The sequence below is a fragment of the Aristolochia californica genome, unplaced genomic scaffold (assembly GCF_029961685.1).
Source record: "Aristolochia californica isolate CCGP_79_NKW_82.1479 unplaced genomic scaffold, dmAriCali1.0.hap1 SCAF_4, whole genome shotgun sequence".
In the NCBI taxonomy this organism is placed as follows: domain Eukaryota; kingdom Viridiplantae; phylum Streptophyta; class Magnoliopsida; order Piperales; family Aristolochiaceae; genus Aristolochia; species Aristolochia californica.
In genome coordinates this window covers 7307534-7379622 of record NW_027182103.1, presented here as the reverse complement: position 1 = coordinate 7379622, position 72089 = coordinate 7307534, and the positions used below count along the sequence as shown (strand labels likewise).

Here is a 72089-nt window from a genome sequence, read left to right as displayed (position 1 = left end):
GATTGATAAGACATCATGCTTTGAATACTATATAGGGTCACTAAAACTAATGAACATTCATTGACACTAAAATTCTTGAGTAAATTCTACTAGGTATTGTTTTTCGTACTGCAACACCATTTTGTTGATGTGTATAAGCAGCTAAAGTTTGATGTATAATTCATTTTTTCTTATAGATATTCTTTGGCATTATCAAAACAAAACAATTTGGATTCTTTTCTAAAATTGGGTTTCAATATGGTCACCAAATGATTCAAAAATATGAAATACTATAGAACGATCTTTCATTAAGTAAAGCCAAATGACTCAAGTACAATCATCTTCAAAGTAACAATATATTGAGATTGAGTAATATTTGAAACTTGTACCATATGTTATACATTTAAATGGAGTAGAAAAATGGACTAGCAGTGAAGAAAAAACACTCCTATGGTGCTTACTCAACTCATAAGACTGACAATGTAAACAAAAGACAGTTTTAAGAGAAGAAAGTAGTAATTTTAACATGGATAATGATGGATGACATAGCTTGCTGATTTGAGGTTGTCATTGTTGAGATTAAATTATTATTTAAATAATAGAGTTCTCCTCTTTCATGGCCACCACTAATTACTTGTTTGGTTTTTTTTCCTAAATAATGCAATAAGAAGGGAAATTTTTACCGAGAAATCAAGTTTTTTTGTTATTTGACTTATTGGCATAAGACTTACAAGAAATTGTGGAACAAAGATAACATTAGTGGATGATCAAGATGGAGACGAAGAGGAGGAACCAATGCCTTGAACTTGAGTTTGAGACCCATCGGCAATCAAAACAAATTGATTAGTAGAGTAGGAGAATAAGGAAGAGAAGTTACCATTTTTTTCACTTAGATACTCATAACCTAAATCAATAATCGAAGGTGATAGAACATGAAAGTAAAGAGGTAGTACCTATAATAGCAATAGTAGAAAAAGAGGTGATAAAAGAGGTGATAGGAGGTATGACAAACTTTCCAAGTAGTGGTAATAGTAGTAGAAGACGCACTTGGAGTTGTGACCAACTTACTCTTTAGCTTTTGAAACACTTCATAATCTTATTCAATAAAACCCTTTGTAGTAGGAGATTGTGTGGCCTTAGCTTACTTTGGATTTAGGTTTATTAGTGATTTGTTAATCATTGGTCAGTTTTCCATGTCATTTTTAACATATTTCTACAACTAAACAAGTCACAATATGTGCAACTATGGATGTTAGAGAACTCACTTACATTGTGGCCTTGTCCAAAAATACATAGTTCTCTACTTCTATTGTAGTCTCATCTAGTGTTACTTTGTCCTCGACCTCCAACAATGATGGATAAAATCTCAATTGGTCTAGATTGAGGCACTACTGCCTTGGCTAGAAATCTAAGCATGGTGGCACCAATATCATCAAAGGTGGCTTTGCAGATGAGTTGAAAATTTGGACTTGGCCACGTCAAGCTATAGTTGTAAATTTTCAAGATGAATAGCCCCAATCATTTGTATGTTTTATTGAACTACTATGTCAATGGAATAAGGTTGAACCGATCACAATAGCTTGAGAAGCAGCAACAATAGTTTTTGCTCAACAATATCAATCACCTTCTATTATGGTCCCTTGCCATGGATCTAGTAACTCAGCGTGAGAGTAGTGAATCCAGAATGTGAAAGACGAGTTCACCACTGGTAGGTGCTACTGCTCTTGGTAAGAGGTATAAGAACCTCTTATGGAACTCGAAAAAGGGAGATTAATGGCCCCCTTGCTGATGTGGATGAGAGGTTGAGAAACCTCTTACTCTTCACGAAAAAATAGGATTTTTAGCCTCTTGTGGTTCACGGAAATTAAGAAATTGAACCTCTTCTCTCTCGGTAAGATTGTAGAGAACAAGAGAGATAAAAAAGGGGTAGGAGAGAAATCAGATTCAGGAGGGAACCTGGACCTAGAGCTCGTCAAGGAGAACTCTTAACCCTGTTTAACATAAAATCAGACTTGCCTTCTCTTCATTTCTCTGTCCTCTAAATACGGTTTGACGCAAAAAGAGTTTAGGGTTTAATAATTACAATTATGCCCCTACGGCATCTTTCCTTAAACAATTAATGAAAAATATAACTTAAAAACAATATAAATTATGGAAGTAAAAGCAATTAACTCAGTGAGTCAGTGGCGCCTCCTTTGGGTGACTCGGTTAGCTATTGAATCCTCAACATTTGCCCCTCTTGGAGAAAGAGTTTGTCCTCAAGCTCTTAAGTCGGGTAAACCTGTTTGAAGTTGTCTAACTATTCCCATGTAGTAGCTACTAGTTCGGTGTCCTTCCATTGGACTATAATCTTCCACTGGTCATGAATAAAGTAGGCACGCAATATCGTGGTCGGAGTAAGAATAACCCGTCCATTGTCCACCGGAGGAAGGGACACGGTGGAAGGAGGGGGTGAGCACTGAAAGGTTTTAAGTAGGGACTCATGAAACACATCATGAAGCTTGGCCGTGGTGGGAAGTTTCAATTAATAGGCGATCGGCCCCATTTGCTGAATAAACTGGGGATAGTTTATGACGTTGTTGCCCAGAAATTGAGTGATGTCTGTGAGGTTGGAGACGTAACCAAATGTAGTCTCCTTCCTTGTATGAGACATCCTTGTGCCCCTTGTCATTGAAATCCTTCATATGAACTTGTGCCTTGGGGAGGCGATCTAAAATATTCTGTAGGACCTAGTCCCATTCAATGACTGCCTGGTCAATAGAGTCCACTCGGGTGCAGCCCAACGTATAAGAGAGAAGTCGAGGAGGATCTCTTCCATATAGAACTTGGAAGGGAGTAGACTGCAATGTTGTGTGGAAGGAAGTGTTGTAACAATATTCAACCCACGGTAGCCAGTGAACCCAGTTTTTAGGACGATCGCCCACAAGGCACCGGAGATACATCTCCACGGTGCTGTTAACAACCTCGGTTTGGCCATCTATTTGAGGGTGATAGGATGACAAAAATTTCAGCTTAGTGCCACATAGACGAAAAAGTGCTCGCCAAAAAGTGTTGTAAAGACCACATCACAATCACTGACAATCGATTCTAGGATGCCATGTAAATGGACAACATGCTCGAGGAATGTCTGGGCCACTCTAGATGCAGTATATGGGTGTGCCATGGGAATAAAATGAGCATACTTGGAGAACCGATCCACCACGACAAATAATACCGATTTGCATGAGGATTGTGGATAACCTTCTATGAAATCCATAGAGATATCAGCCCAAACTTGTGTAGGGAGTGTGAGAGGTTGCAGAAGACCTGCTGGACTATAGTGTTCGGCCTTGTTGAGTTGACATACCGAGCAGGTTGTGACATATGCTACAATGGTGGTTTTCATGACCTTCCAATAAAAATCTACTCTAATGCAATGCAAGGTTTTCTGGATGCCTTCATGAGTGTTGTCAAGGTATGCAGAGAGGATGGCTGAAACCAACTCGGAAGTGTGAAGTACATATAAGCGCAATTTATACAAAATAAGAGAATTTTGAATTAACCACCTAGAGTCCATTGATCTCGCTATAATTTTTGTGAGCAGATCATGTAGAACCAGATTGCTGGTATTTTCCTCCTTAACCAAGTCTATGAGAAGAAAATGAGGCTGGATGAAGTGGTGGATTCTCCAAACGTCATGACAAGGCATCTGCCACCTTGTTTAACCGCCCGGTGCGGTATTCCACTGAAAAGTTGAACCCCATCAATATACTAATTCAGTGTTGTTGAGGAGAAGTCGTGAGGAGTTGCACAAGCAAATATTTACGACTGTAATGATCAGTTCGGATGAGCAATGCATGGCCCCATAAGTATGATCGCCAGTTTTGGAAAGCTTTGGCCAACCCAATTAACTCGCATTCATATGCTGCCAATTTGTGATGACGTTCTGCCAATTGTCTGCATAAATATGTAATAGGATGAAAGTGCTGTTGTAGAACGGCCCCAATGCCCCCACCGGAGGTGTCACACTCGACCTCAAATAATTCCTCAAAATTTGGAAGTTGTAGAACTGGTGCGGATGCAAGAGCTAATTTGAGATCAGTGAAGGACTATGTGGCCTGGTCATTCCAAATAAAGGAACTTTTCTTCAGGAGATTTTTCTATGGTGCTGCTAACAACCCATAATATTTTATGAATTTTTTTTAATATCCTGCTAATCCCAAAAACCCTCTCAAAGCAGAGCTATTCGTAGGTTACGGTCAATCAGAAATGGCTTGAATCTTCTCGAAATCAACTGTGACCCCATCATGGGAAATAATATGGCCTAGATAGGCCACATGTGACTTCGCAAAAGAGCATTTAGATTTCTTTAAATATAGTTGATGTGCTCATAACAATTGAAATAGTAATCTTAAATGCTCTAAATGTTGAGTGTCAGATTTGTTGTAAACGAGTATATCATAAAAAAAACAAGTAAAAATTTGCATAGATAGTTACGGAATACCTCGTTCATTGGGCGTTGGATAACCCAAACTATATCACAAAAAATTCAAAATGGTCATGATGAGTGTGGAAGGCATTTTTCTCGATGTCAGATAGATGCATACGAAGCTGATGGTAGCCAGACCGGAAGTCCAATTTGGTGAATACCCATGAACCATGTAATTCATCCAGAAGCTCCTCCACCACAGGAATAGGGAACTTATCTTCGATAGTTTGTACATTCAAATCCCTATAATCAACATAAAATCGCCATGTATCATCATGTTTCTTAACAAGGAGGACTTGTGAAGAAAATGGGGAACGGCTGTTGCGAATAAGCCCTTGTTGTAACATTGCTTGGCACTGTCTTTCAATTTCTTCTTTATAGAGGTGAGGATACCGGTATGATCGAACCACCACCACATTTGAGCCAGGTTTTAAATAGATCTAATGGTCACAGTGCCTCAAGGGAGGCAGCCCTGAAGGCTCTTGGAACAAGCCCGAGAATTCATCAAGGAGATGTTCTACAGTGTTGTCCAGATTGTCCTTTGTGTGTAGGTTATGAATGTGATGTGGCTTATCCTGTAACAGTACTTGGTGTCCGCCCGTTGAAAAACTCATAGTTAAAATAAAAAAAGCCCATAAAATAGGGCCCAAGGTTTGCAACCATTTAATACCCAAAACCATATCAAACCCACCTAAAGGTATGACAAAAAATTCTAAATGAAAGAAAGTCGTATCGATTGAAAATTTTACTGCTTTGTTGATGCCATAGCTAGGAAATTTCTCTCCAATGGCAACCGAAACCGTGGTTGTTGGGTGGGGAAGGATCTATAGTTGAAGGTGTTTAGCAGTTGTTAAACTGGGAAAATTATGTGTACTTCCCGAATCCACAAGGCTGACAAGTTCCTTGTCCATCACCAAAGTCCTGACTTGCATAGTTTTGGCATATTTCGGGCCGGTAATGGCATGCATAGAGATTTTTGGTGCATCTTCATCAATATTATCATCACTTTGTTCTGGTTCTGCTAGTTCATCGACTTCGAGCCAAAATAATTGTTGACACTGATGACCTGCCCTATACGGTTCATCACAGTTGTAACATAGGTTATGTGCCCGATGGTCAGCCATCTCCAAACTTGTTAATTTTTGGATATACTGGGCAGGTGGGTTGTTGGGGCCGTATCTGCTGCAAGAGTAGTAATTGGATTATTTCTGGCCTGTTGTCCTATTGGAAAAGTTATCTGAGGGGAACTGTGTTGCCTCCCTTGCCAAGTAGTGGAAGTGTTCCGATTCCCCTGCCAAGTTGTCCTCCTATTTTGAACTTTTTGTCTTGTTTCTAGTGCTCGAGCTAAATTCATTGCTCAAGCCAAGTCAGCAAGTGCATGGAGCTCCACCTCTAACCTTAAAGACTCATTAAGGCTGACTATAAATAAAGTGACCTGCTGGTCTACTCGAACCATCCAGTTGGCTTGGGCCAATTTTTCTTGGAACTATTTTTGATATAGTTCCACAGGCCCAGTTTGTCGTAACAGCACCAAATCCCCCAACGAGTTGCTGTGAGCTGGAGGACCAAACCGTATAGTGCATAATTCTATGAATTCTTCCCAATTCAGCACCAATCTATCCAATTCTACTCGATGAAACAAAAGTTGTGCTTCATCGAGCATGTGGAAGGCGACCAGTCCCAACTTATCAATTTCTGATGTTCTTTAATGGATAAAAAAAATTTGCACCAATGTAACCAAATCAAGGGGTCGTCTGACCCATTAAAAGTAGGTTAATCCAATTTTGTATACATGTGTACGGTGCCTCCTCCTTGGTTGAAATTTCCAATCTACGCAGAGAAAGCATTGCGCCGTGTAAACTGGTCCCCACTATGTTGTGTGCGAGTTGTCCTCTCCTCTTTGTTCTGGCGTTGAGTTCCTTCTAGCCGTAATATTTCCCATCATACCAGAGAATGTATCGATCTGGAGATTCATATTTGGAATTTGGTCCAACTTCTCCATGATTAGAGCAAACCTTCTCTCATTTTCTGCCTGTGTCTCTACCTGCGCATTTTCCTCTTATCATCAACTCTTTTAACTCCCCATTGTTGGGCTCCCCCGTGTTACCGTTCTTTGATACCACGTTGTTATGGTCTCTTGCCATGGATCTAGTAACTCGGCGTGGGAGTGGTGAATCCAAAATGTGAAAGACAAGTCCAGTACTGGTAGGTGCTGCTACTCTCGGTAAGAGGTATAAGAACCTCTTATGGAACTCGAAAAAGGGAGATTAATGACCCCCTTGCTGTTGTGGATGAGAGGTTGAGAAACCTCTTACTCTTCATGAAAAGTGTTGAATTTAGGACCCCATGAATAATACCTCGAGCAAGGGGAGAGTGAAATAAAAAAGAGAAAAAGAGAAAAGCTCTCGAGTAGAGAGAGAAGAAAAGGAAAATAAGAGAGATTAGAGAGAGATACCTACACACAAGAGTGGAGAAAAAAAAAGAAGTAACATGCTTGAATAATTCTGAGTTACAATCACCTCTATTTACAATTGAGGAGGTGATAGAGTTCATGTACAACTAACCTTAGGACTCCTAGTTACATTCCAACTAGAACTCTCTAAGATAAGCCTACTATGATAAGATTACATTATCTATTTAAGAGACTAATTTAACTCAACTACAAACACTTTCTTTATGGACGTGAATCAAGCTTGAGAGTCAGCTCTTGGTCTTATCTTGTGGGTCCTACATGATCTTCCAACTCATGTAGATAGAGATACCAGCTCATGGTATCTTTGTGGGTCTCACTTGATCTTCAAATCTTCTATTTAATTCTTACACATGTTTCTTATCTCTTAACTAGAGCCAATTTGTATGAAGACTCTTGTTGACACCTCTCGAGCTCATGGTGGGTCCCACATTGTAACACCCCCTAAGCTGGGGGTGAGAAAACATCGTAGATGCCCAGCTTGCTACAAATGTTGGACAAAATTTTGTGAGTAACTGGTTTGGTGAGAATGTCTGCAACCTGGTTCTGTGAAGATACATGTTGGAGAGATAAGATGTCGACTGTGAATTTTTCTTGTATGTAGTCTATTTCTATATGCTTTGTTCTCTCATGGAAGACTGGATTTGATGTGATGTGAATTGCAACCTAATTATCGCAATATAGATTTATAGGAGATTCTTTATAAAAACCAAGTTCAGTTAGGAGATATCTGATCCATAGGAGTTCACTGACTGTGTGTGCAAAGGCTCTGTACTCTACTTCTGCACAAGACCATGCAACTACATTATGTTTCTTGCTCCTTCGTGTAACCAAGTTTCCTCCAACCATCATACAATATCCTGAAGTAGATTTTCTATCATCTAGGGATCCGGCCCAGTCTGCATCTGAGAATCCTTCGATGTTGAAGTGTCCATGATTTTTATAGAGGAGCCCTCTTCCTGGTGCTCCTTTCAGATATCGTAATATCCGTTCTAGTGTTTGCCAATGACTGAGTTGTGGTTTGTGCATATATTGACTTACCACACTGACTGCATATGAAATATCTTGCCTCTTTGAGCAGAGATAAATAAGTTTTCCCACCAATCTTTGATATTTTTTGACATCTAGTTCTTCTCTAGTACCTGCACATAATTTTGTATTCAATACCATAGGAGTTTCTATTGGTCTACATCCCAGCATTTTGATCTCCTCCAGTAAGTCAAGGGCATACTTCCTTTGAGATAATATAATTCCATGTCTGGATTGTAGTACTTCAATACCAAAAAAATATTTGAACAACCTGAGATCCTTTGTCTTGAATTTAGTACATATCCTTTCTTTTGTCTTTTGGATGCCCTCGGGATCACAACCAGTTATAATAATGTCATCAACATATACGGCTAGAATTACCTTGCCCTTCGATGTGTCTTTAATAAAGACAGAGTGATCTCCAGAGCATCCGTGAAATTCGGGTGATATGAGTGCTTGGCTAAATTTTTCAAACCTTGCACTAGGCGACTGTTTGAGACCATAAATAGTTTTTTGTAGTCGATATATGGACACCCCCTCAACCACTTACGCAGGTGGTTGCAGCATATAAATTTCCTCCTTTATATCCCCATTTAGAAAAGCATTTTTTACATCAAATTGATAAACCTTCCAGGAAGAGTTAGCTGACAGGGATAATAATTAATGTACCAAGTTTAATTTAGCCACTAGAGATAAGGTTTCTTCATAATCAATGCCATAACATTGTGTATAGCCTATAGCAACAAGGCGAGCTTTCAACCGAGCCACGGACCCATCCGGATTGTGTTTCACCGTAAATACCCATTTGTAATTGATGGGTTTCTTATCTGAATGAAGTGGGATTAGAGCCCATGTCTGATTTTCATAAAGGGCATGCATTTCTTCATCCATATCCGCCTTCCACCCTAGATGTTTGAGAGCCTCCTAATAGGATTGTGGTATAGTTACGGAGAAAATAACCGATAGAAATTGACAACAAACAAGGGATAGACGATGATGAGACACAAAGTTTGTTATGGGATGAGAAGTAGAAGGCATGATGCATGATCTGGGCTCTTTCCTAACACCAATAGGACGAGTATCATATTCTGGGCCAAAAATAATCAGAGAAGATGGACTTACCTTAGTAGGATCGGACAACTCAGCAGGTGTGGTGTCAGCCAGTGTTTCTGGGGGTTGAGTAGTTTCCGCAGCACGGGGCACAACCGGTCGAGGAGAACCTGGTACTGAAGATAAACCTGGAGGAGCATTATCAAAATAATTTGGAGAGTCTTCAAAAAATGTGACATCCCTAGACACAAGTGAACGCTGAAGAGAAGGATTATAGCAAACATAACCCTTTTGTGTGCGAGAGTATCCTAAGAAGATACACTTCACAAGTTTGGGATCAAGTTTACTGTGTTTTGGGGAGGAAATATGGACAAAACATTGATAGGCGAAGACTCTCAAGGGCAATGAAAAAGGATCATCATCAGGTAATAATAGAGAGTTGAGAGATTTTTTACCAAGAATGGAAGAGGGTAGTTTATAAGAAAACATGCGGTAAGAACTGCATGCAGCTAATAAAAGTATGGAACTTCCATGGCATATAGTAAATTGTGACCTACCTCAAGAATATGAAGGTTCTCCCATTCGGCTACACCATTTTGTTGTGGGGGTGTAGGCACATGATGTCTGATGAATAATGTCATTTTCTTGACAAAACGAGTCAAGATCTTTAGATGTGTATTCTTTGGAATTATTCGACCGAATGACTTTAATTTTCTGTCCAAACTGAGTGAGTACCATTGCATGAAAAGATTTAAATATCAATGGTATTTCAGAATTCTCTTTAAACAAAAATAACCAAGTGGTACGAGTGAAGTCATCAATGAATGTAATAAAATATTTCACTTGAGAAATGTTGGAGACACTCAAGGGTCCCCAAACATCAGTATGAATTAACGAAAAAGGAGAGACTTTTAATTTCTAGACGAGGTGAGTATGTATACCTCTGATGTTTACTCATTTGACATGCTTCACAATGAAGGTCCGACTGTGCTTTAGGAAAAATATGATGAAGAGATTGGGCGGACGGATGTCCCAACCGGTTGTGCCATAACCTGGTTTCAAGTCGTAGGTGGATGCAATATTTATTTGTGGCACATCTTGGTAGTAGAGCCCCCCTTGTTCACAGCCTCCATGAATCACCCGCTTTGTTGTAAGATCCTGAAACACGCATGAAGTGGGTGAGAAAGTGATAGAGAAATTAAAATGTTTGGTGAGTTGACTAACCGATAAAAGATTCAAAGGGAAAGTAAGAACGAAAAGGATATCAGTGAGTGGAAGTGATGGTGTAACAAAAGTGGATCATTTCCCTTGAACTTTAGTTTGTGAACCATTAGCAACGGTAACAAATTTATGTGAAACACATAGAGAAACTGAGTATTGTAGATGTTTGTTACCTGTAAAATGCTCGGAGGCTCCTGAGTCAATTATCCAGGATGAAGAGGAGGCAGAAAACATACCTGAAGTGGTGGTGGCAGCGGTTGGTGAAGAAATACTTGGGGAGGACCCCATCATGGTCTTCATTTTCTTGAATAGTTCATAGTCTTCATCAGTAAAAGTATGATTTGTAGTTGTCGTGGTAGATGGTTCTACTTTTGTATCACTCTCTAAGGCTTGGGTAGCTTTATTTTCATTAGCTTTATAATATCTTTCACAAGAGTGGCGCAATCTACCACATATAAAGCATTCTTTCAGATGAAAGCATGTGTCTCTAGTGTGGCCATATCCCTTACAATGGGTGCATTCCTTCCCCTCTATTCGGTCAAAACTTGTCCTTCCACCTCTTACTATTCCTCCTCTATAAAATCTACCTCGGCCTCGGCCTTGGTCAGATGGTGTTCCCCTATGTCCAGAGTACATAGCGGATGGTATTTTAGTAGTAGAGGGAGAAGCATTTGGAATACGGAGAAGTGTAGCACATACATCATTAAAAGTGGGAACCGCGGAAGAGCTAAGAAGGTGAGTCTTAGCAACTTCAAGATGGGAGTTTAATGTTAGCAAGGCATATGGCAGTTATCAAGGCCTCTTTCTGTTTATCTTGGATAGAGATATCTGTAGAGGTTGGTTGGGCAAGTTTTCATTCTTGAAGAAAGCCTCAAAAGTGGGCCAAATATTCATGTATATTGTCTCGTTGTTTGGTGGTAAGCATTTTGTAAGTTGTCGAAGCTTGAATACAACTTAGCGCATGTCTCCTAAATATGTTTGGCCGTCTCTAGATGAATGACATTATTGGAGACATGTTCTTCCATACTGTTGATAAGCCAACTAATAACCAATGTAACCTCCTTTAACCATTTGGTATAGAATATCATCTTCATCAATATGTGGTTCACGGTTGGTGAGATGACCAATGAAGTCCTTTATGATAAGAAACCGATGAACCGATGTGGACTAGTTCATAAAATTTGATAGGTACAGTAGTGATTCTGAGTATGTCACTCTTGTGACACATATTATCTTCAGCCATAGTAGGCAAATCAAGTAAAATAGTTCTCCAATCAAGTAATCAAAATATGATCAAGTGGAAGGCTTTAACCAACTCGGTTAATGGAGATGCTTAGCATAAAAGCTAAGTAAATAATTTTAATGGATAATGACTCATAAAAGGCTCAATATTATCCTTCTTTATCTGGGAATTTTTTTGCCACAGATTTATAAAAAAGAATCCAGTATGCACTGGTCTAGGTCACAGTATTGTGCAAACCGACAAAAACTGCCTTGATAATCTCTTCTAATCAAAGATAATCCAAGATGCATATATTCTCATAATTTTATAAGATGAAAACATTCATAATGACATCTATAAACCACCTCTTAATACCGAAAATTGGTAGCATAAATTTAATAATATGATAAATAAATACTTATCTCCTGAGCTTCAATCTTGCTTCATAAGGAGTCTTCTATGAGCAGTTTTTAATCATATCTTCATAGAGAAAAATGGGCATCCTAAATTGGTTGCTCTGATACCATGTTGAATTTAGGATCCCATGAATAATACCTCGAGCAAGGGGAGAGAGAAATAAAAAAGAGAAAAATAGAAAAGCTCTCGTGTAGAGAGAGAAGAGAAGGAAAATAAGAGAGATTAGAGAGAGAGAACTTCACACAAGAGAGGAGAAAAAAAAGAAGTAACTTGCTTGAATAATTCTGAGTTACAATCACCTCTATTTATAGTTTAGGAGGTGATAGAGTCCATGTAAAACTAACCTTAGGACTTCTAATTACACTCCAACTAGAACTCTCTAAGATAAGACTATTATGATAAGATTACATTATTTATTTAAAAGACTAATTTAACTCAACTACAGACACCTTCTTTAAGGATGTGAATCAAGCTAAAGAGTCAGCTCTTGGTCTTATCTCGTGGGTCCCACGTGATCTTCCAACTCATGTAGATAGAGATACCAGCTCGTGGTATCTTTGTGGGTCCTACTTGATCTTCAAATCTTCTATTTAATTCCAGCACATGTTACTTATCTCTTAACTAGAGCCACTTTGTATGATGACTCTTGTTGACACCTCTCAAGCTCATGGTGGGTCCCACCAGGTTGTGGGACCATGGTGGGTGTCAGACCTAGGTGGTTCCGTCCACCATTGATGGGTTAGGTACTTGGCTTTCCGTACTTAACAGACCGGTCTTTTGGGTTGTATTGGCAAGGCGTTTGACATGGTATCAGAGCTGGGCACCATATTCCACGTTTGAATCCTAGAGGGCAGCGGTACAGAACCCGGGAACGATGGGTGTTAGAGTTTGTGGTCTGGGTTGAGTACTTAGCTTTCCGCTCCCTAATAGACCGGACTTTTGGGTTGTATTGGCTAGGCATTTAATAGTGGGTCCCACATTGTAACAGAAAGATAGGATTTTTAGCTTCTTATTGTTCACGAAAATTAAGAAATTGAACCTCTTCTCTCTCAGTAAGATTGTAGAGAATAAGAGAGATCAAAAAGGGATAGGAGATAAATCTGATTCAAGAGGGAACCTGGACCTAGAGCTCATCAAGGAGAACTCTTAACCCTATTTAACCTAAAATCAGACTTGCCTTCTCTTCATTCCTCTGCCATCTAAATAGGGTTTGACGCAAATAGAGTTTAGGGTTTAATAATTACAATTTTTCCCCTACGACATCTTGCCTTAAACAATTAATGAAAAATATAACTTAAAAGCAATATAAAATATGAAAGTAAAAACAATTAACTCAATAAGTCAGTGGCAACTCCTTTGGGTGACTCGGTTAGCTATTGAGTCCTCAACACCTTCAACAATAGTTTTTCACTCAAAAATGACAAAAGTTCAAAAACTGTTTTAGAAGCCTCTATTTATAGTGGAGGCCCGAAACCCTAATTACATTCACTAAAAGAGACTTAAGAAAACCCTAATGTCTTACCAACTCGTGGCCCACATGCTCTTCCTCAATGTACGTGTGTGGCTATTGGGCCCTCTTCTGGATCAACCTTGATGAGCAGCCCGAAACCCTAATTACATTCACTAAAAGAGACTTAAGGAAACCCTAATGTCTTACCAACTCGTGGCCCACATGCTCTTCCTCAATGTATGTGTGTGGCTATTGGGCCCTCTTCCGGATCAACCTTGATGAGCAAAATCAGCCTTTGCTCCCCTTCCTTCGTGGCCACACTCGCTTCTTGTTGCATAACTCTCTGGACTAAATTATTCAGCATGTCTTTGCATCTTTTAGTTTGTACCCTCGTCACTGGACCAACTGGAACTTGAGTTGGTTCATGAGTATTCCTTGTAGGCTTGATGTCCTCATCAGTCCTCAACAACTTCAACAATAGTTTTAAACCAATCACAATAGCTTGAGAAGCAGCAACAATATCTTGAGAAGCACAAATATCATCAAATGTTGGCTTTGCATATGATTTGAAAAATTTGACTTGGCCACGTTAAGATATAGTAGTAAATTTGCAAGACAAATTGTTCTAACCAGTTCTTCAATTTTCGTTCCAACCAGTCACTCTCATAAAAAAACCTCTGAAAATATTCATTGAGATTATCTCTCCGCCTGATAGTGTGGTGTTTTTTAGAAAAATTGTGTTTTCCATGTCATCAAATAGCACACCCTTGGCCACATTGAGGTAAAAACATAAAAACGTTGCATGTAGATAACATAACTTTAGAAAGAAAAACAATTCTTGAAACTTTATGAAGAGACACATGAAACAAAGTTCTTATGGCTAACCACATGAAGAAGTCCTGCATGCATGCTACTCCTAGTTCAATAAGGAGAAGATGTTTAAATCACTTTGAAACTCAAGACTAGTTTCTAATCTTAGAAACGTTAACAAAGTAGGAGTTTGTTTACTGGAATTGTTAAGTTTCTATATGTAGAAGGAAAGAAGACCCATTAAACTACTTAGACATGACTTTTTAAATCAATAAGAAAGTTCAAAAAGAAAAAAGAAATCTCCTTGTATATCTGGAAGAAGGATGAGCAAAAACAATTGTTACTACTTCTCAAGCTTTAAATTAGAGTTTTCTTCATAAAAAAATAAATGAATGTTCAACATTGTGGTGGAATAAAGAATGAAGCTACTGAAGCAAGAACAAGGAATGAGTTTTTTAAAACTAAAAGTTCAAACAAGCAAAGGCTTGAACTCATTTGGTGCAGCATGCATGAGGAAAAGTTCAAAAATAGTTTTGGGTTCAAACAAACAAAAGCTTGAATTTCTTTGGTACAACATGCTTGAGAACAAGAAAAAATACTTGTGTTTCTGACCAAAGTAAAGAAAAATAGAGATTTAAGAAGGATTTAGTTCATAAATGAACTCATGTAGTCAAACAAGGCATATAGTAGAGAGAACTTGTTGACCAAGTATTGGCTCCTTTCTTGATTTTAATGATAATAAAACTTAATTGAGCTAACAATTTCAAATCTAGTATTTCAGATATTTTTCCTTCAAGAGACATCAATTTCAAGGTCTTAAGCATTGAATTGATACAAGCATCTCAAAGACCTCAAGCTCCATAGAAATCAAAGTACTCTTGAAGAAGCATCCTAAAAAGATGAAGAAAATTTGAAGAATAGAGTTTTAAAAATCATTGAAAAAATTCAAAAACTCAGTCCATGTAAGAGAACAATCCACTTCTTCCAAAACTTGAAGTACAATGCAAATTTGGAGCATTAGAACATATTTTGCAATCAAATATGGTTTTATAAATGCATACATATATTTTATACATGTCAAAACCACTTAGGATCATTAATTCTTATGCTTTAAAAATCCACATGATGAACTGGCACTGGAATGATCAATTAGTGTCTGTCAATGATCAATCAACCAGAAGTGTACAAGTCAAAAATATAAAACATGATCGATCAATCAAGGTTGATTGATCAATCATCCAGAACAAGGCCAATCTCTGCTATAAAACATGATCAATCAACCCATTTGGGGTGATTGATCAATATTGTCTAGGCAAATCAAATCCATGTTGATTGATCAATTTACATTTGACATTGATCAATCATACAAAACTTTTCTAGTCAGGGACAAAGCATGATCGATCATAGCAAAGTCATTGATCGATCATACTTGCAAGAAAATGGCAGTGAAAATTCTAATTGATTGGTCAACTTAAAATATCATACCCAATGAGAAAATAATGATTGATCATACCATTGATCAATAAATCACATTCTGACAAAAAAATAATCATTACACACGATTGATCAATCAACCACTTTACACTAATCGATCAATGTAAACTCAACTTTTTCTAAATAGTCAAAAAATAGCTAGTTTGGGTTGATGAACTAATAAATACCCCTTCCAAGCCTCCCATCGAGAAGTTAATGAACTTTTATTGACATATATAACAGCATTTATTCTCAATCCTTTGAGAATTATTCCTCAGTGTATTTTTGAGTAAGAGAGAGTCAAAACCTTACAAAATTCTACACTTCTTTCTCATACCATCTCCTTGCATTTCTTATAGTCAAGCTCCAACATTCTATATTGTTCTACAAAGGTTGGATGCTTGGATTTCTCAAAGGAGGAAGATTTCTCTCCAATTGACAAGGGTGTAAGTTTTACCTTTTCTTTTGTATTTTTTTATTTGTAATAGGTTTACCTAGAACCTGTTAAATGTAGATAGAAAGGACTTTACTAGAGCTAGAATCTAGTTAATCTCTTGGGGAGATTGTATTGTAAATCGTGTATTTGAGCATACATGTAGCTTAAAAATACTCAAAATCAATTCCAGTTAATAGAACTGAATTAGAGAAAATTTTCAAGCACGAACTCTTAGCCAGCGAATACCAATAGGGGAACATCGATAATAAAATATTTGGTATCAATATTGTGGTGTGTAAATTTCTATGGTTTTACATTACATATTTACTTGATTTATTATTCCACTCTTTCAATTTTTAAACATGAAATTCTCATTTCACCCACCTCTTAAGAAGCCAATTGAGCCAACGGAACTCTCAAAAAAAGGAACAACAAAGATTTGTTTGAAGAACTTATCTGGTCAAGGGTATTCCTTCTCTTGCAACACCCATGAATGTCCTTATGTAGCATCAAAATATGATTTTGACTAGTAGCCTTGGCCTTAGAATCCCTACTTTATTATTATGTTAAATTTTAAGGTCTTAATCCATAAAACTTCTTAAACAAGCAAGTAAAACAAGATGAAGAAGTGAGAGGGGAAGAGGAAGAAAGAGAGAAGAAGAGAATAGAGATCTAGGTTTAGAGAGGAGGGAACAAGAGCAAAGACCCTTTGAGGAGGATAGTAGTAGATGAGCCTCTCCATCCTTATCTATAACGAAAAAGATTATATGGATTCAAATATCACCACAATGGCCTCATTAGGGTAACACAAAAACACCAAAAGAAGGAAAGTAATAACTCTAAATAATACCCAATAACTCTTAACTTTAGATCATGAAAAGATAACTACTCCCTCATAAAACCAAAATTGTAACTCTTATATATATTTGAGAGACAGTATATAGGTTAGATAAGGGGTGCAATTTCAACATAAATACTTCATTATTTGGAGCCCACATTAAATTGGTCTCACTATAAGCATATGAACCTATATTGAACAACTCATAAACTGACAAAGGAAGAAGAGATATCCAACATTATCATAAACAACACGCTGGTAATCCAGGAATGACTCGGTGGGGAGGTCACGACTCAACTGGTGATGCAGAGCCAAAGACGTTCAGTTGACTTTCATTGCTTGGCAGCTTTCAAATAATCCATCAGCCTTTCAGAGAAGGCTCCTCTTTACTAGGAAATATAAAAACGAACATCGACGCTCGTTTTTAGCTGAAAATTGGAGAAAGTTTGGTGCAGTAGCATGGCAGCTCCTATTACAAGTTTCTTCAAGGTCGTTATCTTACTGAAAGTTATCCTCAATAGCTACAGGTACCGACAACGAAGACAGGAATGGGGATGAAGCGAGCATTAATGAGGCTAATGCCTCAGTTCTTGAGTTGGTTCCACAATCAAGACGAGAAGTGAATGCGCTGCAGATCTCCTCGCCGAGCAAGCTTTCCTCGCCGAGCAAGCTTTCCACACCTAGTATTTTCCAACAATCATTTCGTTTTAATAATAAAATTTGTGGACCCATTCTCTGCTGCTTCCATTTTTTCCTTTCAGAAATGCGTCTGGCGACTCTGGCCACTACACAGTGCCGTGGAGTGTCAGATGCAATAAAGAGATTAAAGATTCTGTAAGATGCTCAGAAATGCGACAGAACAACCTTGTTGGCGCTTCATCCATATCCCTCCGAACAGGTTACTGCACCTTCCTCTGTCATTTAATGGCCCGCATTGCTGATCGCCCTGCACCGGTGAACGATGAGGTCCCACGCCATTAAAATTAAAACAGTTTTCCGGCTCCGTTATGGAAGACTTGATTTTTTTATTAGTGGCACCTCTAGAAATAGTCAACTTCCACTTCCCGGAGTGGGATTCTTCCGGGGTTTCGTATAAATTTTAATTAAAATAACAATTCTTCAACTAAAGATGGAAAGGACGAAAATACTCCTAGTTTCAGTTTGACTCTATTATTTCGAGTTTCCCTCTTCTTTGACAATTTAATTATCTTATAATATAGTATTTTAGTAGTGTATAATATAATATTTTATTTATAGAGTAATATAGTTGATTTTTACTGTTTAACATAATAGTATTGTGTATTTGTATGTGAAGTCATTGTAAAAAATTAAGAATTATTTCTTGAATTTAAATTGAGCACAGTATGGTTAGTCGATCTACAATTTCATAGCTAATGTATCCAAATGGAATGGGAGAATAAATGTCCTTCTCTTTATTTGTATCTAATTATAATTACACTTTATGCACTATATTATGTTCTTGATACCATCTAAATTATTTCAAACTATAATACATCGTATTCTTTTGAATCATAACTATTTCATATCATAGTATTTTGATAGTGTATAACATAATATTCCACCAGAGAGTAATTTAGCGATTGGCATCATCGTAGAATAATGAAAATTATTTTTCTGAGTCCATGCTTGAGTTTTTCTCAACAATATCCTGTAATAAGCTTCCCAAAAACTATAAGATATAAGGTCACGTTTATGAACTCACTAATTCTATAGTTGATAGTAAAAATGAGCAAAAAATAGTAAAGACATCATTTAATAAGTTGACCAATTGTTCCTCGGCATATGAGTTTTAGATGAATACAATGCAACTACTAAAGCAAATAAGCAATGGAGAGAACCAATTACGTAGAATGATGAAAATACCAAAATACATTGCTAATTAGTTATCACTATAAAAGAGACTTGTTATGCATGAAATCTAAAACTATGACCAAGTAGCAATTTGTTTATGAAACAAAAAACTAAAAGGCGATGACCAGCAACGTAATAATAGTTTATTAGGTTAGATGAGTTTGGATTAAATAGAAGGTATTGACTCTCTTCTTGATTTTGATAATAACAAAACTTAATTGAACTAACAATTGCAATTCTAACATTTTATATGTATTTCCTTCGAGAGACATAAAACTCAAAGGTCTAAGCAATGAATTAGCACAAGCTTCTTAAAGACCTTGAACTCCATGGAATGATAAAGTGTTCTTGAAGAAGCACCCTCAAAAAGAAGCGAAGAATTAAAGGAGTTTAGAAAGTATTAAAAATGTCAAAACTTAGTTTATGTAAGAGAGCAGTCAATCCTTCCAAAACTTGAGGTACAATGTAAATTTTGAAGGTTTAGGACATATTTACATTCAAACATGTTTTTACCAAAGCCTACATACATTTCACACATTAGAATCACTTAGGATCACAAAATTCCATGCTTTAAAAATTCGCATAGTAAACTGGCCCTGGAATGATTGATCAACCAAAAGTGCACAGACCAAAAATATAAAGCATGATTGATCATCTAGAACATGATCAAACTATATTATAAAACATGATTGATTAATCCAAGTGGACTGATCGATCAATACTATTCAGGCAATATAAATTCATGCAAATTTATCGATCAACCTCCTAAGATTAATCAATCATACAAAACTTTGTTGACTAGGGATACAAGCATGATCGATAATAGCAAAGTCATTGATTGATCATACTTGTTATGTACTAGCAGTAGAAATTCTGATTGATCGATCATACCCTACACATTGATCAATCAACTTAAAATGCCAAACCCAACAGGAAGATATTGATCAATCATACCATCGATCAATAAATCAATTTTTGATAGAAATATATGCATTATACACGATTGATCGATCAAGTAGTTTACACTGATCGATCAATGTGAAATCATTTTCTTCCCAAACGGGCAAAAAATGACTAGTTTGGTTTAAGGAACTTATAAATATCCCACCAAAACCTCCCATTGAGAAGTTAATGAACTTTTATTGTCATACCTACTGCAATTTATTAGCATTCTATTGAAATTCCTCCTAGTTCTATTTTGAGAAAGAGAACCTATTTTGCATATTTCTCCCATTCCTTTCTCGTTTCCATCTCCTTGCATACATATTAGTCAAGTTTTTATCTACTCCATTGTGCATCAAAGGCTGGAAGCTTGGAACTCTCAAGGAGAAGGTTATCTCTCCTTGTTTTAAAGGGTGTAAGTTTTACATATCTTTGTAATTTTTCATTTCTTGATAGGTTCATCTAAAACCTTGTTAAATCTATATAGAAAGGTCCACTCAAGCTAGAATCTAGCTAATTTCTTAAAGAAATTGTTATTGTGTATTTGAGCATACACATGGCTTGAAGGAGAGTCAGAATCTCTTTCGTGTAATTCCAAGCTAATAGAGCGATTATTAGAGGAACTTCCCAAGCATGGGTGAACATCGATAACAAATTTTTTGGTGTTCAATTATGGCATATGAATTTTGAATCCTTATTTGCATTTTTGCTTACTTTACCTTCCACACACTTTAAGTTTAAAATTTCAAAAACTAAATTACCTCCTTTCGGGCTTTTGGCTTGCTTCAATTTAGTGCGTGTGGTTGACTCTTTGACATGGGATCGACTCTTTTTTCCCCCTTAAAATTTTTTTTGTTTACATAATGTGGTATGTTGAATAGTAAGTATGGAAGAATCTTACATGACTCTCTTAGGAAGAAGCCTCCCAAAACCAAAATTAGTATGGTGGAGTCTTGTAAAAGTCTCTTAGGAGGAAGTCCCACAGAAAAATCTTAGTTAAAAGGTATTTTAGTTATATTAGTCTTCTATTTATGTTTAGTTATTCAATTATTCTAGGACTTATCTTTTAGTGTTTAACTTTGGATGTAACTGAGTCAAAGGTAGTTTAATTGTGATTGGATTCTTCTAGTTTCCTCTAATATAAATAGAGGCACATTGTATTCAATTAATAACAAGTTAGTGAATTATTTATCTTTTCTAGAAATTCAACATATTATCAGAGTGGGTTCTATGAGTTAACTCGGTCAACCCACATAGATAATGTGATATTTTTTTAGTTTATCATCTCTAGTAGTTTAGGTTCGTATTCTACCTTTTTCTTTCTTTTATGTCCTAGTACCGATTATTTCCTTAGTATTTGTACCTCCATAATGAACTTTTCATATTAAAAGTTATATGTGGATGGAAATATCATTGAGTCTACTTTAGAAAAAAAACTAATTTTGGCAATTGGATTTTTCTATAAAGAGAAATTGATATTTGAAACATCAAAGGTCTAACTGCTAAAAAGAGGTTCAAGCTGCAACAAAAACCGTCAACTTTAGAGGCACTTTATGCCATTAAGAATGACACTTTATATGAACATGTCAAAAGAAATATTTATAAGTTTATTTTTTTACCTATCAAACAAATTTTCAATCTAAGTTTTCTAGAGAGAGATCAATATCAGAAGAGTCAATGGTTATGCTAGCCAAAGAAGAAAGAGCACTCAATTCGACCAATTTACAGAGTTTGAAGTCTATTATATTCTTTCTCTCAAAAGAAGTATATTTCACAAAGTAAAGTTATACTCGAGTGAAAGATATAGAAGTCTAGTTTTATAACAAGTAACTTTCATGTCAATCTTATCTATATGTAAGGAGACCAAGGTCATGATACAAAATAAAACAAATCAAGTGGGCACACGAGATTCAAGAACCAAGATTTTTATGTCAAATTAAGTACCAAATTAAAGCTCTTCGAGTCTAGTTTCTTGATCAACAAAAAAATTATGATTTTGTCCTATATTGTGGAATATATCAATATTATAAGTACTAAAGGTCAGTTTTGCCAAAAATCTCTCCTTTTTCCTATTTGTTCTCCTATTATCTCTCCATGCATTGACGTGAATTGAGTTTTCTTCTCTTAAAATCCTAGTTTTTAGCCAAATTTCCTTTCTAATTAGAGAGCTTTGGTCAGAATTGATGTGCTCGTTCAAGCTATCCAACATCCTGCTTCGATGTTGCTTTTAAGTTTTGCATTTTTTGTTAGTTGGAACGTCAACTCTGAAAATTGTGGTCACCCAAAAAGTTATACTTAGTCAAATTTATTAAGTTCTACCATTATATTCTCCTCTATATTTTTTTTAAAAGGGTCACATTCTAGATTCATTTGGAAGTGTGAGTGTTGCATAGTCGCCTCCTTCCGGTTAAAGTTATTTTTTCTAGTATTTCTTTAGTTTATCACCATATATTTTTATCACTTAATAACAATGCCTAGACCGACTACCTAAAAAGTGTAGGAGTGTGCTCAACATCTAACTTAAGTCAATCTTTTATTCTTCACCCTAGAGGTGATTTGTGTTTGAGCAGCATTTAAAAAATGAGTAGTCTCTTTGTTGTGCCCTAAAGTTTGGTCATTTTTCAACTTATAAAATTGAGCGAAGTGTGTTTCAGATTATGACCATTTCGAATGGGGTATGAAGTTTTGTCATACAACTAGGAATGATTTTCTTTTGCCATATTGTGTTTTGTCCAAGCTGGGTATCTATTTTTTTTTATCCCCAACTTGAGGGGGAGAAGTAGAAGATGAAATACAAGAAAGAGGTGTATTATTCTACATGTTATAATAATTTTTTGTGTGACTAAAACATTCATGAAAGAAGGAGAACAAAAGATAAAGTTTTTGCATCTATGAAAAAAAATCAACAAAAGAAAATTGAAGACCAAGACTCTTTTTTTATTACAAGTTGAAGTTATAAACTCCAGCTTGAGGGGGAATATTGAAGATCAAATATGAAAGAGTCTTATATAATTCTCACAACAAGAAGTCTCACATAGCCAAAAATAATATGGTGGTCTTACAAAAGGAGGTCTCACAGAAACGTCTGGGTTAAAGATATTTTAGTAATGTTAGTCTTCTATTTATGTTAGGTTATTCAATTGTTCTAGGACTTATCTTTTATTATTTAACTTTGGGTGTAACAAAGACAAATGTAATTTAATTGTAAATAGATTCTACTATTTTATTCTAATATAAATAGAGACTCATTGTACTAAGTTAACAACAAGTTAGTGAAATATTTTTCTTTTTTAGAAATTCAATATGGTCGACTCCTTTCTAATTCAAAACCTATAATTTTGATGAGTTGACTCCAGCTATCACTTTTTTTTTTTTTTTGTTCAATATGGTCGACTCTTGTTTGTGTACTTGACTCTTTTGGACTTTAGCACTTCGATACTTTATCTCTCCTATTAAAGCTGTCAACTAATTTTTAAATTCAAAACTTACTATTTTTAGTGGTTGACTACTCACTTTAGTTCTTCATTCATAATGCTAAAGTAATTAATTCCTTTGTAAGTGGTCTAACTCCTTTTGACCTTCATATTTCATGTATTCATTTTTTGGTCGATTTTTTTTCCAAATTACCTTTCTTTGCTACAAAAATTACACTTACATGTCATGATCAATTGTTGGAGTTTATTATTATTGAAATTAGGGTACTTAGATGGATCTTAAAGACCTCATATAACATTTCCCCCATTTCTTATGATGACAAACATTCATTTAAAAGGTTACGTAAAAATTACATAATTCACTTAAAAATACATGGTGATTTTGAAAATGTCTCTCACACTTGTTGATTTAATTAATTTTTGTAAACTTAACTCCCCCTCACTATGAGGCTTCCAAGCAAATTGAGTTTATTTTTTACAATTTCTTCTCCTTTTTTTAGATATTCATTTTAATCTATGTTTCTCTGTCTTTTAATCCATGCCACTCTATAGTAGAATATTATATTATAGACTACCAAAGTACTACATTATTAAATAGTTACAATTCGAAAAAAGTAAAATAGATTTTAGTTTGACATTGTATTAAAGGGCATAAAAAAACACAGTCTATTGCATAATGTAAAACTATAACAATGTACAAATAAAGAGAAGGAGGTTTGTTTTTTCCATTTGAATCAGAATCACATATATTGTTTAATTAGGAAATAAAAGTGTTTGGAAAAAATATATTACAATCCATCTGTCTTATCTACCCGATCGACCAATTTTCTTGCGTAAAAAGATGATGCCACCCACTCCTCCGGCTTGGGCATTGACATGAGTTTTCACCATTTAACAATGTTTAAATTTTGACCTACTATTGATCCAAAATAAGTTAATGAATCTTATTTCAACCTGATCACCATTTAATTTAAGATAATATCATAATCCGACTTGTATCCATAAAATTTATACATTGGTATTTAAATTAATTAATTTTTTTAGTGTATTAATACGTATTTATCTAATTCACATTTTTATATCTCTTATAAAATTTAAAACAAGATTTGCTTCAACTAATAGCATCCATCTCTCAGACGGTTATGGGGTAGTGTTAGTTTTGCTACTGAGCACTCGGTAGTCAGTAGTGACACGCTAGTCATTTCGGTTGATAACGGGTATATTTACGTCATTTAATTTTTTCTTCTCGGCTGGCCGGTGTCGATGTTTCGAACAGGATGAGAAATAGCTTGGATGGTTAGCAATGTTTTCGATCCGAGTGCGACGGTTAACCCGCTGCTGTCTCACCACCTAATTTTTCTCTCCCTTCACCACTCCCCTTTCTGAAACAATGTCATCTCCGCCATGAAAGCTCCGCTCAGATATCCTTTGCTCTCGCCCCGTCGTTCTGGAACACTTGTGTTTCCGTGATTTTAGGTGTCTGTTTTGTACTACTGACAACAGAAAACTTCCAAAATGCCTTTGATCCGGTTCCATGTCCGGAACGAGTTTGGTTTGGGAGACCCCGAGCTCTACCGATCCGTCAACGAAGACGATCCCAAAGCGATTCTGGACGGAGTAGCCGTTTCTGGACTGGTTGGAATCTTGCGGCAGTTAGGCGATCTAGCCGAGTGAGTTTGTTTATGCTTTCTTCTTTCCTCTACGTTCTTGCTCTTCAAAGTGCCCTAATTTCGTCTCATGTGCTCTAGAATGTTAAAATTTGTGTCATAATGCTCGAGTTTTTCTTGTTAGAGTTGAACAGCGCGATTTGATTTCAAAACGCGAGTTTCTTGTGCATATTATGTGGTAGCTAGTGCCATGTTGAAGTTTCTTCCAAAAAACGAGATGAAGTTGGATTGCATTAACAGTTCCCTGCGAACTTGGCTTCTTTGTAAATCGACTCATCTATCTGGAGTTTGTACCGCAAGATTTCCTAAGTCGATTACTCTTGCTTGTTTGTAGTTTCAAAGAGGCAAGTCAACGTCAAGTGGGCCACCTCATGTTTCTTTTGTCCGTAATTGCAATATTCTTCTTCTTAAATACACATGAATTTCTTCTTACTATTATCACGAGTAGTTTGTGGTGCCACTTTGACCTGAGGCATCATGGTAGGAACTAAATCAGCAGACAGCTTCGCCGATAAGGCCTCCAGCGCTTGCACATGCTACAGTTTTTACTCTTGTATTCCCAGGTCTCCATAGAGGACGATTATCTCTTTTGAAAGGGAGAAAAGTTTGGTCTGAGCTAATCTGCTGTGGAAAGTGCTTGACACATTTCTTCATAAAAAAAAGTGCTTAACACATTTGTTAAAGCTGCAAATGAAATTATCTAGCTTTCACACTCTTTTCTATTGATTGACATTCTAATTACTGTTTACAACAAGTGTATGCAAAGAGCAAAACAATTGGGAGTTGATATACTTACCATGAGAAGAAAAAGATACAAGTGCTCCAATAATCACTATCTTTGCTGTTCTACTCTACTTAGCTCCTTTCCCTGGGAATATGATTGATCCATTGAGTTACCACCACTTTGATTCAGTGGAGGTGGATGTAGATAAGAAAGAAGAGGTTTTGATTCAATTTTGCATGCTGTGGATGATCTGATCTTTTAATGTGACAATATTTTACAGAGTAAAGCTTTGTTTAATGATATTCTACTTACAATATGGTCGGCCCTTTTTTATCTTCCTGATGTAGAGCAGACAGCAACAAAACCTTGCTAAAAGCATATCATAAAATAATACACATGGTACCTATCAATAGTGAACAGCGACAGGACACAAATAGTGAACAGCGACGAAATAGAAAGCAGTTGCTGCTAGAGTTAGAAATAGCATTATAAATACATGGAATCTTGTGAAGGTTTGTGAAACCTTGAGTCAGAAAGCAGTAACCACTAATTCCATTTTGTGAGAACCTGGAGAAGTTGGAGGCAAGATCTTCTATATCTCGTGGAGACTTGATCCTCACTTGCTTGTGTTTTGTTTAAAAGCTCATTTCCTTTCTAAATTGTTAGGAGTCATATGCTTTTGTTTTTGAAGGATTTAGGACTTGGCTGTTGTGAAGTAAATGATAGGTTTGTCTTATTAGGATGAATTATAATCTTTAATGGATTTGTGTCTTATAATGAATGTATGGCTTTGATGGGTATTTAAGTAAAGCAATCAGAGACTTTTCATGAATGGTCCTAATTTTTTAGTTTTTCATTCTTTCAAATTGTTCTGAATCCATTTATTGCTATGTCACCTGAATTGCATGACACCCATGCTTGGTATGATATAGTTCAAGATCTCAATCCCCTCAGTTCCATTGGCTTAGCATTCTGATCCTTGGTTTGCTCTGGTCTTTTTCTTCTTCTTCTAATTTTTTTTTTTTAAAGATAAGAAAAACATGTTACAGGGAAGAAGGGAGCTTCCAAACCCCAAGGGGAATATAATCCCCAACAGTAATACAAGATCTGAAAACACCTTCTTTAGCTAACATATCATCAAGACCATTCGTGAAGCACAAAACGGGAGTCCAAATGATAGACCCCTGATCACCAAGGTATAAGGTAGGAGGGGCAAAAAAGGGAAAGCAGGGGGACAACATAGATCAGATGGGGTGGGGGGTTCATCACGGAGCCTCCACTGAGCAGCACGAACTCTGTCCTGTGAAGGACAGTTCGTTACAACAAACAGAAGGAAGGAGAATAAAGGGGTAGAGGGACTGAAAAGCAAGGCAAGGAAGAATTTGGGAGCTGCTGACCCTCGAAGCTTAGAAATCCAGAAGAGGCTCCATTTGGTAAGCTTCTGTATCCTCTTTTCCAGAGACCCTTTCGTCCCAACACCCGCCAGCTCCTGCCCCTTCACTCAGGTAGCACGACTGCGGCACCTCCGCAGTAATACAAGATCTGAAAACACCTTCTTTAGCTAACATATCTGCAAGACCATTCGTGAAGCACAAAATGGGAGTCCAAAAGATAGACCTCTGATCACCAAGGTATACGGTAGGAGGGGCAAAAAAGGGGAAACTGGGGGACAACATAGATTAGATGGGGTGGGGTTCATCACGGAGCCTCCACTGAGCAGCATGAACTCTGTCCTGTGAAGTACAGTTCGTTACAACAAACAGAAGGAAGGAGAATAAAGGGGTAGAGGGACTGGAAAGCAGGGCAAGGAAGAATTTGGGAGGTGCTGACCCCCGAAGCTTAGAAATCTAGAAGAGGCTCCATTTGGTAAGCTTCTGTACCCTCTTTTCCCGAGACCCTTTTGTCCCAACACCCCCACCTCCTGCCCCTTCACTCAGGTAGCATGACTGTGGCACCTCCGCAGTAATACAAGATCTGAAAACAGCTTCTTTAGCTAACATATCTGCAAGACCATTCGTGAAGCACAAAATGGGAGTCCAAATGATAGACCCCTGATCACCAAGGTATACGGTTGGAGGGGCAAAAAAGGGAAAACAGGGGGACAACATAGATCAGATGGGGTGGGGTTCATCACGGAGCCTCCACTGAGCGGCACGAACTCTGTCCTGTGAAGGACAGTCCGTTACAACAAACAGAAGGAAAGATAATAAGGGGGTAGAGGGACCGGAAAGCAGGGCAATGATGAATTTGGGAGGTGCTGACCCTGGAAGCTTAGAAATCCAGAAGAGGCTTCATTTGGTAAGCTTCTGTACCCTCTTTTCCAGAGACCCTTTCGTCCCAACACCCCCCCAGCTCCTGCCCCTTCACTCAGGTAGCACGACTGCGGCGCCTCCGCAGTTATACAAGATCCGAAAACACCTCCTTTAGCTAACATATTTGCAAGACCATTCGTGAAGCACAAAATGGGAGTTCAAATGATAGATCCCTGATCACCAAGGTATACAGTAGGAGGGGCAAAAAAGGGAAAACAAGAGGACAACATAGATCAGATGGGGTGGGCCTCATCACGGAGCCTTCACTGAGCAGCATGAACTCTGTCCTGTGAAGGACAGTTCTTGACAACAAACAGAAGGAAGGAGAATAAAGAGGTAGAAGGACAGGAAAGCAGGGCAAGGAAAAATTTGGGAGGTGCTAACCCTCGACGCTTAGAAATCCAGAAGAGGCTCCATTTGGTAAGCTTCTGAACCCTCTTTTTCCAGATACCCTTTCGTCCCAACACCCCCCCAGCTCCTGCCCCTTCACTAATGTAGCGTGACTGTGGCGCCTCCGCAGTAATACAAGATCTGAAGACACCTTCTTTAGCTAACATATCTGCAGAACCATTCGTGAAGCACAAAATGGGAGTCCAAATGATAGACCCCTGATCACCAAGGTATGCGGTAGGAAGGGAAAAAAAGGGAAAACAGGGGGACAACATAGATCAGATGGGGTGGGGTTCATCACGGAGCCTTCACTGAGCAGCACGAACTCTGTCCTGTGAAGGACAGTTCGTTACAACAAACAGAAGGAAAAAGAATAAAGGGGTAGAGGGACTGGAAAGCAGGGCAAGGAAGAATTTGGAAGGTGCTGTCCCTCGAAGCTTAGAAATCCAGAAGAAGCTCCATTTGGTAAGCTTCTGAACCCTCTTTTCCAGAGATCCCTTCGTCCCAACACCCTCCACCTCCTGCCCCTTCACTCAGGTAGCGCGACTGGAGCCTCCCGGGACCTCCAACTGGCCTCAGCCTTGTCCCATGGGATCCAATCCCGACGTCTCCTTGAAGTTGAAGCCCAGGACCGACGCACCAGTGGCCTATGCTTTCGTTGAGACGAAAGTTTTTCACCTAGACACTGGTGTTGCCTGCGATAGATGATGGTGATGCTCGCAATGAACCACTATAATCCGCCAAAATGACCACTGCCGATGAAGAGATCATCACTCAACACCTCGCCACCATCTCAGTGAATGCCTTACGCAACGGCCTCACCATTAGCAACGTTCCGGCTACATGGCTTCATCGGAAATTGTCCCATCATGGTTCTGGTCGACAGTGGGGTGTCAAACAATTTCATCAAAGCATCCCTGGCCCAGGAGCTGCGTCTCCAGATTACACGCAACGCCCCTTTTGTCATCACAGTGGCCGACGGGTACTGTGTCCAAGACGACGAGCTCTGTCCAGACCTAGAAAGTGACGTTCAAGGCCTCCGTATCAAGCAACATTTCTACCTATTCGCAATGGACATCACTGACAAAGTTCTGGGAGTCACCTAGTTGCAGCTTCTGGGCGACATGTGTCTCGATTGGAGAACCCTCTCGATGTCTTTCGACCTCCATGGGCAAAAGATCACATTACAAGGGGACCCAACCCTCACCACCATGGAAGTATTCTTGATGGTGATGAACCGACTATTGACCCAAGAGGGGTAGGGGGGCCTCCTCGAATACCATGGCACTCCTATAGTCAACGAGACTGTTGCAGTCGAAACCATGCTAGAACTTGATCAGCTACTATCTGAGTTCCAAAATGTTTCCTAGCCTCCCATCCAGACCGATGGATCACTCCACAATCCTGAGGGTTGGACAACCACCGCCCCAGATTTGCCCCTACCGCTACTCCTACCAAAAAGTGGAGATCGAGAGAATAGTACATGAGATGCTTTTTGCCGACATTATCAGACCCAATTGCAGTCCATTCTCTAGCCCAGTATTACTAGTATGTAAGAAATACAGTGGATGGCATTTTTGCTTGGATTACCAAGCCCTCAACAAAATCACTATTTCGGACAAATTTCCAATTTCGACCATCGATGAGCTGTTAGACGAGTTACGGGGAGTTAAAATATTCACCAAGTTGGATCTCACATCGGAGTACTACCAAATCAAAGTCAAGGAGGAGGACACCCCAAAGATGGCCTTCCACACTCATGAGGGATACGAGTTCTTGGTAATGCCTTTTGGCCCATTCCAAGCCTTGATGAACAAAAATTTTCAGCCAGATTTTCGCAAGTTAATTTTAGTGTTTCTCGATGATATACTCATATATAGCTCTGACCTCAGGGACCACCTTCTCCACTTGAGGGTTACTCTCTAGATTCGTAGAGATAATCACCTTTTCGTGAACCGCAAAAAGTGCTCCTTTTGCTAACGTCAGTTGAAATACTTGGGGCCATTTGATCTCAAACACAGGGGTTTTAGTTGATCCATCCAAGATAGCGGGTATGCTTCAATGGGAGCCTCCCTGTAAAGGGACTTTGTGGGCTCCTCGGACTCACTGGATTTTACCATCGTTATGTAGAAGGTTATGGTAAGATTGCCGAACCCCTCACCAAATTGCTTAACAAGGATGCCTTTCATGGGATGAGACAACTCAGACAACCTTTGACAAACTCAAGAAAGCCATGACCTTCGTATTGGTCCTAGCCATGCTAAATTTCAAGAAGACATTCATTGTCGAGACCAACACCTCGGGTAAAGGACTTGGAGCCTTCCTCATGCAAGAGGGATGACCCATTGCCTACTTGAGTCAAGCCTTGTTGGAAAGAGCCTAGTTAAACTTAGTGTATGAGAGAGACCTCATGGTTTGCATGGGTTTCCCCGATTTGTCACATCCGACAGAGAACGTGTCGTCATTAGTTTCTTTTGGAAGGAGCTCTTCAAGCACACAGGTACCCAACTCCAAAGGAGCTCCGCCTATCATCTGCAGATGGACGGCCAAACTGAGGTCGTCAACAGATGTCTAGCCACTGATCTCAAGTGTTTTGTAGGAGACCACCCCAAGACTTGACCCTAAATGGACTCCATGGGCAGAATTTTGGTACAATACCACCTTTCACAGGGTGGTTGGCATGACCCTTTCAAGGCCCTCTATGGGAGAGACCCCTCTTCCCTTTTGTGGTATTTGGACTCCACCTCCCCCATAGAAGAGGTTAACCAATTGTTGTAGCAAAGAGATGATATCCTACGAGAACTCAAAACCAACTTGAACGAAGCCCAACCACAAATCCAGCCCTACCGCCTCAAATCCCTCGCTTGCAAGCCTAATGAGAGCTTAGCCCTCGCTTCTATGGACCATTTCGGGTATTCGAAAGGATAGGAGTTGTGGCCTATAGGCTCAACCTCCCTCCTAACTCCAAAATCCACCCAGTCTTCCATGTTTGCAAGTTGAAAGATCCTCATCCACTCCACCCTCGTGCCAACCTCTTCCAGCTTGCTTGATGTATGTGATGGTACTCGCGGTATAGCCAGAGCAAATCCTCTTTACCCGCCAACTTCTTGGTTGCGACTTCAAAGTACTGGTCCTTTGGGAAGACCTTTCAGAATCTGAAGCCACGTGGGAAAGTTATGTCATCATTAACTCTCAATTTCCATCCTTCCACCTTGAGGACAAGGTGGCACTCAACTGTGGGGGGGGGGGGGGGGGAGGATAATGATAGACCCCTGATCACCAAGGTATACGGTAGGAGGGGCAAAAAAGCGAAAACAGGGGGACAACATGGGGTGGGGTCCATCACGAAGCCTCCACCGTGCAGCATGAACCGTGTTCTGTGAAGAACAGTTTGTTACAACAAACAAAAGGAAGGAGAATAAAGGGGCAGAGGGACGGGGGAAGGCTGGGCAAGGATGAATTTGACAGGTGTTGACCCTCAAAGCTCATAAATTGAGAAGGTAAGCTCTTGAACCTTCCTTTCCATCATCAAATAATTACTACTCTAGACACCAAATGATTAATTTCAGCATAAACATGTTGAAGCCGCCACATAGGGGTAGACGATATCAAAAGCCATGAGAAAACAACGGAAGACCTTCAACAACTAGAGGATCAGGAAACAGCTCAACATAGAGCTTGCATCTGCACTTGACGGGCATCTTTTTCTTCTTTTAATTGTGTGGATGGACTTACATTCTATGATTGTCATTTGTAGTACTGTATAGCTGCTGATCTGATATGTTTTAGCAAGTCGATCATTGGCTATCCCCTTCCTGGTCTCGATAAAATGATGATCTTAGCTTGTGCCAGTTTTGTGCCATGGGAGCTTTGGAATGAACGTAATAGAAGGCGGTTCGATGCTAAAAGTGAATATGAGGCAAAAGTAGTGAAAAGAGTGATGGGCAAATTTCCACCTGGCTTTTGACTAAGAAACCTTTTTGCTTTTTCAAGGGCATCTCCATTCGTGATAGCTGGAGCAATCTGGCAAGGATGCACATTGGGACCAAGGTTCAAGTAATGAAGGAATGGACTCCCCCAGAGGTTGGTTACCTAAAATTGAATTTTGATGACTCTTCTCTTGGCAATCCGGGGATCGTTGGCTTTGGGGGTGTGATTTCGGATTCATCTGGCAATCAGTGTATTTCTTATGCTGGTCCATTAGGCATCTCCGATTCAACGTCGGCAGAGCTTTATGGCCTTCTTAATGGGCTCCGGGTGTTCAGAGACAACTGCAGTGGTCCAATTCACATTGAAGGGGACTCCAAGGTAGTCATTGGTTGGTGCCAACGTGCTTCCCTTCCGCCATGAAGGCATTGGGACATCTTTCAAGATATTTTAGATATTACCTCATTAGTTTCTTGTATTTGGTCTCACATTCCGAGATTTGCAAATTCGGCAGCAGATGTGCTTGCCAAGCAAGGAGCGTCCCTTCAATCTCTTGTTGTTAGGGTTATGCTCCCTCTTCCTTTGTAAATTTTCGCTTGTTAATACAATACATCTTTATAAAAAAAAAAGAAAAAAGATTGTCATTTGGAGTAGTAGCATAGATGGATATCTTAGCTAGTTAATGCGTGACTTGGTCAAGTTAACTCGTATTGGGCGAAACTCAATCTGAGTTCTAGTCATACTCAATTGGGAAGAATACTAGATCAAGTTCATATGTACTTGGGTGAGTTCACATTAGATTGGATGAGTTTGCATCTACTCAGGTGAGTTTGTTAATGCTTATGATAGGTTGGTTTAAAAGTTTTAGTTGGACATGATGTGATTGATGTTATTATTTTAATAAATGTTGTACTTCTGATTTGTGTCAATATTTTGTTTAAAATATGATAAGAATAATATGTTAGGCTACTTCACAACTTTAGTTTTTATTTTCAACTTGCGTATAAGTTTCTTTTGTTTCAGTAATATCTTACAAAGGGTGTGAGGGGATGTGGGAAGTAGTTTATTTTCAAAACTTTCTGTTTTTGAACTGACTTTCTATTTTTTGTTTGGAAGGAGCGCATGTCCAAAATCAATTTTTTTTTTTTTATAAAGATGTATTAATAAAAACAAGAGAAATTACAAAAGATGAGTGAGCTCCCTTACAACCAGCGATTGTAGGGTAGCTCCCTGTTTGGCAAGCACATTTGTTGTCGAATTTGCGGATCTCGGAATGTGAGACCAAATACAAGATGCAATTGAGGTAATTTCTAAAATCTCCCGAAAGGTATCCCAATGTCGCCACGGGGGAGGGGATGCACTCTCACACCATCCGATAACCACCTTTGAGTACCCTTCGATATGAAGAGGACTGCTGCACTTGTCTCTGAAAACACGGAGCCCAGAAGGAGGCCATGAAGCTCTGCTGACGAAGAGTCGGATATGCCTAGAGGGCCTGCATATGAGAAAAGCTGATTACCGGAATGATCCGAAATAACCCCTCCGAAACCAGAAATCCCAGGATTACCAAGAGAAGAGCCATCAAAGTTCAACTTAAGGTAACCGGGTTCAGGAGGAGTTTATTCCTGCAAAACTGGGACTTTTGTTCTAGATTACATCATAGCCAAATTTCTCCAGTTTTCACGGATAAGGGTGCCCAAAAATGAGGAGAAAAACTTCTTAGTCAGAAGCCAAGTAGTTATATGACCCACCACTTGGTCCGTGACCCTATCTGTAGATTCACTTTTTGCATCAAATCATCTTCGATTGCGCTCATTCCAAAGCCCCCACGGAATGAAACTTGCACAAGCAGAGAGCATCATTTTTCCGAGGATTGGCAAAGGGGTACCAATGAGAGACTTATTGAACGAGAGCAGATCAACCGCCATGCAGAATTGTAACCCCAACATACTAAGAATGGAAGTCCGCACCTCACAAGAGAATATACATTGAAGTAGAACGTGGCTTGTGGTTTCAGCTTCAGTGTTGCAAAAAGTGCATGTCCAAAATCTGGCCCTCAAGTTATGTGAGGGCAGTTATTGAATTTGATTAAGAGGAGAAAACCCTAATAAAAGTGAGAATCATGGATTGTTGGGGGCATTTCTAAACCGTGCAAATCCAGTCTTCTTCTTCCTAATTTTTCTCTCCCAACATGTAGCTGCAATTCTATAAATTCTGGTGCTCTTTTTTCCCTTTCTCTTTTCTCACATTCTAGCCATTAGCTGCCTAAAGTTGAAACAGTTGCTAACACTGGTATCAGAGAGGCGTTTTGAGGAAGAAGGGAAGATAAAAAATATCTAATGTTCAGTACTTTTGTTCTTGAAGCCAGGTATTTACCAGTGAACACTTTTTTTGTTTTTTTTGTCTTTTTTTTTTTTTTTTTTTGTTTTGGAATCTACTATCATGGGAATGACTATTCTGTGGAAAAAAGTGAAGGAGAAGGTAGGGGACGACGTTTCAGCCAATTCTTTTCCTCTCATTGATGTTGTGACACGTTGTTTAAATGGAATTACAGCAAGGGTGGACATTTTCAAGCCTAGTTTTTGAAGACACGAGGAATTCCAAGCAAACCTAATCACCAGTCATAAAAAAGAGAAAGCTGCATGTCGGATTTTAAAGGAGGAAATGCTAGCCAAAATGCAATGGGTTTTTTGTGCCGTTGACGAACTTAAAGAGAGGAGCTCTATCTCTTCTTCTTGCTTAACACAAGAAGTGGATTTGGGAGATCTTGAATTGCAGTTGACACCCACTGTTTTTATGGGAAGGGTCCCTCTAGACAGGCCAAGATTAGCTCGTTGTGAACTGTCTTCCACTTTTGTTTTGGGGGGGGGGGGGGGGGTTGCAGTTTTGTACGGACCATGGCAGGCTCCTTTACCTCGAGAGGGAAGGATCCAGCCTTGTATTACTTATTTAAACTTTCCAATATACAAACTGGTCGATGATCCAACAAGTTGGTCTTACAAGGCTAATCAGTTTTTCGAGTACCATTGGACTCCACCAGAGGATTAAGGTTACCCTTTCTTCCTTCCACATGGAAGAGGATGCTGTCACATGGTTCCAGTGGTATGTCAAGATGGAACCCTTCCTTGGAAGATGTTGGTTTGAGCCCTTTGTGTCTATTTGGGTCCTAGTGAATAGCAAGATTTTGAGGCCTCTCTTTCCAAGCTATGCCAAACTAGCACAGTTCAAGACTATCGAGTGAGTTTGAGAAGCTTCCTAATAGGGTGCAATGGTCCGAGAGAGTATCATACCATTTTCCTTATGTCACAACTATATACACCCCTCTCCACATTACTTCACCATCTCAGACCCCCACACATCCACCTTCCTCTACTCTGGCCACAACACCCTTGAAACTGTTAAAAAAACAAACCATTGCGGAAATGGAAACCTGCAAGTCACAAGGACGGTTTCAATTGTGACTGGAAATTTATGCCAAGCCACCACTACAAGAAGTTTCAAGTTTACATTGGGGATGATAAGGTGTTCAACTCTAATGAAGCGAAGGAGGATATTTCATTAGAAAATTTCACTTCGTGCATTATCGAGTATTTCTCAACTTCCAGTATGACCTTGAAGGATCACATTAAATCAATTGCCCTCAACATTTTAGTAGACAATGGCAACAAACATAACTTTATCAACAACAAATTGGCTAAGAGATTGTCACTTCCCCTCACCTTAGCTTTCATGGTGATGGTGGGAGACAGAAAGTGGTTAGCATGCTCGACTATGACAAAATAGGTGATTTAGGAGTATCATATACTTGCAGATTTTTTTCTATTACCAAACAAATGGGCAAATGTTGCCTTGGGAATGTAGTGGATTTAGATAGTTGACCTAATAGTTTGGAGTCTTCGGGACAATGACCATGGGGTTTGAACTTTCAAGCAAACGGGTTTTCTGACACTCAAAACCAGAATCCGAACCTTCTTTATGAAGCCTAGAAGCTCTTCAATCGACTGAAGGACATGTGTTCGGTGTTGTTCTTTTTTAATTGCAAACCCAAGTTCCTCCTATTGAGGTAATTCCAGCCACTACTCTAGTTATCGATGGTGTTCTGCACTATTTTGACAAGGTATTTGCTGCCCAAACGGGGCTGTCCCCAAGCTGCCACCATGACCACCGCATTCCATTGATGGATGGATCGCTACTCACACTTTGAAAAAGTTGAAATTGAATGAATGTTAGGGGAGATGCTTGCCAAAGGAGTTATTTGACATAGTACAAGCCCCTATTCTTCTATGATATTCTTGGTGAAGAAGAAAGATGGCTTGTGGTGATTTTGTTTCAATGACAACAGTATCAGTGATAAGTACCCCATACCTGTAACTGATGAATTGCTGGATGGGCTTCATGGGGCTAGTATTTTTTCTAAGCTTAATTTGAGGTCCAGTTATCATCAAATTCGAGTGGCTGAAGATGTGCTGCATGAAATAGCTTTTTGTAACCATGATGGCCACTATGAGTTTGAAGTCATGCTTTTTGGTTTCTCTAATGCCCTACCACTTTTCAAAGTCCCATGAATGACATTTTTGGGCCTTGTAAAAAATTGTCTTGGTTTTCTTTGACGATATATTCATTTACAGCTCCACACAAGAGGATGCTACTCATCTTCATTTGGTGTCTCAAGTGTCATTACAAAATCAGGTCCATGTCAATCCAGTGAAATGTCTTTTTTGCCCATCTCCAAATCCAATATTTGGGCCATTTTATTTCTTTAGAAGTGGTGGTTGTAGATCCAGACAGGATTTGATTAATGGCAGATTGGCTGCGACCTACAACTCTTAAACAATTGTGCGGGTTTTTGCAACTCTCCAGCTATTATTATCATTTCATAAAAAAACTATACACTAATTACCTTGCCCCTCACCTCTCTTCTTCAGAAATGAGTATTCCACTAGTCCGTAGAATCTACTCAAGCATTTAAACATCTTAAAAAAGTGCATGACCTCTACTCTGGTTGTTGCTCAACCGGATTTTCTTTGCATTTTATGGTGAATGTGAAGCTTGAGGCAATGATATTGGGGCTGTTTTGATGCAACAGAGACATCCAGTTGCATCATTCAGTCAACCATTACGAGGTGCTCTTCTCCTATTGTCGGGATGGGCCTTGGACCCAACTTCACAACTATAAAATGGTTTGTAAGTGCAGATCTGAAAACTCTGCATTCGTCTTTCTTTCCAGAAGGTATGATCCCCTCTTGTTTGGTCATCACAATCTCTCTAGTGCATTCCGTTCAGATTTGAAAACACTTGGGTGCTGGAGAAGGATTTTGACAAACCTCCTTGTTGATTGGTGGTCAAACCTCAATGTTACTGGATCTGCTGGTTGGATATTTCCTTGGAAGCTTAACCTTTTAAAGGCTAAATTAAAATTCTGGTCCTGGGAACGCCACTCTATTGCTAATGCAGAAAAACACTTCACTCCTATCTCAGATTTCCAATCTCGATGATGTTGAGGAGAAAAGGTGCCTCTCTTCTACTGAATTCTATACCCAAATTTCTCTTCAAAACAGATTTTAAACACTTGTTCATAGTGAGCAAATACAATAGAAGTAGCGAGCCTGTTTTAAATGATTGGCTGAGGGAGATGCCAACACAAAATTCTTCTATGCTGTAACTTCGGCGCGAAGGACTAACCGAATTACTTCATTATGCATCAATCTTGGATTAATGTCAGATAGAGTGTTTCTATGCTGCTTTATACTCGGAGGAATGTTTTGACAGGCTGAAGCTCTAGCGCATTCAGCTCTCAAAGATCTTGTCCTTGGTAGCTTCTCTCCTCAAACTACTTTTTTCTATGATGGAAGTTGAGGCTGCTGTCCTTGGCGTGCCTGATGACCGAGCCCTCGGACTAGATGGCTACAACAGAGAGTTCTACAAGATAAGTTGGCCGATGATCAAGAATGATGTTCCATCTATGGTTCATAACTTCTACCGCAATGGCATGTCATATATAAGCATAGGCATCTCCCTCATTGCATTCGTCTCTAGAAAAATTGATGTGGAGCACGCTTGTGATTTCTATCCCATCAGCCTTATGTCCAGCTCATACAAGATCATTGATTGTTTACTTGCTCATAGGCTCAAGACCACTTTCCCAATGGTAATTCACTTTGGCTAGAGTGCATTTCTAGAGGGGATAAGCATCTTGGACTCAACCATGGCCGCTCACGGAATTCTTGATTACTTTAAGAGATTGGAACTCCTCTATTTGTCCTTAAACTGAACCTTAAGAAAACATTAGATTGAGTTAATTGGCTATTGTTGGATGGCATTTTTTTTTTTTTTTTTTTGAAAATGGGGTGAATAATATTAAATAGAGTGTTGGATGACATTCTTGGGTGCATGGGCTTCTAAAAGCGTGGATCAAATTCTGCATTTTATTGGCTTCTTATTCCCTCAATGACACTGTTTGTGGGTACTTCAGTAGTACTAGGGGCATCCGACAGGGAAATTCCCTGTCCCCTTTGCTCTTCAACTTTATTGCAGAATACCTATCCTCCATGGTATAATGGGTGGCTCGACCTTGTAGCAACTCAGGTGATGTTCTTCTTCTTCAATTTGTCGATGGTACTATCTATTTTGGGGAAGACACTTTTAAGAAAATTAAGAAGATCAAGACTCTCCTTGGATTATTTGAACTTACATCCAGGCAGAAGATCAACTGGCATAAGACCACCATGTTGGGATATCATATTGATACAAATGAACTTTGCTTTATGGCTGATTACTTGGGATGCTTTCTGGCTTCTCCCCCCATCATCTACCTTGGCCTCCCTTTTTATGACCGTTGGCTTCAAAAAGAATCTATGGACCCTAATGATTGGAAGGTTTTAGAGGGGCCTTACCACTAGGAGGGGGAGGTTACTTTCGAAAGTAGGTGGGCTTGTTCTCTTTAACTCACGCTTTACTGGATTGCGAATTACTTCTTGTCATTCATGCTATGTCCTGCTTATGTTTGCTACCGCATTGAAGTCATTAAAAAATGCTTCATCTGGCGGGGTACTAGAAGTGGGTTTAAGTATCACGTTGTGGGATGGAAAGAAATTTGTAAGCCTAAATCCCTTGAAGGGTTGGGTATCTGCCTCAACAGAGATATTAATCGGGCTCTCTTGCTCAAATGGCTCTAGAAATTCAACTCCTCAACAAGCATGTGGAGACCTATGGTAGCTGCTAAACTTCGTTGGGAGGATGTTTGGTGGACTAATGTGGGAGGCGCCAGCTTATTCCCACTTTGGAGATCTCTCTTTCTCCTTCTCCCAACATCTGAGATGGCGATCCGCTATTGTGTTGGAGATGGATCAAAAACAAAATTCTGGAGTGACTGGTGGAGCGGCACTAAGCCAATAAAGGACTCCTACAATTCTCTATTGCACATCAGGACTCATCTTGAGGTTACTATTGCTCATGCACGGAGTGCCAATGCTTGAAATCTCCACTTTCGGTGTGGTTAAATGAAGGAGAGGCCCTTGCTGTTTGCTGCCTAATTCGCGTAATTGGAACTATTAGAATCCGAAGGCATGTGTAAAACTAAATGATTGGGAGGCTTGAAGACAATGATAAGTTCTTAGTCTCCTTGGTACACAAACACATCATTGGGTGGATTGTTGACCTTGTGGAGCATGAGGCTGCTATTGCTTGGTGCCTTTTTACCCTTTATAAAATCAAGTTCTTTCTTTGGAATGCCTACCTCAACAAGATCCTCACAACAAGTTATCTTTGGAGTTGTGGCAATCCCAATCCAAGCATCCTCTGCCCTCTTTGCAATGCCGAGGAGGAAAATGTCAATCACCTTCTCCGTCATTGCCCATTCGCTTGGCAGGTATGGTCTTCCTTACTTAACCACATTAGCCTACAACTTTGCCTACCAAAGGATCTCATTGTCACTAGTCAGATGGTTTTAGGGACTAATATCCCTAATTTGGTAAAATACTTTAGTCTGCATGTCTTGCACATACCCCTTGGTGCCTTTGGAAGGAAGGAATAATCGGCAATTTAACTACAAACTTGTAGTGTGGAGGAGATTTCTAGCTGCATTATTGGCCAAGTATCTTTTTTGCTTCATATAAAAAAGGAATTTGATTGCTTACAGGATGTTCCCCTCCGTATCAACTGGTGTGTTGTGGCTCAAATGTCCACTCCTCCTAAGCTTGCTACATTGGATGGATGACAACCACCACATCCGGGCACCTTAAGCTCAACTTTGATGGTAGTACCCTTGGTAATCCTAGCAAAGCTGGCTTTGGCGGAATATTTCTCAATTCTGATGGCACTCCTCTTATTACCTACTCAGGCCTATTTGGGATTTCCGATTCTACATCTACATAGCTTTATGCTCTTCTCGAGGGACTCATTATCTATCGCGCCCACCTCAATGGTCCCCTATTCATTGAAGGAGACTCCAAAATGGTGATTGGCTGGTGCTCCTCTTCTGATCCCCCTTGGCGTCAGTAGGATGTTTTTTATGAGATTATTAATATTGTATCTTTATTTTTATATAGCTAGTCTCATGTTCCTTGATCAACAAAGTCCTTTGTTGACATGCTTGCTAAGCAAGGTACCTCCTTCCATTCTCTTGTTATAAAGGTGCTCCCTTGATTGTGCTTTGTTTTGTTTTGTTTTCTAGAATAAAATCACATCCTTCTCAAAAAAAAAAAAAAAAAAAAAAAAAAAAAGATAAAAAAGATAGGGACTGCTATCTGTGGTTATTTGTAGGGATTGATAGGTACATCGAGACAGGTCTTTGTTACAAACCCCTTAACTCAGCCCTTGATGCAGCCCCAAAAATCGAGCCAGCTGTGTAGGATGGTTAGAAGAATAAGGTAGGATTGACCTTTGGGTGGGTCACTAGGATCGAGTGTAGTAGTTTACTTCGGCATGTATCTTTTATTATAAGCAATGTTTTATTTACAGTAGGAGAGTGCAAGATGTAAGGTTTGTGGTGGAGATTTCTCCCTAATCAAACCATGTGAGGAGAGAGTAGTAGAAGAGTCTAATAGTGTCTACAGTTAATGTAACTAGGAGTATGCTTGGAGCTTAAGTAGGTGTGGTAACTCTTAGTACCAAATAGGATGTAGAGAAGAGATGCTCATATATATATATATATATATATATATATTAGCTATTCAATCCTTGAAATCAATCAATTTAATACAACTACTCTTTTTATCTAGCTTTGGTTACCTAAGTCGTCTTTACCGATGATATAAAGGTCTTTAGGCGGCTAGCCCCCAATCAATAGGGTGTCTATTGGTATAAGGAGTCTCACCAACTTATTCACTCCCTCGAGGAGGATTGCCCTTGCCAAAGGTAAATCTTAGCTTCCTCTTTCCATCCATTCATTAGCCTTGTCCCGCATATTAGCCAAGCCACCCTTCCCCATTACTATAGTCCAAATTCTAGTAAAACTGTAGCCCTTTGTGTCTCTACTCCCTTGTGTCAAGTCCTCCTAACTATGTCAAGTCCTTTTCTATTCGAGTCCCATCTATCTTAATTGAGTCTTGTCCGTTCTAGTTGAATCTTGTCTACCCTAATTGTGTCCTGTCCATTCTAGTTGAGTCTTGTCTACCCCAGATGAGTCACATGAGTCCTCACCTATCCTTAAGAGTCCCCAATAGCCCCCACGAGTCCCCTACTGTCCATATCAGTCCCCACGAGTCCTTTCTAGTCCCGGAATCTCCACGAGTCTTAGACATAATGTTAGATCTTTTAGAGCTCTATTCTTGAGAGTTTAGTCTTAACCAAGCTTATACTTTCGTGAGGAGATTGGCAACCTTTTCTCCAAGTAACTTTCCTATTAAACTACAACTCTTATTCTTCTTCCTTTCCTCACGTCCCTCACTTACCCAACAGGAGTCTTTCCTACCCTCTAAGCCCCTTGCTTCTCGTCTAAGTCAAGGACTTACTAAATTGGGACCCTTTGAATGTTTACCATTCAAACACTTCTTGTTCCTCTCTAGGAAAATCCTAATCTCTCTAGGTCCTTCCTTCCTTATCCCTAGTGTCTCCCTAGTCTATTTAAATACCCCTCAACATCTTTAAGCCTCAGAAAACCCTAATCCAAATTTCCTACCTATTATATACCCTGCCTGAGATCCAGTCCCAAAAGGCCTAAAATTCCATCTTCTGCCCCTCAAAACCCAAACCACCTAAAATGTCATTTCCCCGACTCCCTAAATGACCAAACTACAGCTTTGCATCCTGCTAACTATCTCCTTAAACCATTTCAAAAAAAAAAAAAAAGCTCTCTCTCTAAATCTTCATTTAACCTTGAAACATCCGAAAACCTAATTCACCTTGCGTATCCTGTCCCTTCTCTTCCATATTTCTATGTAGAAATCTCCAAAAACTCGACATGTAGGTCACTACCCTAACCTTCAGAACCTTTGCATGTAAAGAGGAATGTAACAGTTTTCAACAAAGAGGCTGATGCCATTGTCATGCACTGAGTTCCTTCTTAGTTTAACTGCAGCAGGGTCTGACTTTGTTTGATCACCAAAGGCAATAAGAGTTCTGATATAAAACCACAATCCGAAAGTTCTAAAACTACATCCTTTTCTAATAACACCATTCCTAGCAGGCCTAGGGGAATTTATTGAAAGAATAATTGAAAATTTACTAACAAAGTTCAGTACCTGGGCTGGACTTGAGCAAATGCTTAATGACATAACTAGAGAAAAATATGACAGAACCAGGCAGACAAACTTGTAGACCATGTGTAAAACTAATAGAGAAGGAAATACAAAGAGAGAGAGAGACCTGAAAGTTTTAACAATTTCCATAGCTGACAGATGAAGCAGATCTCCTTTTACTTCAACATTCTTTTCTTTTTCTTCCTCTTTTTCTTCCCCTTCTTCTTTTCCATCATCTTTTTTCTTTATCCATCTTAGAATCACTGCCTTTTTGATACCATGTTAAGTTTGCAGGAAAAAAGTGCTGAAGAGATTAGGGTTGGAGACTCCTCTCCCCTAGTTATAACTTAAACAATATACAAAATTACACTCAATTTCCTTCTCCTCTTAAGCCTTTGGAAACATGAAAATACTTTCTTAGAAATTGAAGTAACCTTAATAAACCCACAATTACAACTTCTAACAATTTTGTAACAAGCTGGAAACTACAGATTCCAAGCGTCAAAAGTTATAAATTTTGTGTTTATTTTTTTAATTTTCTAGAAGTGTTTTCGTAGAAATTAGATTCCCAGGGTTTAAGGGGAGTAGGAATATTATCGTAAATTTTAACATTGATTAAGTTATAATTAGGGGAAAGGGGTCTGTAAGACCTAATCTCTTTCACACTAGTTCTGCAAAATTTGATATTATCATTGTGAAAGTGAACTAAACTTGATGTGGCCCACTTAACATCTGCCACCTGCAATTTATTGGTAAATTAAAACTAAATTGTTGCCACCTTTTCAATTTTTATATATCACTTTTTAAAAACGATTTCCATGTATCAATTCTTCTGCCTTTGTTATTTACAATAACATGAAGAAGTTTATGTACTAACTTGTTATATGTTATGTAAACAGTACTTAATAAATTAGGTATAATATATCATTAAAATTTTAATAGCGCGATTTATACTTTTTTTTTATAGAGTATCAATAGTTAAAAACACCCTTTACATTATAAAATTTTGCATATTAGACTCATTGCTTGGACATGATATGTTTAAATCAGGTTTAATGATAGTGCTCTTTGAAAGGTACCAATTAAAGAATACCTGTAAAAAAACCTTTTTTTTTTTTTTTGTGGAGAAAGGCATGATTATATTAAAAAGCCAAAAGACAGCAAGATACATCGAGGAAGGGGGATCTCTTACAATGAGGTATATAAGGGAAGGCCCCTCTTTAGCTAATGAGTTCCGCTAATCCATTAGCAGATCTAGATACACAATCCAAGAGAGAACAACATCGGGTGAAAGGTTCTGTATTTCATAAAAAAACATGACCAGTGGAGCCAAGGTGGTATCTTCTTACCTGAGCACCAAATATGTTAACTAGAGACAACCTTGTTCAGAAAAGAATAGCTTTATTTACATATGTGTTTTATTTTTATTTTTTTGGGTAACTGCTTTATTTATATAGTTGCTATATAGTCTTATATAAATTCATCTTATAATATATACATAAACATACATAAATATCTATATAATAAACGTTTATATATGCATGCAATGAGTCAAAACTGACAAAACTCATCCAAGTTACTGATCTGAGTCAGAGAGTTTAGGGTATCCAATTTGATTCCAATTCCTGGTTTCTCAACTATGGGTAAGAGTGATTATTTTCCTGCTTAGTTTGCTACTTACGCTACTTAACATTTTTACCCTATTTGAATTATATGTTAATGGTCTATATTTGGAATGACATCATTTTCAAATATTCAGTCCCAAATCATAGTAAGATGTCTCGTATAGATCAATAATAAAGCATTAGGGACTCGGACTTCTACGTCTGCAGTCATCATTATAATGGCTACTATGAGAGGTTTTGTTCATTATCAGCTAGTGCCTTTAATTATCTGATACTACCCATGTCCATCTCAGTATTTACTGGAAAAACTGCAAAGAGTGAAAATTATGACTTGTGTAAGTTGTAGAAGCACAATTTGTGTGTTTCATTACTCTCATCTGGAATGGTACATGCTTTGTATTGTAAGCCGTTACAACTGCAGTACAATAGCTGACGCAATTTTGCGGTTCTCAATGCAGGTTTGCTTCAGGAGTTTTTCATGAGTTGCATGAACAAGTAACAATTACAGCTGCTAGAAGCCGTAAAATGAGCATCCGTCTACAAAACATTGAAGCTGTACTTCCTCCTCTTGAACAAGCAATTTCGGCCCAAATAAGCCATTTACATTTTGCTTACACTGCAGGTGTGTTTTATTATATCTTTTGAGAATGGTGATATGTTTTTATTTCTTAAAAGGCTAGTATTAAATCGTATATAATATATAAGGGAATTCCCCGTAGGGGTGGGCAGGGACCGGGTTGGGCTGAGGTCAGGTTTCCCAACCCTGAATCCGACCCTGAAACTCAAACCCGAAAAAACCCCAAAAAAATCCAAAATGTCAAACCAACCCTGGCGATCACTGTCCTGGCAACCCCGTCCCCGCCCCATCCCCATAAATTTGTCTTAAAACACGACCCGTCCCTACTCCATCTCCATAAACCTGACTTACACCCGACCCAGCCCACCCATCCCTGTGAACTCGACCCATCCCCAACCCGTTCCTACCTTATTTAATATCACCATCTCGTTTCCGTGAATCGGGTTTGGAGAAACCTGTCCCTGACCTAAAACCCAACAGTTTTTTTTCCCGCTCCGTCCTCGATCTGTGGGGTGAAACCCAAAACCCGAACCCAGGGTTTTTATGTTGGGTCGGGTCGGTTCCCCATGAAACCGACCCGATACCCACCCCTGATTCCACCCCTATTTTACAATGGGAGGTAATCCCTACAACAAGCAGCTTTTAGGATACCCCAACTTTGGATGGCTGATCTAATAATCTATTGGCTCTGCACATATCTTCATTTTATAGTCCATGTTGAGATGATGTCTGAAAATTCATTAAATAGGTAATCTAGTCACTCAAATGGTGCTGATTTCTTGACCATCCAAGTGATGATGTTTGCTGAATCACCTTCTATGATCAAAGGACCCAAGAAACATTGAGGAAAAAGCGTTACACCACTCAGAAGAGAATGTGCTTTTGCTTTGGTTGAGTCACATTGTCCAAGAGTCTTAGAGAAAGGAGAAGGACAACACCGCGGTGGTGTCTAATACTCCCTCCAGTTCCTGCAGGCCTTGGGTTTCCCTAGAAGAACCATCAAAATTTAACTTCAACCATCTTTGTGGGGTTTGCCATGTGGTGGGGAGTATAGGGTCTTGATAGCTTATAATGGACTTCTAGTGCTATCTTATGATGGAGCTGGGAAAAGGGGCATTTGCTGGAGTGAACAGTCCCAAAGGAGATAGAACTACTAATAATTTCAACCAGTGGCTCCAGTAAACTAGCTAAGTGGTGAAATGTTCTTTTGTTTTTTATAGCCATAGTTTCCAGGGCACTTCTTCTATTGCTTTCTTGCCTGGTGTCTTTTCATACTTGGGAAGAGGTCAGGAATGACATTGACTAAGGAACTTTGAGAACGATATCAAACTAGCTTAGAATTGCCCCCAAAATTTTGTGTTGCAGGCGCAATTGAAAAGGGCAAGATTAAGTGAAACAAATTGGCATAGGCTATTCAGAAATGGTTATCCTCTTCTACTCAGCTCATCACAAGTAAGAGCCTTGTTATCAGACACTGTCTGTATAATGTGGAGGACATTTTGAGCCCCTAGTAGCTTCCATGCACGACTTGCTTCAAGTGCTGTGAGGGATGGAAAGAAAGCTGAGGTGAGACAATAGTATGAGGCTACAGAGAGTGAGCCTGTGGTAGTGACGCTCCATAGGAGTGACTCTTCTCCCTTGCTGCTGAAGTTAGACTTTATGGCAGCAGTTGCAGGCTGGTAACCTATTGCTTCATCATCTAATATGTTTCTTTTGAAGTTGAATTATGTGCTATCAGAATCCCCATTTCAGTTCTAGAAACTTTCTTTCAAATCTTCTTTGAATTGCTTCGAGCTCTGAGATAGTTCTTGCTGGGGGAGGAGCTAATGAGAGTAAATAATTGGGTAAGCATGCGGGGATAGATTTGATTTATGGAACATGCAGGAGAAAAGAGATGGAGATTAGGGTTTTACAGACCCCTTTCCTCTATTTGTAACTTAAACAATAATAAAAATTATCAGTGTCCCTGTAGGCCATACACCTTTGAAAACTATTTTCTACAGGAAACAACTTTTCTAAACAGTAAACCTAATAAACTAAAACTAATATCTTCCAACAGTCCCCCTCTATTTGGAGCATAGTGCTTCAGCTTATTATAAAATTTGTCTCACAGTCATAAGCATTAAAAAAATACAACTTTGGTCTTAAAAAATTTGTAGTTATGTGACCTTTGTGGTCTTCGGCTGTTAAGTTTGCATTACGTATTGTTCTCTTTCTCCCTCTCAAGCTTGGGAGTATATGACTATGCTCATAGCTTGAGCATAAAATAAAATAAAATGCAAAGGTCATCTTCCTCCATATCCCCCTTAACGACATATCATCTTGTGGTGTCTCAAAAATAAATACTAAAATAGATACTCTCCCAATCTTAACTATAAGGGCAAATCCAGGAAAAGGGTAAAGTATGGGTGACACGGATAAGCAAACTCGAAACCAACATGAAGGATTTCAAACACAAGCTAGTTATAATAATCACAAATAAATAGAAGCTATTCCCTAAAGGACAACAATAAAAAAACCCACTAAAAGGCAAGGATAAAACCTACTTGAGGGCAATAAAACACCCATATGTAGCAAAACAAGAAGACTAACACAAGGAACTCTAACAACAGGATTGACTTGGTCAATTTTGAAAATAAGAGGAAATTTTTTCTTCGGACAAAATTCTAACCAGACAATGTAACTAAAGGTCCGAACAGAAACAAATTGTTCCAAAACAAATATATAATAAAAAGTAAGGAAAAGACCACACAATATGAGATGGAATGAGAGGCAGATATAATAAAATTTTCAAAAAGTACAAAAAACTTACGAGGAGGATCAATATTGACAACTGTGTCATCATGACTACCCTGAATTGCATAACAATAAGAAATATCAATGATAGGACCTCCAAAATAATATCTATGCATCAATGAAAAAATTGAGCCCCTTTTGTTTCTCTTAATAAAATTCGCATTTCATAAAAAAAAGAAAAAGAAAAAATAGAGCAGAAAAAAAAGACTAATGAATCAATGAAAATATGGACCATAAAGCTGACTATAAGATAGACCACAAGAGTAACTAGTATACTGACCATAAATTTAGACCAGGTAAATTGACAAATACATTACGTACAGATACCTTAATTTGATATCGATAAAATGTAGACTACGAGAATTACAGCAAAGATGCAATCAATTTTTTCATGCCATCATCATACCAAGAGGGAACAAAGGAAATTAATGAACTTCTGCCATCTCCTGTCAGGTGAGAATTCGAAGGGATATCATATAATCGTTGCTTCTTTTGTCATATTAAGAGTTTCATTGCAGTAGGAGACATACCTAGCAGTACTCATTAACTATGTATTGACTCATTTAAGCACATTAGCAGAAAGGAGGAATTTTTTGCATACAGTAGGAGGAATACAAACATAAGTAGGATTACCTATATCCATCTTCATCCTCCTTTCTTGTCTCTTTCTTCTAACAACAGAACTCTTAAATTCAAAAATTATGTAGAGGAACTGTCAACATGTCTGCTGCTTTGATTCCTTTAGCTTTGCAGCAGTGAGTCCTCCACATTGCAGTCAACTGTAATTTCATGACTCTTAGTTAGCTTCTAAGTGTTCCTGGAGGTTAGAGATAAATTTCAATCAAGATACCATCACAATTACCTGCATGAGATGCAGGTTATGCATAGAGACATCAAGTCATCAAATCTGTTGATTAACTGCAGCGTAGAGATGAAAATTGCATACTTCGAGGTGAGTGGAGTGGTGGTGGGGACAGTGGGTCCTTGTTGCAAATCCTTACATGAGCTCAAAGAGGTTTGAGTGGGACAACTCATATGTGGATCCGACAAAGTAATGACTGGAGCAATAGACGACGATGATGAAACCAGTGTATAGAGGATAAAACTGCCATTGACACCATGCTTGGAGACATTATCGTTTTGGTTTTTGGCATGTGAATTGAAGAAGGGTCCTAATGTGTCAATGAATAAAGTTTATATGAATATATGCCTGTGACCTCAAATCTCACCAATTTGTTTTGCCACTTTTTGTAGAGACATATGGGCATTTGAATTATGGACTAAGTTGCCCATGTTCTACTTTGAATAACGGATTAAGTTGCCTATGTTCTACTTTGAATTAGTGTCTAAGTTGTCCATGTTCTGCATATTAGGCCTTCAAACATAGTTTGAATTCCAGTAAAAGATGCTTGGCATCAAACATGGAGCGCCTGAAACGGAGATATTGAATTCCTAGAATTGATGCCAAACCACTTTTCTATTCATTGGAGATGGGAGAAGAGGTGCTGTGGAGATGGTGAAAAAGGCTGGACTAAAGAGAAAAAAGCTCCTTGGTAAGGGTTTTTGAGGTTCGACAACTTAGAGAGAATTTCCTGCACTTGAAGAATTTGAGGATGGATAGATTGCAGAACCCACAGCCAATGAAATCACATTTTTCTCATCTTTGTAGTTTTTGCCTTTGGGCTTAATGAAGTCGCATTTTTCTCAAAAAAAAAAAAAAAGAAAAAAATGAAGAAGAAGAGATTGTAGAACACTCAGCCGATGTTCGACAACTTCAAACATGAGAAATCAACAAGATAGGAGCTAGAAGATAGTTCTGAGTAAAGCTGTGGAGATAGAAGGAAAACAGAGATAAGAGCAAAAACAATTCAAAAATACCCGTTCGACATCTTAGAGATGAATCATAGACAGTGATCTTTTAGAGAGTATAGGGAGATATTAGAACAGGAAGACAAACAAAATAAAAAAAGAAGACAAATTAGCAAAAGCCATTAAAGGGGAATATTATGAACTAAGAATTAAACCATGGAGAAGAACTTCATCATCTTTGTGAGTTGCCCTAACTAACAGATCTTAACCGACTTGCTTAGATACCATGTTGGAATTTTCAAGAGAAAAGAGATGGTGAAATTTGAGTTTACAGACTCTAATATCTTCCGAATAAGTGTGGGTAGCTGCCCTTTTGAAGCTGTCAGTCTTTTTTTGAATTATTCAATTTAGAGGCTCCAAAGTTGCTTGATAGATCCCTTCATGTAGAGTTGTAAGCCGAGATAGTCAGAAGGAAGATTTATGACTTTGTAAGATAGGATATCGGCCATTGTTTTCACCCTCCTTGGTTCAAGATTTATCCCAAATAGGCCAGATATTTCCAGTTTACCCTCTGCCTTGAGATGGTCTCAAAGATGTGGAGCATCACTTAGGATGGACTTGGATTCTACTATAATAACTTTTTTCTTTTGAAACAAATCATGATTGCACTTCTTATCTAGAGTATCTCTTAAAGTAAAGAAATCTGCCTGCAGTAATGCTCATTCCTTTATAAAATTTCACTTTGGTGTTATTATTGTTTTTTTTTTTTTGAAATGTGGTGTATAAACTATTAAAAGATAGAGTAAAGTATAAACAAACCTAGATAGGCGGGCGTTCCTCCACAACATGACAATAAGTTGGTGTTATTGTTGTTGTTGTCTCTTTTTAGAAAATAATTCATGGATTTACCTATTACACACAACTTTAGTCCACTTTTTTCTAATAGCTATTACTTGTCTTGTTCATTTTTTGATATTATAATTGAATTTGAATCTTCCAAAGGTTTATGATTCAGTTCCATATCACATCGTTTCATAGAAAACCACTCCTCTGCAGGTTCTGACTGGCATGCAGATATTAAAACTGAGAGAAATCACTTTAGCCACAGTGATTTACCACAATTCATCATGGACTCATATGAGGAATGTCGAGGCCCACCACACCTGTCTGTGCTTGACAAGTATGATTTCTAGTGGATTGGTAACTTTGTTCTTTATTAATCATTAAATACTAAAATTAATATTGGTTAAATTTCAGGTTTGACCCTGCTGGTGCTGGTGCATGTTTAAAGAGATATTCTGACCCATCCTTTTTCAGAAAGGCTTGTGGTAACTCAGAACTGATGAAAGCAGAGAAAGTTCAGAGAGTAAAGATGTATCACAACAAGGTACACACCTCAGAAAAAAATATAGTATTCCTTCACAAAAAATGGCCTTTGGTAGAGTTTCAGACCTTCAACATGTTAATTTAAGAGCTACTGCAACTGTAATAATAAGAACAACAACTATTAACTGTAATAGTGCTGATAACTACAACAATGGCAATAATTAAAACGGTAACAATACGATCAATAAAAGCGAAACAAAAACAATAATATTCTAAAAAAAAACAATAATGATGAAAAATGATGTAATGTGATAATTTGATAAGAATTTCAGGTATGCTAGGACTACTATCACCTTTGTAAATATTCCAAATCTGTTGGGGGAACCATTGATGCCATCATTCATTCAATTCTGTTCTAGTCTAACATGTCAAGTGATTTGAATCTCCTTGCCCTCTTCTGGAAACAAAAGAAAACAAAAATAGGAGGTTAGTGGTTGTCCTCAGACAACTTCTATCGGCTGCCAACCACCTATGAAGAAGATTCCTAACCACCCAATCGCATCGTTCGTCTGATGTGCCATTTGCCTGCCACCTCACCAACCACTGGACAGGCCTCAGGAGAAGCCTCTCTCAACTTGGCATCAAATCTCATCCACAATTGACAAGTCAAACCCTAAAACCCATCGGCCAGTTTCCCTTCTCATATTAACACCACCTGCAATCCAGAAAAGCATCCCCCTGCCTTGCCAATTCTGGAACGGATTCCTCCCTACCTTCACCCCCACCTTCCTCCCCACACAATCTTTTTTTTTTTTTTAAAAAAGGATGTATATATTAACAAAGAGAATTACAAAGAACCCAAGAGCATATCCCTAACAACAAGAGATTGAAAGGTTGCTCTTGACTTGGCAAACACATCTGTTGCCGAGTTAGCAGATCTCGAAATGTGAGGCCAAATACAAGATAATTGAGAGACTTAACTTACATTTAATACTCTACATAAAATATATGTCAAATAAATTATATATAAAATTATGCACATATTTTTAAAAAAGAATGATGGGAGAGGTTCGTGATTGAATCTCAATAATGGATTAGAATGCACCAATATTAATCTTTTTTACCCCAAATGTTGTCTAGCTTATTTTGTAATTTTTGAATTTGGCCATAAATTTACTATGGTCTCCTTAGTGCCCCTGGTTGAAAATATATATTCTAGGAAAAACTAGAAATATTTTTCCTAGGATACATATTTTCGGACAAACCTTTAAATAAAATCCTATTACTATTAGTGACTTACTAGAAAATTACAAGAAATATTTTAAAATTTTCTTAGGAAAGTTAAATGGACCTCTTATTGTCTCTTCTAGGGAAATAAATAAAAATTAATAATCAATCTAATATATTACTATAATTATCGATAAATTTTTAATCAAATAAAATGTCAAAAGTATTACAGCATCAACTGTCAAATACTTATTCAAAAGTTTTCTATACGGTTTTCTAGCTCATCTTGGTAGAAAAATCTTACTTAGAAAATTATATGATTTTTTCAATAAGAATTTCCAATTAGAAAAATGTTTCCAAAAAACATGAGGCACTAATAGTCCCTAGAAACGTATTTCTACTAAAAACATATTTTCAACATTTCTTGAAAAAACCACTAATAGTCCCTAGAAACGTATTTCTACTAAAATGTCTTTTCAATTTCTTCAAGAGTCATGAGGAAGGGACAACCAGAGTTTAAGAAAGAGTTTTTTTTTTCACTTGCTAATGATCTCGCATGTGCAAAATCGTCTTCGCATGCGCGCCAGGGGGGGGGGGGATTATTTCTCCCTTTAACTTATGTCTCTCTGGTTTTCTGCCGAGACGACACGGAGGGAAGGGGATGTCTAGCGGCGCTGGCGAGGACCTGTCGTCGGGGATGATGGAGGCAGCGGCGAGGGGAGGAAGAAATTGAACCGAGCAGCGGCAAAGGCGGCCGGCAAGCAACTGTTGACGACGATAGAGGCGGCCACAACAGCGGACGGAAGGAGCTCGGCGGTGACGAGGGGAGGAAGAATCCCCCCCCCGCCCCCCCCCCCCTCGCTCTCGCTCCCGCTCCAAGTCTCGGTCCCGACTCTCAAGCCCGTTAACGAGCCAGCTCGTGAGCTTTTGAACCGAACCATGGTTTGGTTGAGCTCGGCTCGTTAACTCAAACGAGCCTTATCGAATCGAGTTCGAGATCCAGATAAATTGAATCGAGCCGATCGCGAACCGGCTCAGTTCGATGCCACCCCTAGGGGGTCCATTCCTGACTGGGATCTTGGTTCCACTCCGCATCTTTGCAATGTTGCTCCAATTATCATAGATAGATGAACCAATAAAGGAGGAGAAAGACTTCTTTGTAAGGAGCCATGCTGAGATCTGGCTCGACACACGATCAACGACCCTTACCGCGGAATCACTTCTGGCATCAAAACGCCTGCGGTTATGCTCATTCCAAAGCCCCTACGGAATGAAACCAGTGCAAGTGGATATCATAAGCTTTCCAAGCCCAGGAAGGGGAGTACCAATGAGCATCTTGCTAAAGAAAATCAGACCAGCTGGCATACATAATTGCAACCCAGTCTTACTGAGGATGGAAGCCCACATATTCCAAGAAAAAGAGCATTGAAGCAGGATGTGATTGACCGTTTTGACCTCAGAGTTGCAGAGAGGGCAAAGAGGATCAATAGTTGGGTGTCCTCTTCTTCTGAGCACATTTGCCGTGAGTATCTTTCCTAGGCAGGCGCTCCATATGAAGAATTTTATCTTTGGCTAGGCATAAAGACGCCATGAAAAGAAAATTTCATGATCCCTTTGATTTGAATGCCAACCATTGATAAAATTGTAAGAAGAGGACATAGAGAAAATTCCGCTTTTATCAGCCCACCAAATCATCTTATCAGCAACTAAAGGCCTCACAATCTGAAGGATTGCATACAATCCATCAACCTACTTGCCTCCAAAGCTTCAAAATCAGAGAGACCCCTTCAAGGGTGCAAGCTCAAACTATCTCCCTCAAAAACACTTGCAACTGAGATAGGAGGAAAAGGTTCCTGAATGTTGGCTGTAAAGGCTCCTGTCCCATCCACCAATCCTCCCAAAACTCTAAAGATGTGCCGTTACCAACATAGAATCTGATGGCTGAAGAAAATTTGGGAATAAGTAGATATAATGATCTCCTAATTGGAGATAGACATCTTCAATTGCCTCCTGAAGTCCACCATGGAGAAGGACAGCCAAGCTTAACAAATACCATTTCCTTCCAAAGATTTGAAGAAATATTGGTGAACTTCCAAATCCATTTTAAGAGCATAGCTTGGTTCATACCCTTTGATTTCCGAATCCCTAAACCTCCTATATTTTTTGGCAGGCAAACTTCCTCCCATTTGACCAATGGTACTTAAAAATAATCACTCGATCCTCTCCATAGAAATCTCTTTTGAGCTTATCCATGGCATTTCAAATCGAGATGGGGCAAGGCATAAAAGACAGCATAATTCGGGATGCTTGCAATACAAGACTTCAGGAGAATGAGTCTGCCTGCATTGTTTAGAAATCGGCCCTTACAGGTTGCCAGACGGGTCTCCAATTTTTCCACCATAGGGTTCCATAGACTTTGGTTTATGCGGCCATTGAAGAGGGGGAGACCAAGGTAGGTTGATGGGATGCTAGAGGTTTTACATCCGAAGATGTTCGCTAACTCTTCTAGTAACACAGGGCTGACGTTGAAACCCATGAGGGAAGCTTTCCCCCAATTAACGTTCTGTCCCAAGGCTAGTTCAAATAGTCCCAAGACAACTATAATACTTTTAGCGCCTTCCATATTACCGATCCCAAAAATGATGGTATCATCTGCATATTGAAGAATGGGGATATTAATTGGGGGCTAGTAGGGGGGAGCCACCCAAGATTCACAGCCGAGTCAATTAATCTAACAATGAATCCTCCACCCTCATAACCAACCGTCTCCCCAGCCAAGCTCCATCCACCAATCCTCACCATGAGTACCCAGACAATACCTCCCCTCTCCTATTTGCTAACTAGAGAAAAGGAAGGGGTTGATTGAGGCGAATCCTCCAAGGAGAATTCAGCAACCAGTAGCAATACCCTATTGCTCCTACCACTACTTGGATTTCCTTTGCCCCGCCCGGAGAGAGGTCACACAGACTTGTTACCGATATTCAATCAGAGTGACATAAATATGATGAAGATACTTGGAAACAAACGATGGAGCTAGCCAAAATCATGGAAGTTGTGTACAAAGGAAAACTTCCCGGGTTTTACGAAAATGTGGGAGTCCCAAAATCCAAGAAGAAATGGTCATTACCTCTTGGAGTGTTCGGGGAATCGACTTCATTGGCAGTTGCGAGCTCGAAGAGATCAACCTCACTAGCAAAGCATTCACCTGGTCAAACTGACTGTAGCAGCTTGTCTTATCCAAGCTTGACTCCTTCCTTGCAAATGGTGTCCGGCTCAAGCTTTATGAAACACCAATGGGAAGGTTATTAATCCATCTGATGCGACCACTGGCCAATCCATTTGGACACAATTTGGGCGCTGGAGTGCCAAACCATTCCATTTGAAAATTATTGGCTACTTGAGAATGATTTTGATCCTCTCTTCGTGGGCTAGTGGAACAACCTCATGGTCATGAGCAACCTTGGCTAGACCTTCCCCCACAAACTAAAGCTTCTAAAGTCCAATGTCAAAATCTAGTCCTTAGATCGTCGAGTTGCTAGTTGGGTCGAGAAAGCATCTCTCCTTTCCCATCCCAAATTGCCAACCTCGACAGTGTTGAAGAACTAAGGTCCCTCATTCCAACTGAATTTTCTACTAGCATTTTCTCTCCAAACCAAATTTCAATTAATTTCCCTTAGTGAGCGTGATTGGCTGAGGGCGACGTAAATACTAAGTTTTTTCCCTCCATTGCTTAGCCAGAAGGAGGACTTACTAAGTTAATTCTCTGCGCATAAATAATGAAGTAACCTCGGACAAAGCCTCCATTATTGATGCTCTTATAAAATTCCTCACAAATTTACACTTGGAGGAGTGCACCAACCGTCCCAAGCTACAACATGTCCAACTTCCCAAAATCTCTGCCTGCATTGCTAGCCTATTGGAGCTGCCCTTCTACCCCAAATAAATTGAAGCTGCTCTTGGGATGCCCCTTGACCAAGGCCTTGGCCCTGATGGCTTCAACAGCGAATTCTATAGAAGTCGTTGGCCAATCATCAAGGGCAATCATACTACCATGATCCACAACTTCCACCAAAATTATATCCCTTATCGGGGCATGGAGGCTTCCTTCATCGTCCTCATCTCCAAAAAAGCCAAAACCGAGCATCCCTGAGACTTCAGATCAATCAACTTCGTTTCCAGCCCCTAAAAAATCTTGCTTGGCTCCTTGCCCATAAATTCAAGCCAATCCTCGTAATAATCATCCACCAAGGTCAAAACACATTTGTGAAAGGACGGAGCATCTTGGATTCAACAATGGTGGCGCACGAAATCCTGGACCAATTCAAATCCAGCTTTCCTAGATTTGCGCTCAAACTCGACCTTGAGGAGGCTTTTGATTGAGTCAATTGGCAACTGCTTGATGACATCCTCGAGTGCATGGGATTTGGCAATTGTTGGCGGTTTTGGATTAGAAGTTGCATTTCTTCGAGTTCCTACTCCTTCCTTGTCAACAAAACCTCTTGTGGTTTCTTCCATGGCTCCCTAGGCATCCGGTAGGGAGATCCCCTCTCCCTTTTCATCATCAACCTGATAGCTGAACACCTATCATCCATGATATACTCAGCTAAGGGAGTAGGATGGCTACGACTCGTCTCTAGCCAACGTGAACTTGACATTTTGCTGCTCCAATTTGTTGATGACACCTTATACTTCGGGGAAGGCACCTTTGAGTCAGTCATACGAATAAAGCTCTCCTCAACCTCTTTGAACTATCCTTGAGTTAGAAGATAAATTGGTAGAAAACCACTCGTATGAGGTGACTCCATTGACACCGATGAGGTTTGGGTTCCAATGGACATTGGAGTTTCCTCTTCTGGTGTGGGCTTGATGATGCTTGCAACCTCAGTGAGGACTTGGGCTCACTCAAAATTCGCGTGCACATTCCAGATAGGATAATCTGGATGTCAGATACCAATGGCGTGTTCTCATTCTCCTTGGCATACATCTATCTTAAAGGGCAGATTGCAGCCCCCAACCTCATTGATGCTGCAATTGTTTGGAGATTATCTACCCTGCCAAAAGTCAATTCTTCCTTTGGACTGTATGCCTCAACAAAATCTCAAGGAAGGACAACCTTCAAAAGCGTGGCAACCTTAACCCTTGAGCCCACTGCGTTTTGCAAAGCTGAAGAGGAATGCGTCAACCACTTGCTCCTCCAGTGCCCATCATGGAAGATCTGGTCCCATCAGCTCAACCGAATTGGCGGCCACCTCTGCATCTCTAAGGACCTCACTTCCGCCTGTCTCCTTGTGTTGGGAGTAAACATCCGAAAGTTGGGTAAATTTCTCCTCTCTTGCTACCTCGCTCACTTCTCTTGGTGCCTTTGGAGAGAAAGAAATAACCATCGGTTCAATTGCAAATATTGAAGTGTGGAGGCCTCAGACATGATTGTTAGCCAAGTATCCTCTTGACTCTGCACCACAAAAGAATTCCATTACCTCAGAGACGTCCCCCTCTGCTTCATCTAGCATGTCGTGGCCCAAATGTCCGCCCCTCCCCGACCTCCTACCATGGAAGCTTGGCAGCCTCCTTCTACTGATGTTCTCAAACTTAAATGTGATAGAAGTGCTATGGCAACCCTGGATTGGCCGGTTTTGGCATAGTCATCCGGAATTCGGAAGGAATCCCCTCTCTTCTCTTATGTTGGTCCAATGGGAATTTCCAACTCTACATCAACTGAGCTCCTCGCACTCTTTAGGGCCTTATCATTTTGCGTGATCACCTCCCTGGCCCCTTCTTATTAAAGGTGACTTAAAGGTTGTGATTGGCTAGTGCTCCTTGCCTAAGGATCTGCCCTGGCATCACTGCATAATGTTCTAAGATATTTCAGATATTGTTTCTCTTCTCACTTGTACTTGGTTTCACGTCCAGCAAACTCCTTTGGTGACTTGCTTGCTAAACAGGGTGCCTCTCTCCAATCCCTTATTGTATTGGGATAGCTCCCTTTATTTGATTGTATTGTTCTAGTTCTTCTTAATAATACTTAACATCATTCTCAAAAAAAAAAAAAAAAGTTGTTGTCCTCAGCTGGGGTACCATCAAGTTGAACTTTTACTGCTGTTCTCTTGGTAATCCTGGTGTACCTGTTTTTGGGCTTGTCTTCAGGGATAACTTCTGAAATGCTCTCCCTGCTTACTCAGGGCCAATTGGTGTTAACGATTCCCTTGAAGCTGAAGTTATGGCTTTATACCAAGGGCTAAAAGTTTTCAAAGAATACTTTGTAGGCCCTATTGTTGTTGAAGGGGACTCTAGAATTGCCATTGGATGGATGGAGAAATCTGTAGAGGTTCCTTGGATTTTTGACAACTTGGTGAGTCTCTTGGTCCCATACTCTTTAGGTTGACCAATGTGATGGCAGATTCCTTGGCGAAGTATGGAACTTGGTGTCAACATCTTGTAGGACATAGTCTACCCCTTTAGCCATTTCTTTTTTTTTCCTTTCCCTCTTGGGGTTTTCTGCCCCTCCGTTGCATTTGTTTTTTTCTTTTCAATAAAATCTGTGCCAATCAGAAAAAAAAAAAATTTTATTTGAGAGGAGAACCATATGATGCTATAATTCTGGAAAACAATAATTATTTTCAAGGCTGAAAATTTTTGTTAGAAAATTTATCCATAGGATTGAAGAGAAAAAGAAAAGGAAAAAAGAGAAATAAAGAAAAAAGAAAGAAATGAACACATTATGTCTGCAGATTAGAAATGGTTCCTGTCTCTTTTTGTTAATACCCTTTTCTCTTTGTATTCTTCTGCTTTTTTCATTTGAAGCATTTATAATATGATCTTAGTTCCACAACTGGATGAGTTGCTTTTATGAGGTCAGATGTTATTATCGGAAAGAAGTCATATTCATGAAATCATGAGTAAATTCTGGAATTTGAAAATTCTTTCTAATTTTGTCTGTCTTATGAGTGGAAGTAAATAATAGTAACTGATAGTTGTCCTGCTACTAATAGAGAAAAGGGTCACGGCACAAGAATGGATTCATCTCCTGCACTTCTTCAATGTCACAAAGATACAGCAGTGACAGGTTCCTTCTTATTCAACATCTCTTAACCTTTTATTATTGTTCAATTTTTCTGTCTGTATCAGAAATGTTTGTCCTCTAGTTATGGTTCATTGAATTAACAGTTGGTTACTGTTTGATCAGACTCCAGTTTGTTTCTTTGGATACCACTGGGCAGATGTTAAGTGGAGAGAATACCCCCACTTTTAATATGAGATCAAGATTTGAACTTGCACATGAATCTACAACTAGTGATTCCAAAACCAGTTTGGGCTATCATGAACATGACATGAGTTCCAGTTCATCCATAGGACACCAGGAGCAATTGTCTAATATAAGACCAGATTCTCCAGTTGCAAGTCAATCAACATCTTCAGATTCAAAAACCAGGCTGGAGAACAATGAACATTTTTGTAGTTTTGATTATTCTATGGGATTTCAAGGACAAGAACATAATGAAGTGTATACAGCTGAGCCAAGGGTGAAGTTTGCTGATGACCATTCAACATCTCCTGATGAACTATATGAAGAAGATCGTGCACCTCATGTGTCATTGTCAGAACAAGGTGCTCTAAGATCATCTTTGGTTTCCTGGGACGAAAAGACAGAAATTGTGAAGCCTAGCACTGAGCAGAGTATGCATGAGGATCAAGGCCTTTCTTCAGAGTGTCCACCCACAAGCATTGCCCCATCTCAGTTGGAAGTGGTGACTATGAGCTTAAAAAACACACACCAAGAGGACATTGTGTTCAATATTGAAAATGCACCAAAATCACATTCTTGTGCAAACCATTTTGACGAGGTTACGAGTGAGACTGACAACTATATGGATGCACTCAACACCATGGATTCTGAAATTGAAACAGACACTGAATGCCAGACCAAACATGAAGTTGAGCTACAATACGATGTAAGTCCTCAAGGAATTCAAAGCCAAACCAGTCAGCCAAGTGGAATAGGTGGTCAAATGTCAGAGTCTTTTGATGGGGAATCTCCAACTCCACTACACATTTCCTTGATGAAAGAAAGGTTTCAAGAATCTTCACTCCCAAATCATGGAGAAATTCTCACCCATATTGAGCAATCTCATCCCACTCAATTAGATTCTAATTTAGATAATGTTGTAGATGATGGTTTGTCCATCAAATCAGAACCCTTTGATACTCCTACAATAAATAGTTTTGAATTTCTTGATAATGCTCTATCTATTGGGTCCAAAATTTCTGACACAAAAGACAATAAGGTTGTACCTCATTCAGGCCACTCGCATGAATCTCCTGTCATTTCTGATGTATCACCTGTTCAGATCTGGACAAATGGTGGACTGTTGGGACTTGAGCCATCAAAACCTCCAGATTTCAGTGTTTCAAATGTTCAAAAGAAGAAACCTCAAGACTCTATGACTGGTTGTTCAGAAACCATTTCCAAGAATTGTGAAGAATCAAGTCCTAATGGCATCTATAATAATAAGAGTGCTGCAGGAGAACTTGATCAAAATAATGTGGAAACATCATCTAGTATGTCTGGCCTCACCTATCGATTTCTGAGAAATGCATCTTGGAGGAAAGCATCTCAACCTGTGCATGGTACAACTGAGCCATGTAATGTTGAGAACAATAAGTCAACAAAACTGCCAGAGGGGCCTCACAGTGTTGATCAGCATAAGAGATCGAATGGATTTGCATACCATGATCTGCTCCAATTTGGATCACCTTCACCGCCATTGGAACACATGAGAATATCATTCCATCCCATGAATGGCTTGGAGACGTCTAAACTGAAACTTGAATTCCCTGATGCACCTCACTTGCGTGAAAGCACTCAAGATGAGATATTTCCTTCATGTCAACTTCTTCCAGAGTCCTCTAATCGACTTCAGGATACTGGATTTGACTCTGATGATGATACTTTTTGTCGATCCTCTCCTTATCTGTCTGATGATACTCTTAGCCTTCATTCAGATTCAAATTCTGAACATTGGGAATCTAGAGAAATGAATGGAAGTGTGGACCATGAGTTGTATGATGCTTTACGTAGAGTATCATCAAGTTCATCCATTACAAGCGCTTTGGGCCCTGATGAAGGGATGGATCCTTCCACCTGCCAGGTTTGTGAGTTTAGCAGTTTGAATGCTGAAAATGGAATGAAGTCCTCCGGAACAGGTGTTTCATGTGGTGTTCTGGGTTTTGATGCTGAGAGTTGTTTGATGAGTCAGCTGGCTGGAGCTGGTTCAAATGTCAGAGATCCTTTAGATACTCCATTGATATGTCCAATTGAGCTTCCTCCTCCGCCTCCACTTCCTCCATTACAGTGGAGGAAAACAAAATTGAACTTGGATGATAAATCAAATACTACCCTGGAAACCAGCAATCAACAAAATGATCAACAAGTTGAGCTACCTAAAGTATTTATTAATCAATTGCTCCCTACTGAAGGAACCATGTCAATTTTCAAGACGGCTAATAGTTCTGAAACTGGTGAGCCACCAACTGATCAACAAGTTATGATGTCCATCCCTCAGAAGCAGCCCAAGACTTTGATATGCATGTCGCCTTATATTGAAGGAACCACACAATTCCTCAACAAGAGTGCGGTAACCATGTTTACTTCTTGTTCTACCTTTTTTATTTTCAAGTCATTATGTTTGATAAAGTTTTATGATGAAATTCAATCAATATATGCAGCTTGATTGCCAGAAAGTGAATAGAAGAAAGGAACTTAGTCAAGTTTCAAATGGGAAAAATGTCCATGAAAGCGAAAACTTTTTGCATCAAATAAGAATGAAGGTTTGTCAGCATAAATGCAAAGGACACTTTCTCTTTGTTACTTCATGGCCAAATCTGACCCAATCATGTTGTCGACTTTCTCTGAATCTCTGCATGTATGATGTCTTAAGTATGTTTGTTGATTGCCTATGTTAAACATGATAAGTTGAAGATGTGGGAATAGACCTTGGCTTTTGAAAAACTCCTCTTTGCTGTTGCAACTAAGCTATTGCTTAAACTTGTCGATTCTTGGGTGCCCTGGTAAACCACCTCTTACCTCGGACAAGCTTAAAAAATTGCCTCTGACAACCTTTTGTGGTTCCACATGCAATTATTTTTCCTCGAATTTCTGGTATGCATTGCGTCTTCGCCGGTAGTTACCAAATGCTGGGATGCTTAAGACATGAACAAGTCAATTCAAGACTCAAGAATGACTTTTAAGAATTGATTTGCTTGTGGTAGTGCTAATCTGCTTCCACTTTTCTATGCTTTATCTGCAGTCATTTAGCCTGAGGCCAACTGTAACTGCCAAGCCCAATATCAACCCAAGCCCCACCACGAATACTAATGTGACTGCGATTTTGAAGAAGGCAAATGCAATTCGTCAGGTTAGTTTTTCCATCTGTTTGCTGAATTATTTGCTCATTTAAATCAAATCTTGTAATAGGTTTCTGGTTTGCAGGCTGTGGGCAGTGATGAGGGAGCTGATGATGACAACTGGAGTGACACTTGAGGTTCTCGCGGAGACATTATTACATGCCGGAATTTTGGTGTCTCAATTTTCTGGCTCTAGCTCTAAGGATACCGATCCCTAAGTCAGCTTCAAGTGTATATCTGTGTATAATGTCAGTTCTTCTGTGTAATTATTTTTGTAGTGTTTATTTTGTATTTTGTTTTCTTTTTTCAAGTTCTTCCTCTTACATATTTATTAATATACATTAGGCTTTAAAAAGCGATCTCAAAGGTCCAATTGCTTGATATCTTTTTTGCAATTATTATGCGCAGAATGCCTGAGAAATAGAGGTCATATCGCGACTGTGTTATGACAATCTTCATATAGGAATCAAATCTAAGCTTTTCTGCTATTCTCATTTGGAATCTCGGATCTTTTTGTACAGAAATACTCATGGACTCCGGATTCTTTCCGGAAGAGAAGAAAAGAGAAAATAAAATAAAAGAGAAATATAATTTCTCTGGTTTGGATCTAAGTGAAAAATTAAAAAATAAATAATTATATTTAATTTTTTTATGATTTAGATTTTAACTCAAGTTTTTATTTTTTTCTTTTTTTCTCAAATTCTATAATTTTGCGAAAGAATTTATTAACTAAATGAGTGATTTTCTCTCTTATTTTTTTCTCTTAATGATTCATGTTGCCCTAACAATAATTTTTTTTTTTTTTTTTTTTTGTGGGTTCTAAACAAACCCTGTGTAACTTAACAAGCACTTGTGGAACTGCGGTTAAATAAAAAATAGATAAAATAAAATTATTTATAAAGTTATTACAAAAACCAAATTATTCTTATAAACAAGTACTGTTAATAAAAATATAATATATATATAATAGAAGAAAATGGGGTAAGGTCATCTCACCTCTTCCACATAGTAATGTTTTCTCTTAAATCTTTATAAAAGAGAATTGCAAACGGGTAGTGAGTCTTCCGGTTGTGTGGTGAACCATTAGGGGGTTGCTTCTACCCCTTTTTCCTTATGTCATAGGCCATATTTCACTGTTTCTTCTTTATTTTTGTTCTAAATATCCAGATGAAAAAAGTGAAGGGGCAATACCTCCCCATGTAGCATGGTATGCCTAACACACCTCCCCATGAGAGCCACCAGAGGAGGTTTCACCTTTGTTTGATCAATTCTATTCTCTATCACTGATCTTCAGAGCCACCTGAAATTTATGCTTGTTTTGGTATACCTTCTTATGACAAAGAAAAGCCTGATTATACTTTTGTCAACCTATAGTAAGCTATGTGGGTATAGAGGTTGTTATTTTTAATACTTCATTAGATTGTGTATAGAATTAAGTGTGTAATTGATATGTTGATTGTCTGGTCATCCTTTGTTGGGCAGAACCATTAAACCAAAATTGGGGTTATGTGCAAAGAACTAAGGTAGAGTGGTTTATGAATGTCACTTCCCACTAGCATAAAATGGAGTTGGATCTGATTTGGAAGAAGTGAGCCAGCTTAATCACCCTGGCAGATACCAAACTGCCTTCCTATCTCTTTCACTCTTGTAAATGATATCTGAATGATCAATTTGAGTCACAATCAATTGTCGATGGTTGTTTTTTTTTTTTTTGGTGGATGGAATAGAACACTCACTTTGGGCTGCGGAGTGCATCTATGGTCCTACACACATGAGAACAAGTAAACCTTTTGGGATGCTTAAAAATTCTGATTGATTTGTGAAGCCCCCCTTGGACCCTAATGGGAAACTTCAATGTTATTAGGTATTGTGACAAGAATAGCAAACTTCAATGCCATTATTGACAACTGCAGCCTCCAAGACATTTCATTATCTGGAAATTCCTTCACCCGGTCTAAAAGTCAAAACCTACCAACAATGGTTGGCTCGATCCTCAGACAAGCAGGTAGCATCGTCCATCCGAGGACAATCTGAGCATTGTTAGACAACTCTTGGAGAGCCACCCCCTTTTTTTTTACTGTTTTTGGCTGCAAACAAATAGCTTCCTTTTAAAATTGGAGGGCTGGTATAACTCATTTTCTACCACTGGATCCATGGCTTATCAATTCCTAGAAAACTCAAGCTTTTAAAGGTCAAATCCAAAGAATAGGGACTCTCCACTCTTTGCACATTTGCTGCCTGTCATACTTCCCCCCACTTGCAAATTCCCTCCAAACCCAAATTCAAGAGCTCAACCTGATCTCCGAGCTATGTGGCCTTGATCCTGTTGAGTTCCCTCTTCCCTCTTCTCTTAAAAATGTCAACAAATACATGAAAAAAGGAAAAAGATATGCTTCTCCTCATCTTTAGGCCTGCTCATCCCCATTATCTTTGGACAAAAAAAAAGAGAAAAACGAAATAAGTAGAAACCTTCTCTAGCAACTAGAGTGGACATGGTCATATTCCATCACTAAAAAGGTGTTAAAAAAGAAAATTCCACATAAACCAAAATACATTAGATACACATATATAAGAACTAAATAAAATGAAAATTTATAATTTATATACTTATCCTCAACTATATCTACTAGGAATGGACTATAAATTAAAGAAATGAATAGAAATAAGAAAAATAAGGTAACTTTACATATTTCTAAGTAGGGCCATTATGTCATAATATGACATCATATCTGAAATAGAACATCTAAGTGAACAAATAAAATATTAAAAACTAAACATCTAATAAAACTTATTAGTCATGACTAAGTAATATAAAAGCTCATTACATGTTTCACACAAGACACCTGCAACAAATTATGAACCATAAGACAATCAATAAATGGAGCAAAAACCTATCACCATACAAGCACCTCCTAAACAAACCAAATGCCAACTCAATACCACTTTGTTTAAGTGCCACTAATGACAAAGGGCTTCCAATCAGTAAGACTTCAAGCAGAGCAACAACACTTTCTTTAAGAGCTATTTGTGGCACTTTATGCATCCACAAAGGTAACACTTGCGTATTAAACATAGTTTACTATGTTTTTTACCGCACAACCTTTCATGCACAAAATCTATGGTAAAAGTCGTATATAGCCAATTCATTCATAATTCATTTTTTTCCAAGACATCTCAAAGAAAATTCAAAGAAAATTACCAAACAAACAGCCAGGATCCTGCACTAGGAAGAGCATGATACGAAGGATTTGGGATAAGAGAAGAGAATAGAGGAAGAAAAGACGACGAAGAATTAGGAGGAGAAGAAAATTAGAGATAAGAAGAGACTAATTGAGAATCAAATCCATATCCTTTTATTAAAATCATTCAGGCTTTATATAGCCATACAACTGACGAAAATACAACTGATCAACACCCACTACAAATAACTAAACAAACATGATTACCCACGTACATCTAACTAAACAACAATTGCTAATGGTCTTCGTGGTCTGGGGCATGTGACGTGGCACATATCATTCCCCACCGCTTAAGGATCCTTGTCCTCAAGGATGAAATTAGGATATGATCCTTGTCCTTAAGCTAGTTTAGAAGTTACTTTCACAATGACTTGGTATGGAACAAAGAAACGTTGGGCGAACTTCATGGAGGGTCTGGTTCTGGTGGATCGTCCTCAACATCCTCGATCATAAATAATTGTAGTCTTTCGCAACGATGGTTTGGAACGAACTTCTCATCACAATAATAGCATAACCCCTTCTCTCGACGTTCTCGTGCCTCTTGGTTGGTTATTTGGCAGAAGGTTGTTGGTTGAGTATTAGAGCTTTGGTTTATGTGCTGGGTTGGTGGAGGTCCGAGCACCCCAGCCATTGGTTTGGCTGAGACCTTTGGTATCGCAAAAGTTGGTTGGGAAAGTAGTTGGTGATTTGGTTGCCTCTGCAACTGATTGCGTTCCTCGATGAGTCGAGCCACTCCTATTGTATCTGCCAAGGTTTTAGGTTGTTTAATTTTAATGTCGATGCGAATGTTGTCTCAAAGTCCTGCAATAAAACAACCAATTAGAAACTTTTCTGGTAGGCCGTCCACTCGATGAGAAAGCATTTCAAAAGCTTCTTGATAAGCTGCTACGGTTGTGGTTTGTTTAAGGCGATTCAAAGCTTCTGAAGGGTCCTCGTAGTCTGTTGGACCAAATCGAAGTTGTATAGCCTTAGTAAACTCATCCCATGCGAATGGTCCACGAAATTTCGTCAACCACTTGTGCCATTGCAAGGCGATGCCCTCTAAATGAAAGGAGGCTAGCTGAACTTGTAGTTTTGGTGCAATGTTTTTGAATTCGAAGTATTGCTCAACCTTGTAAATCCATCCAATTGGGTAATCTCCGTTAAACTTTGGAAAGGACAACTTGAGGTGTTATTGAGAGTGGTCATTTATAGTGTTTGAGCGAGAAATATGTGGGTGTGAGGATTCATCACTTGCAAATGGGTTGGTTTCAAAAGGACTAATGTTTTGGCTACGAAAGGCTTGAAGAGCCTGGAGCTAGGTTAACACGGCTTGTAAGGATGTGTTCACCTGATCGAAACTTGACTCGTGTCGTGCCAAAATTTCGTTGACCTCATTGCGGAATTCTGCGTTCGTTTTGCCGCAAGTATCCATGGATTGCAATAATTTTTTTTTTAAACGACGAAAAAAAATAAAAAAAATAAAAAAATAAAAAATACTAGAATTGGTTAGGAAGAAAATATGATCGTTTTAGATCCAGAGAAGGAGACAGAAAGATAATGAAGTGTAAATAAGAGAAAAACTAAGACAAAGGAACTGATTAAGGGAAGTTGACGACAAGAGGGAGAAAAATGAAAAAAATACGAGGGATGCGGGGGCAGAAACAAGAAGAGAAAAAAAAATTCTGACAGAAAAAAAGATGGAACTGATTAAGTGAAGTTGACGAAGGGAGAAAAATGAAAAAGTGTGAGGGCGCGGGGTGGAAACAGGAAGAGAAAATCGGCTTTGGTTTTCGGAAACAAAAAATTTCGTCGATTCCAGCAACGTTGAGGAAGATCTGTGGTCTGATTCTCAGCGGCAACGGCAGTGGCGAGGAGGCGATGATGGTTTTAGTGGCAGAGCTCGAGTCCTGGCAGCGGCAACGACAATGTTGAGGAAGTCGGTGGCTTCAAATTTTCTTCCCAAACAGAGATTTTCTCTGATTTCGAAATTTCTTCCCGAACAGAGATTTTCTCTGATTTCGGAATTTCTTCCCGGCGACAGAGGGAAAGGCTGCGGTAACTCCGATTTTCGGAATTGCTTCTCGACGACGAAAATTGACAGTCGAGAGAGAAGGGAAGATTCACGACAGAGTTTAGTATGACTTGGAAAAGAAGCTGCGTTTTTTTTTTTTTTTTTTTGGAAAAGGGAGGTTTGAAAGGAAGCGGCAACAGCAGTTTGGAGAAAATTATTCCGAGTTTTGGAAAGACGAGAAGAATGGAAGGAGAGTTGAGGAAATTGAAGAGCGTTGACAGAGAGAGACGTAGAGACAGAGGAAGGGAACTCGCGGAATGGAATCCCGGAGTCGTAACAACTCTGATACCACTGATACAAAGGATTTGGGATAAGAGAAGAGAATAGAGGAAGAAGAGACGACGAAGAATTAAGAGGAGAAGAGAATAAGAGATAAGAAGAGACTAATTGAGAATCAAATTCACATTCTTTTATTGAAATCATTCAGGCTTTATATAGCTATACAACTGACGAAAATACAACTGATCAAATACCTACTAGAAATAACTAAACAAACATGATTACACACGTACATCTAACTAAACAACAACTGCTAATGGTCTTCGTGGTCTGGTGCATGTGACGTGGCACATATCAGAGCATGAAACAGAAATGAAGAAATAAAAATATGATTGAATTGCAGTGACGAATTATACTACAGACTACCATACTATCAAACAATTCTGAATATGGTAAGACACCTCCGATAGAAGCAGGACCCCATAGAAAACCAAATAATGAAATAACCAAATTCAATAAAGTGATCCGTCTTCTGCAGAGAAGCACCAGCTAATCTAAAAAACTAAACAGACAGTCCGCACTTATAACTCTTAATTCGATCGCCTGCTGGGATGGAGTGATATAATTCGCCATTCATATGGCGAGTCCAAGAATAGCAAAATATTTATATCAAACAAAAAAAGCTGAGAACTAAAACTACCCACCATCCACCATTTTCAAGTAGTCAGCCACCAGGTGAACGTGGTTTTCCAAAATCCCGAATTATAGAACGAACTCGATGAAAAAAACAGGTCGACAATCGAAGGCTATTTTGACCAGATAAATCCACGATGCTAATATTGAAATCTGTATGTTGAAAACAACTGGTTCACCATCCTGAAAGATGTATGATTTTAATTGCGAACCCAAAGAGAGGAAAGACTGAAAGAGGTTCCGAGAAAACCAGCGAAATAAGAACCACGATATCTGAAAGAAACAAAATCGCAAAAATCTGATTAGAAGAATTAAGACAGATCAGACTAAGATTGCAAAAGAAAAGATTCTTCAGACAGAAAAAAAAAAAAAAAAAAAAAAAAAAACGAATATAGTGTTGGCATCATAGCGAGCAGAGAGTCGAAGGAAACGTATCACTAGCTTTCTGAGATACCGATTAGATATAAGATCCTCCACCATTAGAGGGCTCTCCAAAACTCCTATCACAGGACCAGAAGCCCAAGGAGACTGTTGAAACCCAGAGGAGCTAGGGTTTACTACAAACCAATTGCAGTCCTTTTATACCGAGTACCCAGAGGATAGCAACGGAACATGGCCTTGTTGCATCGAAAATTTTAGTATCAACATTTATTATGAAATGATGGGAAACTTTTTTTCTATGGGCATTAAAATAAGAAAAACAAACTTTTTTTCTTTTCTTTTCTTTTCTCTTTCTCTTTCTTATATCTTTCTTTTCTTGTCTCTGCATTTTTTGTGTTCCAAATACAACCCCTAATGAAAGTGAAAGTGAATTGTTTTTTTGTGTTGGTTGTACAATGGAAAGTACAGTGTAAAATATTTTTTTTTGTTAGTGTGCACAATGGAAAGTGTACTGTAACGTATAGAGAGATTTTTTATTAATTAAATATTCTGATAGATTTAACTTTTATAACTTTTACTTGACTTTTTTTATTAGTAAACTAAATGATCGATTTTAAGTTGTGATAAATTAATAAATAATTAAAAATTAAATCAAGATTTTTTATTTAATTAAATATATAAAAATAAAATAACTAAACAAATACTTACTTTTTTTATATCAAAATATTTAATCAAATTATCATTTTTACAATGTTTAAATTTTCATTCTTAAACTAGTAATTAAATATAATATTAACCACAATTAATTTATATAACAATTTGTTTTATTATATAAAGTTGGACTATTAACTCTTATAAGATAGTTGTATTTAAAACTTTTTTATTGGTAAACTAAGATAGATTTTAACTTGCGATGAATAAATAAATAATTAAAATTAAATTAAGTTGATTTAATTAATTAAATATATAAAATAAAAATAATTAATTTATAATTTATAAAATAAAAATAGTTAATCAAAGTATTATTTTTACAATGTTTAAATTTTCACTCTTAAACTATTGATTAAATATAATATTAACCATCATTAATTTATATAAAATAACATTATTATATAAATTAGTTTATTAACTCTCATAAGATAGTTTTACTTTATTTTTTATTAATAAATTAATATATGTGTTAACTTGCGATGAATTAGAAAACAATTTAAAATTTGAATTAATATTAATTAATTAATTATATAAAATAAAATAATTACTTTTATAATATCAAAATAGTTAATAAAATTGTTACTTTTACAATGTTTAAATTCTCACTCTTAAATTAGTCATCAAATATAAAGGATCATTATCCAACGTGCTACGTAAATAGCATAATAATAAAAATAAAAATAACACAAGTATAATTCATTCAAATATTTAATATAAAAAGCCGACAGTTGTACATGCAAAATACAACCTAAAAAATTCAATTTCATTAAACATAATAGTCAATAATAATGCCACATCTGAATTGTAAATATATCTAAACAATATTATGCTCTTACACACTGTATTGCACATTCCTTCTGAATACTTCTTTGCGTGCCCTCATCATCCTCCAAATCATCACCATAATCACTATCTTCATCTTCATTTGCATCGTTACCTTGATAATCTTCTCCACCAGAAACATCACTTGAATCATCATCTTCATCTTCAAATAAATTCATGTAATCCTCCATGCATATATAATTATGCAATATACAGCAAGCAATCGCAATTTTTACTTGGACATCAAAATCAGAAGGACAAGCATTTTTTAATATCTTGAACGAACTTTTAAAACCTCAAAAGTACGCACAATAGTAGTCTGTAAAGATGAGTGTCTTTGGTTGAATAATTATCTTTCATCTTTATGAGAATTATTTCCAAATTCTTGCAAATGATAACGAGTCCCTCAATAGGGAGCCAAAAACCCTAGAAGATTGGCATATCCAACATCTAACAAATAATATTTGCCTAAAATAAAATGTATATTTATCATAAATTAATTAAAAATAATAATACATGAAAATAATCTAGAGAAAGAAATAACATCTTACCTTTAGGTATCCAAAGTTTATCTTGTTTTATTAATGTTGACTACAATACACATGAATCAATTGTTGTTCTCTTCCATCCAACAAATATATAAGTGAATTGCATGTGAAATGTACATTATGTTATTACATCATGTTATTACATTGTGTGAGAGGAAACTCTTCCTATTCCAGAATATTATTTGTTGATCAAACAATATATGTGCTTTAATATGAATACCATCAATGACACCAATACAATCACTAACGATACAAATTTTATTAATACAAATATATATTTGATATTAACTTAAAATTATTCATCAAACAAGATATGTGCTTTAATATGAATACCATCAATGACACCAATACAATCCTAATGATACAAATTTTATTAATACAAATATATATTTGATATTAACTTAAAATTATTCACCAAACAAGATATGTGCTTTAATATGAGTACCATCAATGACACCAATACAATCCTAATGATACAAATTTTATTAATACAAATATATATTTGATATTAACTTAAAATTATTCATCAAATGACTTTATATTTACCTTGTAAGGATAATAGATTTCACCGTTCAAAATCTTTGAATGAGTACGTCTTGAAGGTTGTTTGATGTAATCAGACTGTAATCTGACATTAGCATCTAACTTCTTATTAAAATATATATTAATGGTCCAATTTGATTTATAAAAAATCTCTAAGGTAACATTGTATGATTGTTGCTGATCAACAATGAGACAAAAATATTCAAGTTGTTCTTACACAAATATTGTCCTTGTATTAAATAAGAGTCTTCTATTTTTCAAGATTCATTCAATTTGAGAAAAATATTTTGATTCATCCTATAAACTTTCGAA

At 38.3% G+C, this 72089-nt stretch overlaps 1 protein-coding gene across 2 annotated transcripts; it reads left to right on the top strand.

Annotated features, from left to right (window-relative positions):
• The first annotated feature begins 24428 nt into the window (after positions 1-24428).
• Positions 24429-63062, top strand: LOC137962511 (SCAR-like protein 2). 2 transcript variants are annotated; one of them, XM_068809414.1, is made up of 9 exons: positions 24429-24781; positions 44891-45054; positions 50671-50794; positions 50872-51001; positions 59157-59230; positions 59351-61799; positions 61891-61992; positions 62472-62579; positions 62654-63062. In XM_068809414.1, exons 1-9 carry the CDS (start codon positions 24627-24629, stop codon positions 62702-62704), a joined length of 3357 nt encoding a protein of 1118 aa, XP_068665515.1. In that variant the 5' UTR covers positions 24429-24626; the 3' UTR covers positions 62705-63062. The 2 variants fall into 2 exon arrangements, with proteins under 2 accessions (XP_068665515.1, XP_068665516.1); XM_068809415.1 differs by lacking the exon at positions 61891-61992.
• Positions 63063-72089: the final 9027 nt, after the last annotated feature.

Coding starts and splice junctions, on each gene's coding strand:
- LOC137962511 (XM_068809414.1), top strand. CDS start 24,627: ATGCCTTTGATCCGGTTCCATGTCCGGAACGAGTTTGGTTTGGGAGAC. Junction 24,782..44,890: donor CAGTTAGGCGATCTAGCCGA/GTGAGTTTGTTT, acceptor TTCTCAATGCAG/GTTTGCTTCAGGAGTTTTTC. Junction 62,580..62,653: donor AGGCAAATGCAATTCGTCAG/GTTAGTTTTTCC, acceptor TCTGGTTTGCAG/GCTGTGGGCAGTGATGAGGG.